Source organism: Gopherus evgoodei, chromosome 2 (assembly GCF_007399415.2).
Source record: "Gopherus evgoodei ecotype Sinaloan lineage chromosome 2, rGopEvg1_v1.p, whole genome shotgun sequence".
Taxonomy (NCBI): Eukaryota; Metazoa; Chordata; order Testudines; family Testudinidae; genus Gopherus; species Gopherus evgoodei.
Genome location: NC_044323.1, coordinates 28,865,078 through 28,937,166, shown reverse-complemented (window position 1 = coordinate 28,937,166; position 72,089 = coordinate 28,865,078). Strand labels below are relative to the sequence as shown.

At 43.5% G+C, this 72,089-nt stretch overlaps 1 protein-coding gene across 1 annotated transcript; it reads left to right on the top strand.

Moving 5' to 3' along the window:
* Positions 1 to 34,732: 34,732 nt before the first annotated feature.
* LOC115644801 lies at positions 34,733 to 64,438 on the top strand. The gene is made up of 4 exons (XM_030549270.1): positions 34,733 to 34,760; positions 35,486 to 36,115; positions 54,016 to 54,095; positions 64,318 to 64,438. Exons 2-4 carry the CDS (start codon positions 35,594 to 35,596, stop codon positions 64,436 to 64,438), a joined length of 723 nt encoding a protein of 240 aa, XP_030405130.1. The 5' UTR covers positions 34,733 to 34,760; positions 35,486 to 35,593.
* Positions 64,439 to 72,089: the final 7,651 nt, after the last annotated feature.

Here is a 72,089-nt window from a genome sequence, read left to right as displayed (position 1 = left end):
TTGTTAGCTTGCTATTATGCTGCTGTCTGCCTGCCTGCAATAGGCCCTATGCACAAGCCATGATACTGTTCTTTGCTGCAGAATATTTCCCATTATTTTAATCTTATTGTGTAAAATTTTACAGAAAGAAAAAATAATACCAGAATCCAGAAAGAGATTTTTATCAAAACTGGAAAGAAAACAACCTGTTGAGGATGCTGAAGTATCTTCCCTATCAGGAGTTCAGGCAGCAGGGTAAGTGTGAACAGAATAAGAAAAGTACTTGTTATAATACAAAATCTGGTGAACTTTATATGAAGCTAAGTCTGGTTATACTCACAATCTGACCGGATTCACTGTTAAAAAAAATCTATCCTCATTCATTATAATGTCTGCTTCTGAACAAGTAGTGTGCCCATCCTACTCTGAACATTATATATACTTCAAAATCCTTTCCTGGGGTTTGGCTGTTGCTGATAGTTGAATCAACACTAGCAAATATAGACCTCACTCTGAGCTTCCTCCCCCAAGTGTGGCTGTTTCTAAAATTTCCCAGCAGAAACCTTTCTACACCAGACCCTATTCCCTTTGTCCAGAAAATCTCTTTCACTTCCCTTGTAGCTTGAGGGAGTTAAAAGCCACAGCTGTCATAATGAGTCTGAAGTTATTCAGCAGTTTCATGAAGGATTCTAACTCTGAGTTGGTGGGCTCACAGAAAACCTTGCCATTGTGTTGCTCTGCCCCTTGGTATTTGAGAGGTGTGTAAGCACAGGAAACCCTGTAGGGAGCTGTTACTTCTACCAGTGATGAGCGAAGTAGAAATTTGGCTTCCAACATGGTTGTACTCGTTGGATCTGGTTGTCCTATGGACAGAGGTAGCAGAGCAAAAGAAGGATGGGAAAACCTGACAGATTTCCAGCTCCTATTGCTGAAGTGCTGCTATGGAGGTGGGAAAAAAATTAGTGGCTCCTTTAAATCCTGTTTATTTGGTTGCCCTTCTTCTCAAACAAAAACACACCTGAATACAGAGTTGCCTACTTTCCTAGTTCCACAAAAATAAATCTCACTGTAATACTAGGCTGCTTGATTAGGTTCTCCTCTGCTCCACAGAACCATTAATGGACACGGAGGGTGGTAAGAGAAGCCATCTGTGAAGTTGGGGGTGAAGTATGGGATGGGGGGACAAGAAATCAGCATTTCTACTCTTCCAGAGAGGTAGACAAGATGAAGGAGATGAAGCAGCCACCGATAGAAGAAGACAGGGTGATTTGAATTTGAGGAATGTGTATGGGAAGGGTTCCTTTGAATTTGTGTTTGGAGAACTATTCACCTTGTCTCAGCTATCTTGAACCTCCTCTAGGCCTTTTATTTACTTTTAATGCTAGACAGTGTCCACTGCTCTGGACACTTATACATTCGTTTAAAATTAGGGCCTGATTTTTGTGATTCTGTGGCCACAGAATTTGCCAAGTTTACCCTTATGACTAACAAGAAATAGCCTCTTCAGATATTTCAGCAGCATATCATCAAGGAAAAAGCTGAGATTCAGCTGGGGCTACTTCTCTCTAACAGTGTCTGCTAGACCTAGAACTGTGCAGGTGAGACTATAGCCTTTCCAGGGGCAATAGGATTCATGAGGCATGCCTTGCGTAATTGGCTTGGGGAAGAAAAACTCCAATGAGGACCCAGCACAGGATACAAGAGAAACTCTACCCAGCAGGAATAAACACAAGAAAAAGCCTCACAGGCCACATAGAGGCCATCAGATTGCTTTCTACAGATTTTTCTCTGAACATTCCTTCCCCACTGCTAACTGGCTGCTAGCTCCTGCAGTCTTTTCACCTGAGTCTTACTCCATGTGTCCTGTGTTTTTCCCTCCTTTCCCTCACCTATCCATCCTATAATCCACCTAATGGAGAAATAACCCACCCAAAATTATTAAAATATCCCCACCAAATACAAAAAATATATTGAACAAACATGATTCTGGCAAACCATTATGTTATGTACTCTATTTGTGTATCTCTACTCCCCCTCCTTTGGATATTTAGATGTAAACTCTTTAAGACAGGGAGCTGTCTTTTACTCTGTTTGCGCAGTAGCTAGCACAGTGGTGTAATGGGTCCTCTAGGGTTTACCATAATAAAAATAACTGTGCTCCAGAATCTAATATTCAATTAAAAATAAACATGTAGCCATGATTTTGAAGAAAATTTAAAAAATGTAAAGGATACATTGTCTTCTTGAGCTCTTAGGGAGTCTGGAAAAAAAAAAAACAAAAAACCCTCTAAGGTCCTATCTACATTAAGACAACATGCACCAGTGCAATTAGTTAATGTTGTTACAGAGGTGCACATTTTCTTAATTTACAGAGGGCCCTGTTTATCTTGAGGGACTGTTAACTCTGAAAGGTGACAATTTAAATGCTAGTATTGTTAGTTATGTAATTGCTGATAATTTTAGCAGAAACTTGCAACCCAAGTAATGTACTTATGTGCAGATTATCTCCCAGGCTTTCTCAGGTGCCAAAAGCCCCACTTTTGGCCTGCCCAGCTGCCAAAACCTCCAGCTATCTTCTTGTTACCACAATTATGGATTTTTTTAAACAAATGAGAAATGGAAAACTGAAAATAGGGCAATGGTGTAAAATTCAATATGAAAAATCAGCAACACTGGGGCTATTGTTCTGTTTCTATTATTGATTTTCACACAACTAAACAGAAACCTCAATTAAAAAAAAGGTAAATGAAGTTGCATAGTATATGCACATTGGAGTACCCACCACAGAACTTACATTCAACATGCCACAGCATACATAGGGTCTTGATTAAAACACAAATATAAAAATGACCAGTCTGGCTCTCTAGTTTAATCAATCTGGCTATATAAAAGCTATCTTAATGGTCACCAGCAAAACCTAACATCTACAGAAGGCCCTCAGATTATGGCCCGAAAGGAATTGCCTCTTTTGAAATCAGTAACACAGAACATCAACTTATTTAAAATTAATTTTAATTATAATGTATTATGAAAAAGTCCACCAGAGAGGTCCTTTGGGGCCATCTGCCTGTCCCAAGTCAGGATAAAGGAGGAGGGTTGGGCATGGGGCTAGCAACTCCACCCCGTAAAAATCAACCTGCTACAGAAATGCCAATAATAGAGACAACAGAGACTTTTACCCTGGAAAAAGAAGGGTCTTCAATTCGAAGATGCATGACGCTGGGTGGTAAAAGCCTTGAGGAAGCCACTAAGCCGATTACCCTTCTTGCAACCAGGAGTATTACCATAGGCACATGGAACATGAGGACCATGTACGAGTCAGGAAAGACAGCGCAGGTTGCAGCAGAGATGAGGAGTAACAACCTGACCCTATTAGGCATTAGCGAGACAAGATGGACGCAAACGGGACAGAGACGACTGTTGACAGGAGAGCTGTTGCTGTATTCAGGACATGAAGAGAGCGATGCACCCCACACGCAGGGAGCAGGCTTCATGTTGTCCAAGCAGGCACAAAGAGCACTGAATGGTTGGGAGGCACATGGTCCCAGGATCATCACAGCATCCTTCAGAACTGAAATAAAGAGGATTAAGAGGACAACCAAAACAACCATCAGGAAGATCCAGACCTTCATAAATAGCTGCCTCAGAAGGATTCTCCAGATCCACTGGCCAGACACCATCAGTAACATCCACCTCTTGGAGAGGACCTGTCAACTCCCAGCAGAGGAAGAAATCAGAAGGAGAAGGTGGGATTGGATAGGACATACACTACGCAAGCAGCCAACTAACATCACCAGAAAGGCACTGTGTGGAACCCCCAAGGCAAGCGGAAAAGAGGCCGTCCAAGAAACACCTGGCAACGTGACCTTCAAGCTGATAGCAAAAAAATGGGCTATACCTGGAACCAGTTAGAACAAATGGCCCAGGATAGAGGACTCTGGAGATCTGTTGTTGGCGGCCCATACCCTGATTGGGGTGACAGGCATGAGTGAGTGAGTGTATTATGAAAAATGTGACCATGTAGATAATTTGCATGGTTTTAAAAAACAAAAACAAAGATATAGTAAAATTATCACCCATATTAAAAATTTCCAACAGATAAACATTTTAAATTTTATTTTAACTAATAACCTATTTTGCTTCCCAAAATAAGGTTATAAATAATTCTTACAGGAGGAAAAAAATGACTTTATTTATACAAAGTTGTCTACAGAATTATCTATTGTGATAACATCTCTATAACCACATCAGCTGCAGCAGTTCTTTCTCTGGATTGGAGAGGCAAGTCAGTCGGTCTCCAGAGGTTTATAGTTCTTAACAGTGTTTTATTTACCATTTCACAAAGTAGGCTTCAGGGTTGGCCTTGCTTTCACCAGGGCACTGACCCATATTATGCTGGCTCCTGGTTGCCAGCCCATCCCCACACAATGGTAAACTCAATATTTTCCCTGTAGGGAAGAGAATAGCTCTTTCCTTAGGAAAATTTTTCCCCCTGCTGCATCTAACTCTTCTATAGCTATTTCTTGACCTTTCTTCCCCCCCCCTCACTGGAAGAGGTTTTTAAAGGTCATAGGAGGGCCTTAATTAGTCTCCGGTATCCCTAATTATCCTTTTTTCAGCTTACAGGGAAAAGAGCTTTAACCATTCTGAGGCTGATACACCTATCTTCAACCACCAGCTGCCAATTCTGACTTTGTCACAATATAGAGATGTCTCCCACAAAAATTTGAACAATTACAGTGAAAAATATTAACCACTTAATTTCCAAAGTTAGTATTCAGTTGACACATATGTAGTAATAATACTAATAATAATGAAAAAGAATCCAGTGGTGAGAGGATATGTAAGTAGTATAAGGGCCCTGATTGGTCAAATCTCCTCTCGGGGTGGTCCTTTCGGGAGGAAACCCCTCCTGATTGGTAGAGGGTGATGGGAGGAGTTCTTAGAGGGGTCACATGACCCACTTCTAGATGAGTCACTTGCCCCCAGAAGTCACCCTGATTGGTCAAATCTCCTCTCGGGGTGGTCCTTTTGGGACGAAAACCCTCCTAATTGGTAGAGGGTGGTGGGAGGAGTTCTTAGAGGGGTCACGTGACCCACTTCTAGACAGGTCACCTGCCCCAGAAGTCACCCTGATTGGTCAAATCTCCTCTCGGGGTGGTCCTTTCGGGAGGAAACCCCTCCTGATTGGTAGAGGGTGGTGGGAGGAGTTCTTAGAGGGGTCACATGACCCACTTTGCTTCCAGTCATGTGGCCATCTTGACCCCGGAAATAATACCCCCATAGGGTGGGACTTCTGGTGACAGGTGGGAGGGACTATAGGGGTCAAGGGGTGGGGTTAGGGCGGGGGTAGGGTTTGATTGATGGTAGGGCCCTTATACTACTTATGTAGACCTTGGTCCTGGGTAGGGAAGGGAAGAATTAAACCTCTTGCCTTATTAATGGCCACATCTGTTTGCAAAGATTACAGAGACATTCAGGAAGGGACAGAAACTTCTGGGATAAGGAAGGCAGGAAGGACCTACAAAATAGGTCTGTGAGGAGGAGTGTAATAGGGAAGAAATTTCATTCCTGGGATACTCTGAGGGCTGGAGAGTATATCTGAGCCCTGGGAAAGGTAGATGGGATAATTTGCGAAGCCCTGCTGATCCAGAAAGGAACTGATGGTGGTTTGGGTATGTCAAGTAAACTGTTATGGCTAAATAGTACAAACTCCAAGAACAGGAATATTAATTGAATCACTTGTGTGGTGTGTGTACTTCTGAGGCATAGAGGGAGGGAAACTCAGACTAGGGAGGGAATGATGCTCTGCCATGCAAACACCCAAAATATAAGAGGTAAAAAGAAAAGAAGATACAAACAATTAAATATTATATTACACACACAAAACTACATAATAAAACATTACGGTTCTGAAATCAAGCACTCAAACATTAAGAAATTCCAGAATTAAAATTGCCTGTGCAACCTTAATTTGACCCTTTGTATGTATTTATGAAAGTCTTTAATTACAGAATCACATACTATTTTCCCACTTGACCCCTGCCTTGTGCAGTGAATAGGATGGATAGTGCTCAGTTAATGAACAGCTCTTAAATATTTTCTTTTATCCTCATTGTTCAATGTGTGACCCCAAGTCTTATTCACTGCACTGTATTCAAATCCTTTTCTAAATACAGAATTATTAGTTTCCTTATGGGCTTTTTATGCTGCTCATCACTATAATATTTGAATGCTTCACAAAGATTTATTTATCTATCTTCACAACAGCTAGGTGATATTATCCCTATTTTACAGATGGGAGCAGAGACAAAGAGTTTAAGACCAGTCCATTAATTTTGAGTGCCTAGTTTGCGATGACTATGACCTGATTTTTCAGACCACTTAGCATTATATAGCAATTTGTATTTAAAGTAGAGCTTCAGTTGCAGCTGCAATTGCTCAGCACTTCTGAATATCAGACCCCAGGGTCTCAAGTCGAACACCCATAAAACAAGGAACGCACAATTAGTGACCACCTGTGAAAAGTTTGGTTTAAATGACTTCCCTAGCATCAGATAGAAACTCGGTGGCAGGACAGGGATAGAAATCAGTTCTCCAGGGCAGCATGCAACTGCCTTAAGCATGAGACTGACCTTTCTCTTCCTGTAATTTGCTGCCTCACTCATACAACACCTTCCAATATCTGCAAGAAATGAGGTAGGGACCCTGCATATAACAGCCTCCAATAGTATGCAACCATGATTCATCCCCAGAGTAGGTCCATCCTGTGCACTAAAAAAGGCAGAAGTCCAATGGAAATAAAGTATAATTGAAAGCTAAAATCAAAATTAAAATCGTGATGTGTGTTTAAGTCTAAGATTTTGTCATGGATATTTTTAGTAAAAATTAGGGACAAGTCATGAGCAATAAACCAAAATTTATGGAAGCCCATGACCTGTCTCTGATTTTTACTAAAAATATCCATGACCAAATGAGGAGAAAGGTGGATCTAGCACCCCAGCTGTTTGGGGTTCCAGGGCCATCCCCCGCCCACGGTGGCTGGGGGCTGTAGGGTCCTCATGCTACCCATGGGAGCTGGGTAGCTGTGAGGTCCATCCCCCCCCCCGCTGCCCATGTTGGCTGGGCAGCTGCTGGGGGTTCCCCTGCCACCTGCAGCAGCCCTGCCACCCATGGCAGCTGGGAGCTCTGGGGTCCTCCCACCATGCCCAGCAGCTGGGAACTCTGGGGTCCCCGGCTGCGCAGCGGCTAGGAGCTGTGGATGGGGGGCTCCAACTTACTGCTCCAGCTCTGCTGCCCCAGGGTTGAAGTGGAAAATATCACAGAGGTCTCTGAAAGTCACAGATCTTGTGACCTCAGTGACATAATCATAGCCTTATGTATATGTCTGGGAAGGGGACACAAATTAAAGTTGCACAGGCAATCTTAATTCTGGCATTTCCTAACTGTTGAGTGCTTGTCTTTGTGATCTTAATGTTCTGTTAATGTTTTTTGTGTGTATTCCTTAAGTTTTTAAAAAAGTAAATGGAGAATAGATGTTCCACTATGTGGCATCATAGTGGCAACCAGATGTTTCATCAGCAGGGCTGGAACTTTTAGTTTCATCACACAGACCTCTGTCACTTGAGCTAATGAAATAACTGATAGCAATAGTAGGATGTCATCTTCTATGTGGACCAATATTAGAGGAGGATGAGACACACAGTTTGCTGGTGGATTTCAACTGGTGATGTTTGCTGACAGCAGAGGAATAGTGAGACTCAGGAACCTTGGGTTCCATTCCAGGAGTTGTAAGGGAGTGTGCTGTAGTGGTCACAGACCCTTTTCCCTGTTCCCTCGCAAGCTTTACCCTTTCTTCTCCATGTCATCCAATCTATTTTGTCCTAGTCCTATCTCTTTGACACTCTTGGCTTCTTGAATCCATCTCATTCTCTTCGTCTACCTAGACCCAATGTCCACTGCTGAAACTTCACATCCCATTCCCAGTCTCCTCGCTCAGCCTTTTCTAGTGTCCCACTTGGGGCTTCCCTGTCCAAGTGTCACTGTTCTCCTGTCCCATAGTCCTCAGCCCCACCTCTAGTCCCAGTCTCTTTAGGCTCCTTGTTCCAATCTAATCCTTTCCCTCCCACTTGGTCCAGCTCTTGTACTCTCTATATTTGAGTCAGGCAGCATCCTCCTGTACACTCCCTGGAAGCCAGTAGTGGGTAAATGAGAGAGCTGGAAACAGGCTCCCTGCTCTCATTTCTGGTGCCTGCCCTCCCATGGGCTGGGGCCAGCGATTATGAGGAAAGTCAGTCTTCACCCCTGTATTTTTTGGCTTGAACATATTCAGTCACATATAGAAGTTGTGAGGGGCTGGAGCACACTCATTCAGGATGGACTCTTTAGAGAATCTAGCTGGTAAACTTTACAAAATCTCTACTAAGCATGTGAGAATTACAGTTTTTCAAAAGCTTAAAACTTGGTCAAAATTGGAGAGATTTTTACAGAAATAGAAAAAAAAATTCTGAAAGAAAAACCTCCCCCTTGTCAAATTTCAAGTCCCTGCTCCAATGCACAAGGGCATTAGAACTTCCTCAAAAAAAGGTTGTCCAAATTTTTTAACATTACACAACAAAGATCCTTCTCCAAAAAATTAAGTTTTAATGTCATAGACTTTAAGATCAGAAGGAGCCAATATGAACATCTAGTCTGACCTCCTGCACAACGCAGGCCACAGAATCTCACCCACCCACTCCCACAACAAACCCCTAACCTATGTCTGAGCCACTGAAGTCCTCAAATCATGGGTTTAAAGACTTCAAGGTGCAGAGAATCCTCCAGCAAGTGACCTGTGCCCCATGCTGCATAGGAAGGTGAAAAACCCCCAGTATCTGTGCCAATCTGCCCCAGATATGGCAATCAGCTAAACCCTGAGCATGTGGGCAAGAGTCACCAGTCATACACCGAGGAAAGAATTTCTCTGTAATAACTCAGATCCCACCCCATCTAACATCCCATCACAGGCCATTGGGCATATTTACTGCTAATAATCAAAGATGAATTAATTGCCAAAATTAGGCAATCCCTTCCATAAACTTATCAAGCTTAATCTTGAAGCCAGATACTGTCTTTTGACCCCACTACTCCCCTGGAAGTCTGTTCCAGAACTTCACTCCTCTAATGGTTAGAAACCTTCGTCTAATTTCAAGTCTAAATTTCCTAATGTCCAGTTTATATCCATTTGTTCTTGTGTCCACATTGGTACTGAGTTTAAATAGTTCCTCTCTCTCTTTGGTATTTATCCCTCTGATATATTCATAGAGAGCAATCATATCTCCCCTCAGCCTTCTTTTGGTTAGGCTAAACAAGCCAAACTCTTTGAGTCTCCTTTCATAAGACAGGTTTTCCATTCCTCGGATTATACTAGCAGCCCTTCTCTGTACCTGTTCCAGTTTGAATTCATCCTTCTTAAACATGGGAGACTGAAACTGCACACAGTATTCCAGATGAGGTCTCACCAGTGCCTTATATAACGGTCCTAACACCTCCTTATCTCTACTGGAAATACCTCGCCTGATGCATCCCAAGACCGCATTGCTTTTTTCATGGCTATATCACATTGGTGGCTCAAAGTCATCCTGTGATCAACCAATACTCCGAGGTCCTTCTTCTCCTCTGTTACTTCCAACTGATACCTCTCCGGCTTATAACAATAGTTCTTATTATTAATCCCTAAATGCATGACCTTGCGCTTTTCACTATTAAATTTCATCCTATTACTATTACTCCAGTTTACAAGGTCATCCAGATCTTCCTGTATGATATCCCGGTATGTCTTTGTATTGGCAATACCAATTAGCTTTTTTCACGGCCATATCAGTCTGGCGGCTCATAGTCATCCTGTGATCAACCAATACTCTGAGGTCCTTCTCCTCCTCTGTTACTTCCAACAGTTGAGTCCTCAGTTTATAACAAAAATTCTTGTTATTAATCCCTTGCACTTTTCACTATTAAATTTCATCCTATTACTATTACTCCAGTTTACAAGGTCAGTTTACAGATCTTCTAGTATGATATCCTGGTCCTTCTCTGTATTGGCAATACCTCCCAGCTTTGTGTCATCCACAAACTTTATTAGCACACTCCCACTTTTTGTGCCAAGATCAATAATAAAGAAATTAAATAAGATTGGTCTCAAAACCGATCCCTGAGGAACTCCACTAATAACCTCCCTCCAGCTTGACAGTTCACCTTTCAGCATGACCCATTGTAGTCTACCCTTTAACCAGCTCCTTATCCACCTTTCAGTTTGATTCCCATCTTTTCCAATTTAACTAATAATTCCCCATGTGGAAACGTTATCAAATGCCTTACTGAAATCGAGGTAAATTAGATCCACTGCGTTTCCTTTGTCTAAAAAATCTGTTACCTTCTCAAAGAAGATCAGGTTGGTTTGGCATGATCTACCTTTTGTAAAACCATGTTATATTTTGTCCCAATTACCATTCACCTCAATGTCCTTAACTACTTTCTCCTTAAATTTTTTTCCCCAAAATCTTGTATACTACAGAGGTCAAACTAACAGGCCTGTAGTTACTCAGATCACATTTTTCCCCTTTCTTAAAAATGGAAACTATGTTAGCAGTTCATTGCAAATTCTTGCTAATTGGCTTGCAATTTCATGTGCCAGTTCCTTTAATATTCTTGGATGAAAATTATCTGGGTCTCCTGATTTAGTCCCATTAAACTGTTTGAGTTTGGCTTCTACCTTGGATGTGGTAATATCTACCTTGGTATCCTCATTCCCATTTGTCATCCTGCCATTATCCCTAAACTCCTCATTAGCCTCATTAAAGACGGAGGCAAAGTATTTGATTAGATATTGGGCCAGGCCTAGATATCCTTAACCTCCACTCCATCCTCAGTATTTAGTGGTCCCACTTCTTCTTTCTTTGTTTTCTTCTTATTTATATGGCTTTAGAATCTTTTACTATTGGTTTTAATTCCCTTTGCAAGGTCCAACATTACATAGCTTTTCACCTTTCTCGCTTTATCTCTACATGTTCTGACCTCAATAAGGTAGCTTACCTTGCTGATCCCTCCCATCTTCCACTCCTTGCAGGCTTTCTACTTTTTCCTAATCACCTCTCTGGGATGCTTGCTCATCCAGCTTGGTCTACAACTGCTGCCTATGAATGTCCTGAGGGGATCTCCCAAAATGTGCTCCCCTTGACTATTATGTATGGCATAATATTTAATATGGAGGTACTGGAACATTGCATTTGAATTCTCCTGTCATTTCCTATGTATTCTATAAGATCAGAATATTAATAACCAGCTGTATGATAGTATAGGAATATAGGAATTGCAATTTTGGATGACACTCATAGTCCAGCTAGTCTAGTATTTTCTTTCTGATAGTAGCAAACAACAGATGCTTCAGAGGAAGGTTCAAGATGTGGCATAATCTGCCTCCCATGAAGATCTCATCCTTTTCCCTGTTAATTAGAGATTGACTTGAACCCTGAAGCATCAGGCTTTATATCCCTTCAAGTATTTTTTTTTAGCATTAACTGTTATAACTCTGTACATACTTCAACGAATCATAGAAATACAGAACTAGTCCATCCTACTGTATTGAGGCAGGATTAAGTATACCTAGACCACTTGTATTATTGTTTATTATTTGTATTACTGTAGCCTAGGAGTCCTAGCTATGGCCAAGGATCCTGTTGTGTTAGGCACTGTACCAACACAGAACAAAGAAATAAATATTCAGTCCATTCATTTGTCCATATAGACATCCAATCCATCTTTAAATCACTCTAAATTCTTAGTCTCATCAACATCTTGTGGTAATAAATGTGTGAACCTGTGGATTCTCACCAATTCCTGGGAGGTCAGCAGATGATTGATCCCTAGTGTGACTTGGTGTTCAAGCTAAGCCCCAAATCTCACAGCTCCAATTGTGACCAAGAAAGAAGTCAGTGTGTCATACTTGCCTTCAGAAATGGAGGTGATATTATCTCTGGTGTACCCATCAACATGTTTCTCCTGTCCAGTCTTCTCTTTCCACCATCCCTAAACTACCAGCTAGAATTAAAAAGATCAGGTCTTACTATGAGTTAAGTCAAGATTTGCTTGGCAGTTTTTCAGTTTTTACTCATCCCACTACATTGAGATTTCTCAGAGGTCTGATTAATTTTCCCTCATATATCAGAGAACTAATTTGGGACTACACTAATATGGGACTTGAACTTTGTCTTTAATTGTCTAATGAGACACCCTTTTGAGTGATTATCCACATGTTCATTGCTTCACCTATCAGTGAAAACAGTTTTCTTGGTGGCTATCACTTTTGCCAGAAGGGTAGGTGAACAGGTGGCTTTAATAACAATCCCCCATTTAAAATGTTCTTTAGGGAAAAGGTCTCCTTATTACCACAGCCAAAGTTTTTACCTGTGATGTCTTCTGAGCTTCATGTTAACCAGACTATTCATCTCCCAGCTTTTTTCCCCAAACACATCAGACTAGGCAGAAAGCTGCCTTCCATTCCCTGGATGTTAGAAGAGCATTAGCTTTTTATTTGGACAGAACCAAACCATTCAGAAAGTCTCTCAGAATGTTTGTTTCATTTGCAAGACAGATTCAAAGGATCTACAGTCTTTACCCAGAGGTTTTTAAGATGGATCTCCCACTTATCCTTTCATGTTATGACTCTGCCAGTATTCAGCTCCCTTGTAGAGTGTTAGCCTATTCTGTAAAGTCTGAATCTACTTCTGTGGCATTACTAAAGAATGTTTTGGTTGTTGAGGTTTACAAGGCAGCGACCTGGACTTCAACACATACTTTTTCTAAGCACTGTGCCTTGGTGCATGCCTCTAGATCAGCTGGTGTGGTTGGCAAAGCAGTTCTGTCATCAGTACAAGACTCTGTTCTGGATATCCCTCCTCCTTATGGGGATACTGCTCAGGAGTTACCTGAAGTGAAGCACCCATAGGGACACTGCTTGAAGAAGTAGGAGAGGTTACTCACCTTGTGCAGTATGTGAAGTTCTTAGAGATGTGAGTCCCAGTGGGTTCTCCACTACCCACCATCCTTCCCCACTATATTGAAATTTCCTCTGTGGAACTTCATGGTAGAGAAGTTACTAAGGATGGTTTGGCCATGCAGCCCAATATATCCTCACTAGGGGGCATGAGAATGTGTATGGTGCATGTGCAGGCTGAACAGGAACTGCTGCCAAAAACTTCTGATCTGGGGTGCATGCATACCTGAAGTGGAACACCCACTTGTGTTATGAGACAGGAAGAACAGAAGCATCTGATGTACTTTCTCTATATGTTCATTATTTTAGATACTTTTATCATGTTCCCTCCTATTTATCCCCTTCCTAAAGTGATACCCGCAGTCTTTTCAGTCTCTTCACTGAGACTTTCCAGGCCTCTTATCATTCTCATTTCCTTTCTCTGAACCCCCTCTAATTCTGCAATATCCTTTTTTGAGATGGAATGACTAGTTTTGCACACAGTATTCCAGATAAGACCTGTGATACAGGAGGGCCAGAGAGCAGTGGGAGAGTAGTAGAGGGGAAATATATAAGCCCTAGGCTAATTAAGGTGTGGTTCCCTATAGACTAGGAAGGGTTGATACAGGTTAATTGGAGCACCTGTAGTCAATTAAGGCCCTGTCAGGAACCTAATAAACCCCCCTGCTTCAGACAGTCATGGGGGAAGAGGAAGGAAAGAGGATTGGAGCTTGGAGGTGTGTTGTGAGATTTGAAAGACCAGAGTACAGAAGTAAGGGAGACCCTGACCCAGCAGGACAGAGAGACTCCCTCCCCCAGTGTCTAAGGACTGAGGGTAATCCCACTCAAGGGGGAAGATGGTAAGAAACCCACAGGGGGTGAGAGGAGTTGGGGTGAGGAGCAAACCCAGGCCCCTCCCCCACTTCCCTCCTCTACTACCTTCCTGGGCCACTAGTGGGGCCCTTGAATAGGAGCAAAGGGTGGTGTCTTAGGCCCCCTGAAGAAAAGCATGGGACCTACCATATGAACATTGGCCATCTTGTCACAGACCATATGATTGATTCATTGATGGCATTATTACTGTTTTCCATATTATTCACCACTGTGTTCCTTATGTGTCTAACAGCTTGTTTTTTTTTTCATTTTGTTTTTGTTTTTTATTACAACTGCACATTGAGCAGAGGTCTTCATTGAGCAATTCAGTGAGACCCAAGTCCCTTTCCTAAATTGATACAATTAATTTAGAATGCTGTGAAGTATGTGAACAGTTAAATTTTCACCCATAATGTGCATTACTTTGCATTTATGCTTACCTCCATCGCCATCATGTGGCCTTTTCACCTACCTTGGTTAAATTCCTCTGAAGCTCCTCCTACCTATTGTAGTGTAAAACCTTAATAGCAACCTGAGCAGTGTTAATGCAGAATAGCATGGTATTGTCTGAGGATCCCACTCTAGGGATGTGTGAAAGGTCAGGACCTTCTGCATAGTGGTGTCTATTGGGGCTACACACATGCGGTTTCAAGGATGCAGATGCTTTGGACTGTGAATATATAAGAAACTGCATTCCCAATCACCCTTCAGTTCCTTTTCTATGCTGATGCAGATGGCCCTCCTTACTGGCAGGGACGTGGGGTGGGGCTAGCTGCCGCGAGTATGTGTCTATCATCTTGGATGGCATTGTACTTGGAGTGACTAGTGCCTCCTACTCACATAGCTTCAGCTACACTCTATTTTTAGTGTGTTAGCTTCATCAGAACCAGCATAGGTAAGTCTCTTTGAGCTGGGAATTACATCCTCAGCTTGAAGTATAGGCATATTTTCAGTTTGAATCTGTATGGCTTCATTCAACATTGCTACAAAAAGGGTTCTGAGCTATTGTTTCAGGGCGTATGTATCACAGAAATGTGGATCCATACAAACTATGTACTAGAGAAACTACATCTATTTGGTAATTAACCTTTAGTTTACTTCAGTGGCTCTGAATCTTCATCTTTGCAGAATTAAGATTTGCTTCTCAAATTCTTGCACTATTTATAACTTGGAATAAAAAGTGAAATTGGAATCTGAGTTCACTTTTCAGAATGAACACTTGGTTATCAAATTCTTAGATTGTCTGCATCATAAATAGCTTCAGTATTAAACATTGCTAATATGAAAGTATCTTATGAATTACAGGGAAGCAAGGAGAATTTCTGTTGTTCAATCTAAAAAAGAAAGTGAAAATCAGAAAATGAAAGAAGATTTAATTAAAGCTCAGGTAATAGATATTGATAGTATCAGTACTGCATGCAGTATGTATTTTTAGGGTTACAGTTATTCTTTGATTGCATATGTCCGTTCAATTCAGGTATGTGAGCATCCAGAGCATCAGTGGTAGAGGGTTTTCCCTTGCAGTACTCATAGGGTCAGCACACGTGCTATTTGTAAATTTGATACAAATTGCCCAAGTTTCAGCCAAAAAAAATGTTCTGGCTAGATTCGCAGGAGGACTTGGGCACCATTTACCTTATAGCTAGACAAGGAAGAGGTGATGGTGGTCACACCCTCCTTATAACTTTTACCCCAGTGATTAGGGCACTCATCTAGCATGTGGGAGACCCAAGTTCAAATCCCTGCTCCAATGAATACTTTATTTATTTGAAGTTGAACAGCTTCAGCACGACAGACAGAGATCTGCCCCTATATAGCCCTGTGATGAGGGCACTCTCCTGTGGGAGACCCAAGTTTAAATCTCTGATTTGCATCAACCAGAAGAGGAAATTAAATGTGGGTCTCCCATCTGTGTTCCTAGTGCAGGGGTAGGCAACCTATGGCACAGGTGCCGAAGGCGGCACGTGAGCTGGTTTTCAGTGGCACTCGCATTGCCCAAGTCCTGAAGATCATCCTTCAGCGCTATAGTATTGTATCAATAATGAATCCTATATTATTACATAAGGACAAATATAGATTAGTATTCTTGAATTTACTTAGAATAAATATGAGTCAAGATTTATGAAAACTATTATCTATTGATGTATTTCTCATGCACTGCAGCATGACAGCTATTTAAGATAGCTATTACAATATGGCTCAGTGTTTCAGACTAAACTGTGAGGTACATAGGTTGTTATTTTATTGAAAAAACTATTCTAGTTATTAGAATATAACTTTATTTGGCAGAAACTAGTTGCAATTGCTACCTTCTCATATACTATGGTTTTCCCAGTCATCACGGAGTTGGTAAAGTGGAAGAAAAAAAATCAAGAGATTTTTAACTTGGATATTAAATACTAAATATAAATCCAGGGCTGGTCTCATAGATTCAAAAGCTAAAAATAAAGAAATCACAAGATCTAAACAAACATTCTTTATATATTATAGGAAAATCTTCAAGTTCTTGAAAGAGAGAAGAAAAACCTTGAGGAAAAGTTACAAAAAGCTTTAGAGGTACTTGGCAAGTTGAGAGGTTTTTGATGGAAATTGTATTTATATTATCTGGTTTAATCAGAAAAATTCTACAAAAAGTATTAAAGTTTAGTTATGAATTTATGGCTGTTCAGATTCTGAAAAAATGCAAATGAAAGGGCATGGAAATGAGGTGATTAAAACATGGATACCATAAATGGCTGAGACATCTTTTAGACATGCTTAAGATCAGAGAATTGTTTTACTAAAAAATACAAGGAAACAATGGTTTTCTAAGTTCCTACTTTCCTGTAAGAATGAGCAGTTTATATTATCACTAAGTTAATGGTTATTCTAGAAATAAGAAATATGTTTTCAAGTCCTTTTTTGAGTGATTGCACATGTGCCTTCTACTCTTGGTGTGTACACACGCCAAGCATAGTTGTAGGAAATTTTTCCCACGGCAGTGCCTGTTCAGGAACCTGGAGTGGCCTCTCTTGCCTCATGCCAGTCTGTGCAGGTATAAAAGTGAAGGTGTCCCTGGCTCCCCTTAGTTTCTTCTTACCACCTGTGATAGTTATTGGAATTTGTTGGTCTTGCTTTAGCAAGTTCTCTCTGTTACAGTTGTATATATCTCTCTGTATAGTTCTTAGTGTTAGTAATAGATACACTTTTGTTTAGTGGCAATTAGTTTTCTTGGCTCCCCAGTTTTGGGGTTTGTTTGTTGGTACTGAGGAATGCCTCAGTAACCAGGCTTCAAGCCTAGTCTTTTGTGCTTGAAATTGATGCCCATGAGTAACCCACACTAGTTGTTTAAGGTGTCTGGGTGAGTTTCACATTAGGGTGCCAGATTTGTAAGGATTTTAAGCCAAGGACCAAAAAAGATCAGGAGGTCAATCTGAAGTTTTTTTTGATGGAGGCTGCTCTGAGACCACCTTCAGAGCCTTCTTAATCAGAGAAGATACTGAGCACTTTGGAGTCCATGTGAAATGCACCTCCAGTGCTGACTGAGTTCTGGCACTGCTTGCCCTCTCTGATGCTCAGGAAGAAACACAAGGCTTTTAAGGATGCTTCTGGGAGAAGCAGATCACAGATTCCTAAGTCTGCAAAGAAAGGGGACAAACTGTTGAGTAGAGTGCAGTTTAAGTCAAAGTGCTCCTTCACTCTCTCATGTACTAAGATGGCACTGTTGATGCTGGTGCTGGGGCCTGAAGAAGTGCTTCAACTGTCTGAGGCACCATCTTCATCTCTTGCACATGGACAGAGACTATTGCAGTACCACTTATGCCAGATGTGTAGGCAGCTGCAGCTGACTTGTTGAGCTTTTTGTTGCTGGTGTCCCTGGCAGTACAAAAGATCACTCCTACAGCAGGGGCACTGGAATGGGTGGTTTTGGGGGCTGTGGCCCTCCTACTTTCTGAAAATGGAGGGGCCTGGCCTGTCCACTTTTGGCCAAAGGCCCTGCCCCTGTTCCTCCTCTTCCCTCTGAGACCTCCCTCCTCACACAAGGCTGGTAGCTGGAGCCCTGCTGGGGAACCCAGGCATCTGTGGGGAGCCACGAACCCGGCATCTGCCCTGGGAAGAGGAGCTGGGGGGGGGGCAAGGACACAGGCTGGGGGCTGTTCTCAGCTGGCCCTCCAGCCCTGCTCTTGCTTGCAACTTGGCTGGAGGCAGGACCTCTGGGGGAAGAGGAGGGAGGGGGGTAGGTCATGGAGGAGGCAGGGGCCCCTGGCCACCCAACTTTTGGGAAGGCACCGCTGCCCTGGTCCTACAGCACCAGTAGACCACTCAGTGCCACCCTCCTCAATGCAGTGCCCAGTATTGTGTCAACCTTCTGTGTCCTGGACCTCTCATCCATCATTAATGTCATAAGAAAATCCAACAATGATGGCTTCTCTTAATTCTTCTATGGATTCTTCTTCTGGTCTCTGGCTTCCACAGGGATGGCCCCTCTGTGGTCAGGAGAAGATGATTCTTCTTCTTCTGACTCAGAGTCTCACCACTCCTCTCATAGACCTTACCACCTGGGGTACTTGTGAGATCCTGTGACTGGTGCTGGCATGGACCTTTCTGGAACCCATGGGGGTTTCACCCCATTTCAAGATACCTCCACATCATTCACATTCAGTTTCCTTGACTAGACATGGAGTCATCTCATTGAACCCCTCCTGATCCTGCACCAGGTTTCAGGCTTGGTACCAAGCATGAGGAAGGGGTTCAGGAGGATCCTTAAGGGCAATTATCAGAGGAGGCCCAGCCTCAACCTATGCTAACTTCATCTTTTTCCTCTTCCCTAGGTGAATCAGTTTCCTCCAGAGTGTCTTTACCTTCCTTGTGGTGACAACAGAGCTCACCAGGAGCTCTTAACAAGAGGGGCCTCTGGCTTGGACATTCAAGTAGAGGAGGTTTAGGAATCTTCTCATCCTCTCATTGACATTCTTGCCACAGCTTGTCCATCTCCTGTGGCTCTACTGATCAATGAAGTGATTTTAGAGCCCAACAAGTCTTTCTATTTAACTCCCTCCTCACAGATGATAAGCTTCATAGCTTAAAGGACTCCAGGGTGACTCTGAACTCATTGGATATATATACACTTCTGCCCCCTCAAGGAAGCATTTTTGTCCACAGCAGTCCCACAAATAATCTATCCTTGCATCTTGCCAGGACCTATCAAAGAAGAAGAGTAGGAATTATAGGCTCCGGCCAAGCCCTGTTTCTTCTGCAGCAGCTTCTGTCTCGTCTAGGTGTCTTGAGGTCACGAGACAAGCATTCTGATGGGTTGATTGAGGACCAATCTCTATTATCCAAGTTTCTCCTTCTCCTTTGTGAACCATCTATCCCAATTCATCAGTGCTTGGTCCTAAATTACTTTGGACCAACGGGTCTGATGTACTATGGAAGTGGGATACACCTTTCAATTTGTATCTTCCCCTTATTCTCACCCTCCCTCTCTGTCTCTCTTCAGGGACCACTCTCAAGAGGAGTTCCTTCTCCAGGAGGTTCAATCTTTCCTTTGGATGGGAGCTATAGTAGATATTTCACAATGTCACAGGAACAGAATTTTAGTCCCACTGTTTTCTAATACTGATAGCTAAGGGAAGTCTCAGTCCAATTATGAGGGAGCAGAGAAATTGCTGTCCAGCACAGCAGGGGTTAAAGAAAACATTTGGGTTCAGCTAGCCCCACTCTGCTATACCTGCAGTCAATGTCAAGTCTGGAGGAGGGAGAAAATAAGGGAGCCTAGCTCAGTTGAGGGCCGACTGGCAAGGAGGCAAGAGTTCTCTGCCTGCCTGCCAAAAGGGACGGATCAGTGATCGACCGCCAGCTAGCACAGCCATTTGAGATAAGTTAGGGATCCCCTGCCAAAGGGAGGTTCCAAATAAGCCCAGCACTCAGGTGACTGGACTAGTGAGGCCACACCCAAGACTGAAGAGATGTGTAGGAAGTAAGTCAGAGAGTGAGAGTCTTGGTCTCCATGTCACTACCTCTGACCTTACAGACTGAAAGAACAATAATCTAGCCACTAGGCTGCCCAGCCATGAAAGACCCTATCACACCAATTTTAGACCTATTGTCAACTCAACAGATAACTAAAAAAAGATAAAGTTTCATATCATCTTACTGGCTTCCATTATCCCTTCCTTGGATCCTGGAGACTGGTATGCTGCCCTTGACTTAAAGGATGCTTATTTCCATATGGCAATTTCTCAGGGCCACAGAAAGTATCTCAGGTCCCTGGTAAGCCATTCTCACTATGTGTACACTGTGCTGCTTTATGACCTGTCAGCAGCTCCTTGGGTTTTTACAAAATGTATGGCAGCCGTAGCTGCTTCCTGAGAAAGTTAGGAGTGCAGATCTATCCCTATCTGGATGACTGGCTTGTGAGTGGCCATTTCAGGATTCATGTACTGTCCAATGTATCTAGTCAACTTTCAATGCACTGAGTCTGTTGATCATCTCAGAAAAGTTGATCCTCTCCCCAGTTCAGAGGATAGAATTTATAGGAGCAGTACTGGACTCTACTCAAGCCAGAGCTTTCCTTCAGAGTCAAGGTATCAGACAATTTGATCCATCATTTTAGATCTCCAGGCCTATCCAAACATGACAACACAAAATTGTCTGAGGCTTCTGGGTCATGTGGTCTCTTGCTTGTAGATAGTTTTCTATACCAGATTGTGTCTCGGGAATCTCCAAGACTGGCTGAGCAGTCACACTCTTAACACTATGCTGAAGGTGCCTCCTTACATTTTAGCCTCTAGATTGGTGGACAAACACTGCCAATGTATGTGTAGATGTTCTTTTTGTCCTTTCTAAACTGTCACTAATGTTAATCATGGATGTAACTGCCCTGGGTTTGGGGGGCTCAACTGGGTACCCTTCAGACACAGGCATTATGGTCCACAAAAGACCTGGCTCTATATATAAATGTCAGGAAGTTGAGAACTATCTAACTGGTGTGAGAGGCTTTCCTACCCCACATCAAGGGAAAAATCCTGCTCACTCTCTCAGACAACACTGTGGCAATGTTCTATATCAAAAGGCAAGGAGGCACCTGCTTGACCCTGCTCTGCCAAGAGGCAATTCATCTATGGGATTTTTGTATTGCTATTCTATTGATCTCACTCTCTTACCTTCCAGGGTTATAGAAAGACCTTGCAGATCACCTAAGCAGGTCTTTTACAAGTTATCACATGGTCTCTCCATCCAGAAGTAGACAGGTACATTTTCCAGCTGTAGGGGACTCCCCAGGAAGACCTGTTTGCAATGAGAACATACAGGAAGTGCCAGCACTTTTGCTCCCTGCAAGATCGCAGTCTGGATTCCCTCATGGTTGCTTTCCTGTTGCCCTGGACAGGCAGGCTCCTGTACACTTTTCCACCAATCCCACTCCTTTATAGAGTGTTGCTAAAAATCAGAAATGACCGTGCTGTAGTCATACTTATAGCCCCAGCTTGGCCTTAGCAGCACTGGTTCTCCACCTTCCTGTCCCTATCAGTGGAAGCACCGATATTGCTCCCACTGGACCCAAAAATAATTTCTTTAAACCATTGTTGTTTACTCCTCCCAGACTTGCAGGCATTTCATTTAACAGTCCGGATGAAAGAGTCTTGTTCAAAAGAGGTTCATGATGTATTGTTGAGTAGTAGAAAGCCATCTAGGAAGTTTACTTAACTTGCTAAGTGGAAGCTATTCTCTATCTGGTGCAGACAATCTGGAATCTTGATGACACATTCTTCAATCTGGCATATCCTCAGAGTTGGTTATTAGCTGCTAGGTGGACTTTGAGAGAACTATCTCAGCTTTGTACCCTGAGGTTGATAATTGCTCTATATTTTCTAATAAGATATCAATAAGATTTTGAAAGGCTTGGAATGGTTGTTCCCTCATGTACAAGATATTGTTCCCCCATGGGACTTGAACTTGCTTTTGTCAAAGCTTATGGGGTTTCCCTTTGAGCCTTTAGCTACCTGATCCTTGCTACATCTTTCAATAAGGTAGAATTTTGGTGGCCATCACTTCTGCCTGGAGGGTGAGTGAGTTACATGAGTTAATGTCTGGCCCTCCTTATGCAATTTTCTTTAAAATCAAGGTTTACCTGTGTCCTCATCTAAAGTTTGTTTGGAAAGTGGTGTCTAACTTCCATATCAACCAGCCCATTTACCTACCTACCTGCTTTCTTCCTGAAGTCTCACTTGAATAAAGATGAGGAATGGCTGCACATGCTGTATGTCAGGGGAGCGTTGATGTTCTGCCTCAACAGGTTCAAGCCATTCTGCTTGTCTTTGCAGCTGTTAGTGGCAGTCACAGACTGGGTGAAAGGGCACCTAGTCTTTTCTCAGAGGACTTCATCTTGGATAACTTCTTGTATTCACTTATGCAATGACTTGGCTAATGTTACTCAAACCAAGCAGAGTGACAGCACAATCAACAAGATCATAGGTGGGCCCTGTGGTCTTTACAGCTCAAGTGTTTATCCTGAACATTTGTAGGGCTGTGTGATGGGGTGTATAAATCCCTCACTGAACAGGAGGGGGTTAAGGATTAACACTGGGCTAAGGAGGCCTCAATCGTCTGCCCTTGCCAAGCATGCTAAGGTAGGAGGAGGGGTTTAAAGGCTGCTGGATGGCTAAGTCAGGGGCTATCAGGCCAGGGAGAAGGACATGCATTAGGAACTCCAGGGAAGGATGGGAGCGGAGCCTGCATCAAGCCAAGGAATGAGGGAACTGCAACACCTAGAGACTGGGACCAGGGATGAAAGCCTGGAAGGCAATGTGCTGCAGGACAGATGATGGCTGGCTGGAATGCAGAGGGAGATCGGAAGTGACCCAAGGAAGCTGACTTGAGGCTAACTCAAGGAACCAATGGATGAGCAAAGCCAAACCAGCCTCTCAGGGCCCTGAGTCAAAATCTGGCAGAGTGGGAGGGCCCAGGTTCCCCTATCCTGCCAGTGAACTGTAACTATTGTGACTGCCACCTTGGGTCCTAACCACTAGGAGGGAGATGCTGCCTCCTGCGCACAACTGATGGAGAATGAAGGCAGTCTCACCCAGGTCTGTGGAGAGACTGAGAGAGAGAAAAAAGAAGGGAAAAAATACAGAAAACATAACGGAAAAGAGAAAAAGGGACCAAAAGAAGGAGCACTATGGAGATGGAGAAGCTGCTGAAGTGGCTGGCCAACAGGCAGCAACAACAAGCAGCGCAGCAGCAATTACAGCAGATGCAGATGTTTCCGCAGATGGCCACCCATCAGCAACAGTGGGCCATGCAACAACAGCAGCAGCAACAGCTTATGTGAGTGTTGGCTGCCGAGCAACAAGAGCAGCAACAATGCCTGATTCAACCAGTAGCCGTCCTCTTTCAACAGCAGGGGTCTAGCAACAACCTGGGGGCAGAGGGCCCAAATGCTGTGGTTACAGGTACATAAAAACATAAGAACGGCCATACTGGGTCAGATCAAAGGTCTGTCTAGCACAGTATCCTGTCTTCTGATAGTGGCCAATGCCAGGTGCTTCAGAGGGAATGAACAGAACAGGTAATCATCAAGTGATCCATGCATCTCTTGTCACCCAGTCCCAACTTCTGGCAAGCAGAGGCTAGGGACACCATCCCTGCCCATTCTGGCTAATAGCTATTGATGGACCTATTCTCCTAGTTCTTTTTTTAACCCTGTTGTAGTCTTGTCATTCACAACAGCCTCTGGCAAAGAGTTCCACAGGTTGACTGTGTGTTCTGTGAAGAAATGCTTCCTTTTGTTTGTTTTAAACCTGCTGCCTATTAATGTTTGGTGACCCCTAATTCTTGTGTTACGAGAAGAAGTAAATAACACTTCCATACTTACTTTCTCCACATCAGTCATGATTTTATAGATCTCTATCATATCTCCCCTTAGTCATCTCTTTTCCAAGCTGAAAAGTCCCAGTCTTTTATTAAACTCTCTTCCATACCCATAATCATTTTTGTTGCCCTTTTCTGTACCTTTTTCAATTCCAATATATCTGCATGCGGTATTTAAGATGTTCAAAATGTGGTCTAAATGATGGGGTCTAAATTAGCTGTTACCACTCAAGAAAGGGATCTCGGAGTCATTGTAGACAGTGCTCTGAAAATATCCTCTCAATGTGCAGTGGCAGTCAAAAAGGCTAACAGAATGTTGGGAATCAACCTGGTTTTGTATTGACTTTTGGAAGGTAAACACTATTTCCAAATTCAATCCAATGCCTGGGGTCAGTAAGCTGTTTGATGGACTGGGGACCTCCAAGTATATTTCAACCCTGGATCTCACTAAGAGTTATTTACAGATCTCACTGACTGCTGAGTCCAGGGAAAAGACTGCCTTCTCTATGCTGTGGGGTCTGTACCAATTCCAAACCATGCTCTTCAGCCTGCATGGAGTCACAGCCAACTTTTAGTGCCTGATGGAACAGGTACTCTGTCCACATGGGTTGTATACCAAGGCATACATTGATGACATTGTTATCTACAGCCAGAGCAAAGGGAGGATCACCTGAGGCACATATCATCTCTCTTACAAGCCCTTCAGGAGCCCTCAGCTTGAAAATGATGGTTGCAAGCGAGAGGTGACGTACTAGGGCTACCAAGTGGGAGAGGGGCAGTTAAGACTAAGTTCAGGCCCTGATGCAATGTGCCATCCTCATGACAAAACACCAGGTATGCCATTTCCTTTACCTTTCTGCGTACTACCAATGCTTCATGCTCACCTTTGCTATCAGCATGGTGCCCTTGACGGACCTGGTAAAGAACACCAGCACCAAGAAGGTCCTTTGGACAGTAGCCTGTGAGATGGCCTTCCAGAAGCTAAAGGAGTGGCTGAGCTGAGAACTTGTGCTCACCCAGCCCAACTTCACCAAGAATTTTATGTTCCAAACAGACAACTCTGAAGTGGGTCTGGGCATGATGCTATCCCAAAACACTGATGGAGAAGAACATTACATATTGTACCTCAGCCTGAAGTTGTTCCCATGAGAAACCTCCTATTCAGACATAGAGAAGCAGGTCCTAGCAGTGAAATGGGCTGTGGATGTTTTGAAGTATTATTTGTGGGGAATACCTTTCAGCTAGTGACTGACCATGCCCCACTATGGTGGCTGATCACCATGAAAGACACCAACCACAGAATTATGAGATGGTACCTCTCATTGCAGCTGTACAGCTCTGAAATCCTGCACTGGGCAGGGAAAAATCACAAACTGACTTTTTCCTGGGGGCAGGGTGGGGGGGGGAAGATTGCATCTGACACTGAACCTGAGGTCCTAATGGACAAAATAGTGTGTATGTTTTACATTAACAGACTAGGGGGAGCACAATCGCACTCTCTATGCATTAAAACCATCCAATTATGGAATTGGTGCATACAGCACCACGTACAAATTGTTGCGTCATACCTACCCAGCTGTCACAACACTACCCCCGATACACTCAGCAGACACTTCTCCAAAGAGCACAAGCAGGAATCACACCCCACGATACTACAGCTGCTCTTCTTCCAATGGGGCACCCCATCAATAGACCTCTTTGCCACAGCCCAGAATCGCAAATGCCACCTCTTTTGCTCCAGAGTGGGATTCGGGACTGCATCCCTAGACACATTCCTCATCCTGTTGAACAACTCTCTCCTGTATGCCTTTCCACTGATCCCTCTGATACTTAGGCCTGGTCTACACTATGTGTGGGGGTGTCGATGTAAGATACGCAACTTCAGCTACAGGAATAGTGTAGCTGAAGTCGATGTATCTTATTGCAACTTACCTCCCATCCTCATGGAGTGGGATCGACGGCCGCGGCTCCCCTGTCGACTCCACTTCCGCCTCTTGCCCTGGTGGAATTCCAGAGTTGATGGGAGCGCATTTGGGGATCAATTTATCGCGTCTAGATGAGATGCGATATATTGATCGATTGCTACCCACCAATCCAGCGGGTAGCGTGGATGTACCCACAGGGTCCTATGCAAGATCAGAGACGACATGGCATCCTTACCTGTTCCACATGTCTGCCCGTCCTCCATGGACTCTCCCCAACAGACCAGATCTCCTTTCCCAGGACAACAGATGAATTCTTCACCCCTAGCTCCAGAAACTCCTCCTGACAACATAGTTCCTTCATTATTTAGACCCACGAATTAGCCTGTTCTGAGCAAGTCCAATATGTCCTCCTTCATAGTAGAAAAGACTCCACTCATAAAACTTATCTGCAGAAATGGAAGCGGTTTTCCCTGTGGTGTTCAAACAAACATTTATCACCCCATATCGTGACCCTTCCTAACATCCTAGACTACCTCCTGAAACTAAAACAGGACAGACTCTCACTGACTCCATCAGGGTACACCTAGTGACCCTTACTACCTTTCATGATTCGTTAGGTGGATATTCACTCTTTGCACAACCCAACATTAAACACTTCCTTACGGGCCTACAAAATCTCTACCCTGAGATTTATCCATCTGCAGCTGCATGGAATCTCAATCTCATTATTCAGGGTCTTATGAAACCTCCATTCGAGCCCTTAGCTACTTCATCTCTTCTTCATATGTCCATGAAGGCAGCCTTTTTGGTTACCATAACACCAGCAAGGAGGGTAGGAGAAATCAGTACGCTGATGGCCTAACCTCCCTACGCAACCTTCTCCAAAGACAAACTTACCCTGCAACCCCACCCTAAATTTCTCCCTAAGGTGATATCAACCTTCCACCTTAACCAACCAATATACTTACCTACATTCTATCCCAAACCCCACAAGACTCCACACGAGGCAACGCTGCACACCCTCAACATCAGACGAGCACTGGCCTTCTATTTAGATGGGACTAAACCATTTCATAAGTCCTCCCGCTTATTTGTCTCCACTACCGAGTGATCATAGTGTGCAGCACTTTCTAAACAATGCCTTTCCATGTGGATCCCTGACTGCATCAGATTCTGTTATCACAATCAAAATGCTCAAGCAGCCAAGGGCATCAGAACGCATTCTACTTGAGCCATGTCAACATCTGTTGTTCTCCTCTATAATATACCCATTCCTGATATCTGTAAGGCAGCCACATGGTCATCTGAACACACATTTACTAAACACTATGCTATCACACAGGATACCACAGCAGACATGATAGTAGGCCATACAGTACTGTCTACAGTACTCATTGCCACAATTCCAAAGTCTCACCAGCCTTAGTGGGTACTGCTTCACATTCACCTGGAGTGGAGCACCCACAGGGACAGCACTCAAAGAAGAGAAAATTACTCACCTTGCAATAACTGAGATTCTTCTAGATATGTGTCCCTGTGGGTGCTCCACTCTCTACCCTCCTCCCCTCTACTTTGGAGTTCTGTACTAACTTCTCCATGGTAGAGAAGGAACTAAGGGGGGGCCTGGAATGCAAGTGCTCAGGTAGACTCTAACGAAACCACGAGACAACAGCTGAGCGTGTGCGTCCCAACCAGGCATTGCTACCAAAGATTTCCTATCAACGGCACCAGGACGCACCGTCACCTGGAGTGGAGCACCCACAGGGACACACATTTTGGAGAACCTCAGTTACTGCAAGGTGAGTAACTTTCTCTTCCCCTGAGGGGTTCCCTTGAGGTATGGAGTGTCACATCAGTGGAGTGAGAGGGCTCAGATTCCCATACTGTTAAGGGTGATTAGCATAAGTAACTCCATTTTGGCAGCATAGGGCTGCCATTAAGGGGAAGCAAGTACATCACATACCGGGGTTGGCACTATAGCTGGTTTCCTCTAGCTAACCACAAATGCAAACTGTCATATACCATAAAAGGAAGAAAATGTTAAGATTAGATAAAGAGGAAAAAACAACTTAAAAGTTCAGGAAGGTTCTGGTGTATAAAGTTATTGCTTACCTGAGTGCTAGCTGACATGTAAAAACATTTGGTTGTGATAGGTTGAAAATAGCTAAATGATTTGTTTATTGGCTAAAGCTTACAATGCACGAGGGCAACATACCCCAATGAATAATACATAAACTCTGTGTAACCGGCAGACAGGATCCCTTCCCTGCTTAACGGGGAGGCACCACACTTAAGCGTAATAAACTTTCTGGTAATTAAGTACTCTGTGTAGTCAAATTCTTTTGCCTCAGCCTAGGAATGAACTGCCTGTGTGGCCTATTGGCGTAAGTTCACAACAGTTCTTGGCAACCCAGATGGGACCCTAGGCTCGCCACTACGAGCGAGACCGCGCTCTTCCTCCTGGATGACGCCAGCTGGCACAGGGTGAGTTCACCTACGAGGACTCCGAGGAGCAGAAGCGTGGATCGTCGCTCAGGTGATAAGGAGACTTGTTTAATATCTCTGGTGTCGGGTCTGGTTTATTCTGGTTAGCCTTAGGATGGGCTCTGGGCAGAGCGTAAGTAAGAGGACCCCTCTGACTGAAATTCTAGAAAATTGGAAAAATATTTCTGGTACCCATGAGTTGTCTAAAAGGCGAGTTGTAATTTTGTGTAAAGTTGAGTGGCCAGCGCTGACTACTCAGACGCCTTTTGAATGGCCACCCGACAGAACTTTTGGACAAGACAAATTTGACTTGCCTTAGGCAACCATTAGAGGACAACCATCCAGCCCAAATGGCTTATTGGTACGTATGGGATAATTGGGCATACGCTCGAACAAAGGGACGTCCCCCGACATCAGGTTTCAGTACCACTTTTAAACTTTGTGCACAGCTTGCGGATTCCACTCTACTCTGCCCTATGCTGCTCTGGCACCTCCTGTACTCCACGCTCAAACTGCCCCCACTGCCTTCTCTTTGTATCCTTCTCTGACTATTCTTACTCTGGCACTTCAGGCACCTCTGATGTTACAACTGGTTGTCGTTGCCAGCGAAGGAGGGGACCATATATATTGTGTCCCTGAGGGGCTTCACATGTCTGTCCCAGACTCTGTTGTTACTTCTCTCATGGCTTTGGTTACCCCTGTTTTAGATATTTCCACTGAACTGTCCAGCATTCCGCACAATCTTTTGGAGCATGAATCCCACTGATGTGGGCCTCCTTAGGTCTGCCGCCCCGGTCTGCCTTAAGGTTAGGGATGGACTGCCTCCCTCCGTAAAACAATATCCGTTACCAAAAGAGATGGAGGAAGGCATAGTCCTCCTTATCAACAGCTATTTGGCTCAGAGGGTTCTGGTTCCATGCAGTTCTCCCTGCAATGCTTCCATTCTTCCTGTAAAGAAGCCTAGACCAGGTCCAGATGGCCACCTGGTCTATCGGTTTGTACAAGATCTGTGCGCGATAAATAGTTATGTTATAACCCCTCATCTGGTAATCCCTGATCCTAGTACTATTCTAACACTGATCCCTCAGTCAGCTACCTGTTTTACTGTTTAGATTTGTGCACAGTGTTCTTTAGTATCCCTTTGCACCCCGATTCTCAGTATCTGTTCGCGTTCATGTGGAAGGGCCAACAATTAACGTGGACACACCTTCCTCAAGGGTTTTCAGGACCTCTCACTATTTTTTCCTGGATTCTTACCAAGGATTTAAAAGATATATTTTTGCCTAGTTCGTCTGTATTAATTCAATATGTGGATGAGTTATTAATTGCTGGTTCTGATTATGATGCATGTCTAGCTGATTCTGTTGCTTACTTACTGTATTAGCTAACAAAGGTCACCATGCCTCTCCATCTAAGTTGCCAGCTGTGCCAAGCTCAGGTAATCTATTTAGGCTTCATGATCCAGGCCAGAGAGCATTTACTCTCCCTTGACAGGGTGCAGGCAATCCAGAATTACCCGCGCCTTGTCACTAAAAAAGAGTTATGGGCCTTCCTGGGGGCTTCTGAGTTTTGTCGACCTTGAACAGTGGCCTTTGGAGAATTGGTCAAACCCTTAGTCCAATCCACTATGGCATCGACCCCTGATCCTGTTCCTTGGACACCAGAAATGAAGCCACTTTTGTGACCACAAAGAAGGCCTTAATCTCAGCGCCCGCCTTGGGACTTCCAGATTATGGTAAACCGTTTTCTCTCTTCAGTCACGAACACCGGGGGGCGGCTAGTGGCGTCCCTTTGCAATACCTGGGGGACTGCCTGCGCCCCTTAGCTTACTACTCAGTACAATTGTACCCTGTCATTTGGGGCTCTGTCTCCTGTGTGCGGTCCATTGCCGCTGCGGCCGTCATGGTTGAGCGGTCGCGACCTATTGTTTTAGGGCACCATCTAACTGTCTGGGTTCCTCACAAGGTTGAGGTTCTCTTAAAACAGCATATAACGCAGGCACTGTCTCCACAGCGAGTTCATAAATATAAATTGATTTTGCTGGTGGCTGACAACATCACCTTATGTTGCTGCAATGTCCTCAACCCTGCTACGCTGTTACCCCTCCCGGAGGATGGTACACTTCATCATGTACGTATGGATGTCATTGCTGAGAGTGGTAAACCTCGCCCGGACTTATGCGACTCCCCCCTAGCCAATCCTGACCTACTCCTCTACATCGACAGCTCCTCGTACTATTCGGATGGCTGGCGGGTATTGGGATATTCAGTTACCACTCAGAGAGATGTTCTCGAAGCTGCCACTCTATCACCCTCCTTTAGCGCTCAGAGTGCAGAATTATATGCTCTCATCGGGGCTTGCTTGTTATCTGCTGGGAAAATTGTCACTATTTATACAGACTCTAGATATGCCTTTGGAGTTTGCCATGCCACAGGCCATCTCTGGAAACAGTGGGGGTTCCTGACCTCCTCGGGTACCAAAATCACCAACAGCCCCTTGATCTCTGCACTCTTGGATGCCATACAGGCCCCTCTCCAGTTGGCAGTGGTGCATTGCTTTGCACACCAGCAGCCTGATACTTCTGTGTCCCAGGGTAATGCCCTAGCTGAAGTGGCCGCAAAGGCTGCAGCCCTACAGCCCCTCCCGGTCTCGGCTTCCCTCCTCCTGGACACGTCCTTCCCGCCCTCTGATTGGGTGGTGTTATATGCTGACGTGCCTGCGGAGGAACTCCGTGATTGGGAACGCTGGGAGGGATCTGAGGGCCCCAATAAGGTCTGACATATTGGGGACAAGCCTATTCTCCCCTGCCACTACCTACTCCGAGCTGCCCATTATTTTCACTCTTTGGGCCACGCTGGAATACAGGGCATGGCTACTGCCATACTTAAGTTTTGGGCGGCACCTCATGTTTACCCTGCTGTAAAGCAGGCCCTTGGTTCCTGTTCTACTTGTCTGACTTTTTCTGCAAGGTCTCGGCTTGATGCCGACTCGAAGGGGGGAGACCCTGGGCAAACTTCCTGTTTCAATGCTTGCAGGTGAACTATGCTGAAATGCCTAAAAGCTCAGGGTTTTACCACCACCTTGTAGTACTGGATCAACTTTTTGGGTGGCCTGAAGCAATACCTACTAGAAAAGCAAATGCAAGATCCGTGGTAAAATTTCTAATGAAAGACATTGTACCCCGGTTTGGTGTTCCTGAAGTCATTGATTCTGACCGGGGTTCACATTTTAGTGCAAAAATCCTGGAAGAACTGTATCAGTGTCTGGGAATTACTCAACAACTACATACCCCGTATCATCCCCAATCTGCAGGACAAGTGGAGCGCATGAACCAAACTGTAAAAATGATAGCAAAGTACTGTAAAGAAACCAGACTTAAGTGGCCAGACATATTGCCTATAGTCCTGTGGCACATAAGGCAAACCCCACGCATGCCCCTGATTCTGTCCCTGTTTAAAATATTGTTTTGGTCCCAGGACCCTATGTCCCCACACATGCTAGCCTCTTGGATGGAGATGAAACACTGGCCAGGTATGTTACGGGGTTGCAAAAAGAGCTGGCTAACGATCAGTCAGAAAGGCAGCTATTCCAAACCGCACCATTAGGGTTGCAGGTCCATTTCTTTAAACCAGGGGATTGGGTGCTGGTAAAAAAAAGATTCCTCGCACCAATCCCCTGGAACCCCGGTGGGACGGGCTGTATCAGGTTTTGTTATGTATTTATTCTGCTTTAAAGGTTGCAGGTAGAAGTTCATGGATTCATCACAGCCATGCTAAGCCAGCGCCCATACTTCCTCCTGATGAGCCACCTGATGAGCCACCTCATGAATGAATGTCACTGCTAACTTGTGGACTAAACCCTCCATTTACTGGGATCCCCTCACTCCACCAGGACTTCTTACTTTTCTATTAATTGGACTTACACTGGTAGTTTTGTTCTTTGTGTGGTAGAGGAAAGGATGTCAGTATTATATTTGTATGTTTGTAGTGCTGTAGTATGTGCTGTCGACAATTGTTAATCCTTTATCGTGGCTATTCTGCACCTGTCAAGGTTCCTTCCCCACTCTGAACTTTAGGGTACAGATGTGGGGACCTGCATGGACACTTCTAAGCTTAATTACTGGCTTACATCTGGTATCGCCGCCACCCCCCCCAAGTACCACCTTTTTCCCTGGATAGTCTTGAGGGGCTTCACCAATTCCTTGGTGAACACAGATCCAAACCCCTTGGATCTTAAAACAAGGAGAAATTAACCATTCTCCTCCCTTTCTCCCACCAACTCCTGGTGGATCCAGATCCAACCCCCTTGGATCTAAAAAACAAGGAAAAATCAATCAGGTATTAAGAAAAAGGCTTTTAATTAAAGAAAAGAAAGGTAAAAGAAAACCCTCTGAGAGAGATTAGCATACCAGCTACTCTCACAGACAACAGATTTAAAACACCCAGGATGTTCCCCTGGGCACAAATACCCAAATACCCAATTTTGATAATTCCCTAATGGTACCAAGACAAGTTACAAAGAAAATAAACATAAACCTATTTATTCCTTTCTAAAACTTACTACTCTGATAAGAGGCTGGTTCTTTGATCTTTTTCACTCCAGCTGAAACTGAAACTCTAAACAAAGGAAAAACTTCCCTCCTTCCTTTTGAAACATCTTGTTCCCCCATTGGTTCCTCTGGTCAGGTGTCAGGTAGGTTAGGTGAACTTTTTAACCCTTTACAGGTAAAAGAGGCATTAACCCTTAACCATCTGTTTATGACAGCACCAATATAGCTTACTGACATACAAAAGAAAAGTGGGGACTGTTAAGGGCGGTTAGCATAAGTAACTCCATTTTGGCAGCATAGAGCCACATTAAGGGGAAGCAAGTACATCACATACCGGGATCGGTACTATAGCTGGTTTCCTCTAGCTAACCGCAAATGCAAACTGTCATATACCATAAAAGGAAGAAAGCGTTAAGATTAGATAAAGAGGAAAAAACAACTTAACAGTTCAGGAAGGTTCTGGTGTATAAAGTTACTGCTTTCCTGAGTGCTAGCTGACATGTAAAAACATTTGGTTGTGATAGGTTGAAAATAGCTAAATGATTTGTTTATTGGCTAAAGCTTACGATGCATGAGGGCAACATGCCCCAATGAATAATATATAAACTCTGTGTAACCAGTAGGTGGGGTCCCTTCCCTGCTTAACGGGGAGGCACCACACTTAAGTGTAATAAACTTTCTGGTAATTAAGTACTCTGTGTAGTCAAATTCTTTTGCCTCAGCCTAGGAACGAACTGCCTGTGTGGCCTATTGGTGTAATTTCACAACACTACCCACCTGTGAACTGTACCCATTAGGCAGGGGCGCCACTTGAAAGTGGTGCCCACTAAGAAAGGCTGTCACTGGAGATGAACTGTTGGGTGTAACTGCTGGTTTCGGCCCTAATTGCTAGGGGGGAGATGTTGCTGCCTGTGTTTGCATCCCACTATGCAATCATTCAGCATGCTAGAGACAATGCCAGATTTGGGTGAGTTGACATTAAGTCCTTGTTCAGAATTACTCTGAGCCTTCCTCCTGATTTCAAGGCTTGTAAATCACCAAGTGTGGAATGCATGTGTGCAATCACTCAAAGAACCAAAAATGGTTACTAGCCTGTTCCATAACTGTTTTTCTGAGAGATGTGTGGCACGTGTCCATTCCATGACCTATTCTCTGACCCATCTACACTGGAGTTTTTCTAGTGAGGAGGAACTAGCAAGGCGGGAGGGATAGCTTGGTGTTTTGCACATTGGCCTGCTAAATCCAGGGTTGTGAGCTCAATCCTTGAGGGGGCCATTTAGGGATCAGGGCAAAAATCTGTCTGGGGATTGGGCATGCTATGACAAGGGGTTTGGACTAGATAACCTCCTGAGGTCCCTTCCAACCCTGATATTCTATGAACTAAGGTGGGTTGAGGGTGCCTCCATCCTTAAAGCTTGCATGCAGTGGCACAAGGCAGTAGAGGACACTCAAGCCACCCCAGTGAGTGTAGCCAAGGGAAAACTTTCCACAACATCTGTGCTCAGGGAGCTCTTACACCAAAGAGTGGAATGAGCATGTATAACACATCTTGAAGAACAACAGTTACAGAACAGGTTATTGACCATTTATTTTGTAGCATCAGTTACCCATGGCATTTAGCACTGCACAATTAATTTAAAGATCACCTGCCAGCAGATTTCAAAGGGAACACATGAATTGCCATATCAAGTCAGACCAGTAGTCCATTTAGTCTGGTATCCCTTCTCCAAAAAGGCCAACACCAGATGTTTTAGGGGAAGATGATAGAATCTCACCTGAAAGAGTCTGTCTGCACTTGTCAGAGTTGGATATCTGGTTAGAAAAGTGAAGAAATAAATCTCCCATTCAACAGATGAATAGGATGAAAGAGGCAAAGAACCTTTTTCAGATGAAAGCTTAATTTCTTGCCTATTTTTGGTTTGGTATTTTATTTTTAATTCCTTCTTGGGAAGGAACATTTTTGAGTTGGGAAGTGAAGAGGAGGAATCCGTAGAAGGTACTGAAATCCTTAATGATCCATCCTGCCTCTTCCAGAGTGAAGAAAGAAAAACCTTTTGCTGTCTTGACCTAGTCTTGTACAGCAAATTTTCAGGTAAGTGGAATTAAAATTTGCCATTATTTTGGATGGGCAAATTGAAGAAAGAAAATAAATGCTAATAAAATGTTAATGAAACATTGAAGTTTCATAATTAAAATAAAAAAGACAGGAAATGCAAACATGAAGGTTCCTACAGCAAGGTGTACTTGGTCACAGTGTACATCTTGCGGACTTAATGCTATAAATTTAATAATTTATTAAACTACAAATTTAACAAGAAGAACAAGTATAACTATTTACATATCTGCAACATGGATAACATTTCTATAGGAACTTCAGTTTTGCATTTCCTAATTTTTATTCTGAACTGTGTAACTGTAATGTTTTGTTAATATAGGTTTTTACATTTGATACATGAGTGAACTTTATTTTGAAAGTGCCCCTTTTTAGCCGTTCATGAATTTGGCAGTTTCTTTTAAAAACATAATTCATCCTATCTATTTTCAGTTAATTCCTATTTGGAAAGCTTTAAGTAATTGTTTCATAACATTTTTAATTATAAAAGTTAATGGGTTGTGACATCAGTTCAGCAAAGCACTTAAGCATGTGCTGAGCTTTAAATATGTAAGAAAACCACTCTCTATTCTGCAAACTACTTTAACACATTCTTAAGATCAGGTCAGTAGGATTTAAGCAGGTGTTTAAATGTTTTGCTGAATTGGGGCTTACGTGCAACATAGAGATTACTGTAAATGTTGTTTTTAATATTTTTTAAACAGGAAGCTGTAAAAGCTAACAGGAAATTCACAAAATCAGTAACACCTTCCCATGTTCAAGATACACACTTCATTTATCCTGAGCCTGATGAGGAGAATGCTGGGACTGATATGAAAATAAATGGTAAAGATTTATCAAAGAAAGGCAAATCTCCAACAAAATCTGAAGGTAAAGGAGAAGATCATACATTTTCAAGACGCAAGTCTATTAATGAAACTGATAAATCAGTACAGAAATTACCAGCAGTTGACACAGGAAAGCAAATGGATGAACTACTTTCAAGGAAAACTCCAGTAGAAACTGAGAAAAACCAAGAAACTGTGACATCTCAACTGAAAAATGTTAAATTAGAGAAAAAAGTGTTAACTGATAAAGAAAACTCTAAAGATTATGGAATTCCAGCAAGCAGTTTAAAGGAAAAAGTCCTTGTTCAGGAGAGAGAACAACTGTATAAAGCTAAAGAATCTGCTGGTGTCATGGAAGAGACTCCAAAACTTCAGTTTCCTCAGTCTGAATATGAGAGAGTACAGTATACTCATTCTACTGACAAAGAATCACTCCCGTTGTTACCTGTTAAAATCAAAGAAGAATCAAAAGGGAAAAGAAGACATACAGAAGAAAAGTCAGAACCTGTAAGAAAATTATTATTTTTCCTTTCATGCTTTTTCTTAAAAATGTAGATTAGATGAAGTATAAATGAAAACAGATTTACAACATAATTAAGCCTTATTTTTCAAAGATAATTGTGACTTTACCAAATATAAGGGCTATTTCTTATCAAATGCTCTGATTTTGTAGACTTTCTTATTTTTCAACAGCAGTCCTAATAGTATAGGTTTTTCTAGTAGACTGGGAGGATGGAGGGACATGCAAAAAATTATTACTGCCTTTCTTGTCCCTAAAAATGTACTACTTTATCTGAAATATAAATGTCTGTTGTAATGCCCCCCCAAAATCAACGAGAGCTCAAAAGGTGCACTACAAATACCACACCACATAAGTTCACATTTTCTTTCTTTCTTTCTTTCTTTCTTTCTTTCTTTCTATATGTTTTGATAAAAATCGGATTATTGCTTTATGCTAGGACTATTAGAAATTATACCTTTTGGTCTTATCCTTTTCGCTATCCTGTCCTTTTTCTTTGCTATCATTCTTTTTTCTGTTGCTCCTTATTTTTTCACTTTTTTCAGAAACTGCCCTTTACCACCAGAACTTCAAGGGCTCTTCTGAAAGTCCTGTCAAACTCCCACTATTGGACACTCACTAGGCCACAGTGTTTGGTTCCCAAACTGGGGTTTGTGATCCCCTGGGGGATTCGCAAAATGTTACAGGGAGTTCTCAGGGGAAAAAATTCCCTAATGGCGGACAGAGCTGTCCCTAGGAACCCTGGGCAGCACAGGACCAGCAGCTCGGAGCCCCTGGACTTCCAAGAGCTAAGCAGATCAAAGCAAGTGTATCTGTCACACTGCGGAGAATTAAACTTCGACTCCTTATAAGAAGTGGAAAGGGAGGTGCCTATTTTTTGCTGTTTTTAAAATTAAATAGGCACCTAGTATTGTTTTTAAAATTATGATGAACAACAAGTTTAAGCTTTGTTGTAATGTGCATTGTTTGCCTGGACTGCTCAAGACCTGAATGCTTGTGTAGGAGGAACTCTTTGAGTTGGCTTCTTAAATACCTTCATGCTGTTTCACATCTGATAGTCCTTCATGAAACACAGAAGCCTTGTCTTATAACAGATGTATTCGAAGTGATACAAGCTACGAAAGTGAGATCTTGGAAGAGTGTTGCCATTTTCATAATGTAAAAAAAATACTGTAATGATAAATAATTAATAAATAGTTTGTAATAAGCATGTAATAAAACAAATGTTATATTTTCAAGATCACTGCTTTTATAATTTATATTCAGGTAAAGGAGAAAACCCCTGGAAATATTCATTTTTATGATGGGGTTCATGAGACTTGACATTTTAGTGAAAGGGATTCACAGGTTGTTAAAGTTTGGAAACCCCTGCTCTGGATCCATGTGCTTGTAAGTTTTCTTTGATCTACGTAGGCTCGAGCACTGTCTCTTTCTTTGGCCTCTCTGGCACACTTCCTGGGCCTGTTTCCACTTCATGGAAGTGGAACTTCACAGCTCAGCTGCTCTAGGCCCCAGGACTAGTGCTGAACCCTCATGACACTCCAGTTACTTAAATATACCTATCATGGAGAACACACTACTAGACTGCTGCCTTGGGTCAAGACGCAGCATTTCAGGGACTCTTCCTACTCTAGTTGACCTGGTTCTTCTTCAAGTGATGTCCCTCTGGTGCTCCGCTTCAGGTCAGGTGTTCCTGCACCATTGATTTGAGATTTTCAGTAGCAGCATCCGTGCAGGTCGCACATGTGCAGTGTCTATTTCACGGTGCCATTGACACCTCATTTAGCACATGTACAACCCGACCACCTCAGTTCCTTTTCAACCATCTTTGGCCTGAGATGGAGCTCTGTGGTAGTGTCTCTCTCTCTCTCTCAAACCTAGAGAAATAGAATTAGAAATAGTTTTAGACCTTTCCTAATATAGACAGTGTTAGTTGAGTTAGTTTTAATCAGTTAACATTTTCTTTTCTTTTTTTCTCCCTTTCATTTTCATCAGAGCGGGAACACTTAACCCACTTCAACAATGCCTGGTTCCCCAGGCTTTAAGAGATGAGGCTTATGCTGCAAAGCAATGCTGGTCTCAGATGGACATTCTCTCTGTTAGCTGTCTTGGTGAGTCACTCATTTTTCAGAAGTGCATTCACTGCAGCAATCTGAAAGCGAGGGCCAGATGTAATTGAAACTTCTACTTAAAATTTATTCTGATGGAGAAATCTCTCCAACCAGCCTCTTACCCATGGCAACAGATCCTTTCCACAGGGGGTTCCCTGAGCACATCCACTTCAACTAAGGACAATGCTCATTCCTCAAAAAGAGCGAGGAAAAAGAGCCACGACATCGCTGTAGAGAGAACTGCATAAAAAGAAAGGGTTTCCTGCCAGGTCACTGTCCTCAGTGTCGACCACTCCACAGGTAAGCAACTTTGAGGCATCAGGCCCCTCTGACACTATCCACACTGTCTGCCCCATCTGAAGGATAAGGAGTCAAGGCACCAACCTAAGCCTGCCTCCTTCTCTGTGGCATTGACAATGCTGGTGAGAGACATAGTACCGAGGCCCTCACCGGTGACTCTGCCTCCACCACCAGTGCCAATGATTCCATTGTCAGATAGAGTCAAGATAGCACTGCCTGCACCAAGGATGTTGGGCTACAAATCATCGGCATCCAGGGTAGCATCTAAAATAGCGACAAAAGGACATCACAGTTTCCTCTGTACTGCAGTCCCCACTCTTCAGGCTCCCCTGCACACATGGCACCAGACCAAGCAGCATCCCCTACCGCCTCACTTTTGAGCGAAGATGACGATGAACAAGAAGGGGGTACCTTCTCTTCACACCATTCTTCCCATATAGGTTGTAGATCACACTGGGAACTCAGGAAATCGAAGGCCCCCGGTAGAGAAGAAATGCAACAGTGGTACGGACAACCATGGATGTGCCCACCTGTGCCATTCCCCATACAATGGCTATTTGGGACCCATGGCCAGTGTACAGGACTCAATACACCAGACTGTAACTCCACCAGAGTTGAAATTAGATCACCACCACCATGTTCCACATTGGAAACCTCCAAGCCCAGGAGGAAATGGAATGAGAGGGAAGAGGGTATTGAACATGATATAACATCTCCTGCACATAATTCTTCTTCATCACCAGATGAAACTATAATGCTCCCATCATGGCTGATGATTTCAATCAGTTCCAAGAAATATTCAAAAGGATAGCCCAGAGCCAGGAGATTCAGCTTGAGGAGATGCAGGATACCCAGCGCAAACTCCTCCAAATTCTGTAGACATCATCAATTTCCAAAATAGCGTTATCCACGAACAAAGCCATCATGGAACTGGTGGAGACAATCTGTCAAATGCCAGCTACTATCCCACCGACATGCAAGAAGGCAGACAGGAAGTACTATGTACTGGCCAAGGGTATGGATTTCCTTTTTTCCCATCAACCACCCAATTAACTAGTAGTAGAGGCCGCAAATCAACAAGATAAACAACCACAATACAGGTCAAGAAATATGAGTCTCAACCACTTCAGTTGGAAGGTCTATTCTACAGTGCCATTACAATTCTCAGTTGCCAATTACAGTGCACTACTAGCCAAATATGACCATGATAATTATGATAAACTGAACAACTTTATTAATGACCTCCCAGAGAACACAGAAACTGAGTGATAGCTGGTCGCAGAATGGCACTACAAGCCTTCCTGGATGTAGCAAACACAGTGACGTGAACAACAAACACAGTCATTGTGATGCATAGAGCTTCATGGCTGTGATCTTCAGGGATTCCAAAAGATCTCCAAGTGAAGGTGGAGGATCTCCCATTTGACAGAAAAGTTTTTCTCTGTCAAAACTAATGAGGTCCTCCACTTGATGCGATTCCCAAGCTACCCTCCACACTCTCGGTGTGTATATACACCTGCCATGAAACGGAGCCTTATCAACGAGTCAGAGACACCCCATTCCAACAACAACAACAACAACATCAATATGAACCCTAAAGACAAAGGCAGTGACCGCAGAGATGCAGAGCCTCATACTCAATAATCAATGACAAAACCGACATCAACCAAACAACAAACAAGGGGGAGGGATAGCTCAGTGGTTTGAACATTGGCCTGCTAAACGCAGGGCTGTGAGTTCAATCCTTGAGGGAGCCACTTAGGAATCTGGGGCAAAAATCAATACTTGGTCCTGCTAGTAAAGGCAGGGGGTTGGACTCAATAACCCTTCTAGTTCTATGAGATAGGTATACATCCATAACTAAACAAATTTGGCTGAGGGTCTGAACAACCTCCCTCACCTAGAGGAAGGTTGTTTAGACCCTACCTAGATCTTTGGCCAGCAATTATGCCCTTTTTACCATGTCTGGGCATCAATAACTACAGATCAATGGGTTCTAGAGATCATAAGATGATGCTACATCATCCCTTTTACCTCCTGCCCACCAAGTCTACCCCGACCCCATCCCTCTTCAGAGACCCTTCTCATGAGTACCTGCTACAACAAGAAGTAGAGCATCTTATATAGTTAGGTGCCATGGAACTAGTTCCTCCACAGCACAGGAGGAGGGGTTTCTGCTCCCATTACTACTTAACCCAGAATTAAAACGGAGGATGGAGGCCCATTCTAGATCTCCAAAAGCTCAACAAGTTCATATAAGCCCAAAAATTCAAAATCATCACACTGGCACAATAATGCCAGCGATGGAAAGACCTACAAGACACCTACTTCCATATCACCTTACATCCCACTTACAGATGATTCCTCCAGTTCAGAATGGGGAAGCACCACTACCAATACAGAGTCTTATCATTCAACCTTTCCTTCCCTCTGCAAGTCTTCTCCAAAACTCTTGCGGTAGTAGCAGCATATTTATGCAAACAAGGGATAATGATTTTCCCATATCTAGGTGACTGTTTACTAAAAGGGCCTATCCTGTTAGAAGCAATGGACATCATCTGGAGGACTATTACTCTCTTCTGGGAACTAGGGCTACAAATAAATGAACAAAAATAAACCCTAGTTTCTGTAAAACAATCAAACTTCATTGGGGCACACCTCGACTCCAAAGAGGCCAGGGCATTGTTCATTACTGATGAAGAGATTCATAACACTGAACAACCTTATCTTGGTAATCATGACCAGCCTATGAATATTGGCATGAACATATCTACAGCTATTAGATAACATGGCGGCCACCACTTTCATAGTAAGGCATGCATAATTACATTTGCGCTGCCTACAAGGCTGGCTGAATTAAGTGTACATACCGAGCAAGCATAAACTGAGCAGAAGCCTGACATTCCCACCCAAAGTTCTGGAATCTCTACAATGGTGGACAAGACCAGAAAACATATGTACAGGGATCCCTTTTCACCAGGATCCACCATTATTAATAACAACAATGGATGCCTCTTTGATAGGCTGGGGCTCCCACCTGAACCACCATACGATCCAAGGAATATGGTCATTTATGGAGCCCCAACTACACATCAACTTACCAGAACTATGCATGGTCTTCAATGTGTGCCACCATTTCCTCCCAATGATAAAGAACAAAACAATATGTGCAATGACCGACAACACTGTCTGCATGTTCTATGTAAATCAAAAGGGAGGAGCTTGCTTCTACTGTCTATGCACCGAGGTCATGAAGCTGTGGAACTAGTGCATAAGCTATATCAATATTTCAGCTTCCTATCTCCCCGGCTGCCAGAACATGACTATGGACACACTGAGCAGGCAGTTCTCACAAAACTATGAATGGGAGCTGAACAAGGGAGTCCTATAACCCATATTCCAATGATGGGGATTTCCCCCCATTGACCTATTCATGACAGTCAGAGGTGAAAATAAGCTGGTACGGGCCGGTACGGAGGACTGGTAAGAAAAGGAGACTGACTGAGGGAGGGAGAGAGAAGCCTGTTCCCTGCATAAGAATAATTTAAACTCAGCTGTTCTCTGATGGTTCAGCCCCCGGGGCTAGGTTTCTGGCATCTTTGTTAATTTCACTCACAGTAACTGGGGGGAGAGGGTTGAGGGGAGGGTGTGTTTGACCATGGCAGGGGCAGTCCTTTTCTGCCCCCAGGATGAGGGGATCTCTCCAATACTAATATACACAACAAATACAAGCATTTGGCTGCACAGCTTAAATCCAGAGCTAACAAAAGCAGGTGGAAGGGGAAACTCACACATTGAGTTTCTCGTCTCTCCCCTCCTTCAGCCAGGCTGCAGACAAGGCTCTGCATTCCTTCCCCACCCCAGCAGGAGTTCTCCTCCAGGCTCTAGCTTGCAGTAGGGAGACTGGCTGAGATGCCTACTGCTGCTGCCTGCAAAAGAACAGTTTAAACTCAGCTGTTCCCTGTGCAGTTCAGTGCCCAGAGTTAGGAACCATTTCTGGCATCCTTGTTAATTTCACTTCCAGTTGTTGTTGGGTGTGTGTGACCATGGCAGGGGCAGTTCTTTATGTGCCCCTGGGATGAGGGGATCTCCTAAACACAATCAAAATCAGGAACCATTTCCAAGTTCAAATCTATCCCATTCCCTCCCCAGCAGATCATGGTTGTGATGTCCAAACTGCTTGCAGATCCTCTTTGAAATGTTACTGTTTGAAAAAAACAACACAAAAACATGGAGAACATGGTGGAAAGATGTGTCATGATGATTAGGGTTTATTTTGGGCAAAGCAATTTTGCTAAAGCAACTAAAGATTCACAGGGAAAGCAAATAGCCCCCATAGACAAAACCACAAAGGGATTGGAGGGGAAAACTGAATATTCAGGGAAATTATTGTGCCTCCTTTGAAAGAAATAGTAGTTTTCATTCCCATCCACCCTCTTTATATTTTGATTTAAACACTTGAAATGTCCTTAGGACATCGGGTGCAATCTCAGATCTCTTTTTGTTTGTCCTGCCTGCAGAGTGCAGAGGCTAAAATTGACAAATCTTTCTCTAAATATCTTGCATATTTCATGAAGGCTATTCCAGTTGTCCTTCATTCACCCCTGACTTCTCTGCCCCGCCGCGGCTCCCTCACTGGCTGGCTGGCTGTGGTTTTTGCCTTCGTTACTTATTCTTTGGCACCTGCTGACTCTCTGCAGGCAGCAGCCCACGGGTTGGTTGCTGGGGTCGCTGCTGGTTGGTGGCAGGCTGCAGCTGCATTGTTTGTGACACATTCATACTCATACACATACATACAGTCAGAGGTGAAAGTAAGCCGGTCCGGTAAGGTATGGTGTACCGGCAAGAGCCAGTATGCCGTGCTGGACCGCATTGACTTCCACGGCAGGGATTCAAAGGGCTCTGGGCTGCCCAGAGCCCTGTGAATCCCGGCTGCGGCTCCGGCGGCCGGGCTGGGGCAGGGATTTAAAGGGCTCAGAGCTCCCCGCAGCTGCGGGCAGCCCAGAGCCCTTTAAATCCCAGCCGCAGCTCTGGTGGCCGGGCTCAGGCAGGGATTTAGAGGGCTCAGAGCTCCCCGCCGATGTGGGCAGCCCAGAGCTCTTTGAATCCTGGCCACAGCTCTGGTGGCTGGGCTGGGGCCGGGATTTAAAGGGCTCTGGGCTTCCCTCAGCAGCAGGAGCTTGGGGCCCTTTAAATCTCTGCCCCAGCCCCGCAAAGCTCAGGGTTCCCCCTGGTGGCCAGAGCCCTGGGCCCTTTAATTTGCCTCTGAGCCCCAGGGGGCTCCCAGCCACCTCTGCAGCTGGGAGCCCCTGGTTGATTTAAAGGCTCTGGGTCTCCAAGCCACAGCTGGTTCCCCAGGGCCTTTAAATCTTGAGAGGCCATGCCTCTTCCAGATGAGGCCACACCTCTTCCGGATGAGGCCATGCCCCCTCAGGAGTCCGGCAGTACCGATAAGTCCTGTAAGTTACTTTCACCCCTGATGACAGCACAAAATCACAAATGCCCTCACTTTTGCTCGGGGGGGGACACACACCCCTATCACTATGGCATACCTTCCTAATCAGATGGGACACATCTCTCCTTTATGCATTCCATCTGATATTGCTGCTCTGGCAGATTATACATAAGATACATGTTGACAAAGCCAATATCATACTAATAGCCCTGATGTGGCCCAGAGAGACTTGATACCCTTACCTGCTGCACATGGTATTCGCCCCACAAACTCTCTGACTCCCGGCAGACCTGCTGTCATAGGATGGCGGCTGGGTTCCCTATCTGAATCTGGAGAAACTTCACCTGAGTAATAACAGTTAATTTAGACCCCATCATTTTATATGTATAGTTGGGATTATGTTTTCTAATGTGCATTACTTTGCATTTATCCACATTGAATTTCATCTGCCATTTTGTTGCCCAGTCACCCAGTTTTGTGAGATCCTTTTGTAGCTCTTCACAGTCTGTTTGGGACTTAACTATCTTGAGTAGTTTTGTATCATCTGCACATTTTTCCACCTCACTGTTTACCCCCTTTTCCAGATCATTTATGAATGTTTTGAATAGGACTGATCCCAGTGAGACCCCTGGTGGACACCACTATTTACCTCTCTCCATTTTGAAAAATGATCATTTATTCCTACCCTTGTTTCCTATCTTTTAACCAGTTTCCAGCCCATGACAGGACCTTCCCTCTTATCCCATGACAGCTTACTTTGTTTAAGAGCCTTTGGTGAAGGAACTTGTCAAAGGCTTTCTAAAAATCTAAGTACACTATATCCACTGGATCCCCCTTGTCCACATGCTTGTTGACCCCCTCAAAGAATTCTAGTAGATTGGTGAGGCGTGATTTCCCTTTGTACTATGCAGTACTGGAGGGATATGCCTCTACTTCAGCTCCAAGACTTAAAGGATTGAAGAAAACTTGCTTGGCTCAGGCTTCCACGGTACTATGGCAACAATCTAAATGTATCAGGCACAGTCAGATGTTTCGGCACTGGGATGTCAGCAGCCTGGTTCATTGGTCCAGACAGCATCAAAGATTTTAGCTTCAGTGAAAGACACTGAAAACACCTCCTCCTGATAAGGGGTGGAAGACAATTTTGGTACTATTTCCCCCACCCCTCCACCCCTTACAACTGAGGCACTGGAAACTTCTTCAGTGCTCTTCTTCAGAGAAGCAGAAGATATCAGGATAACTCCTGAATTATAGTCTCCTCTTTTGAACTATTCTCCTTTTTTAATTGAATCTAAATCACCATTAGAGAGCAACCAAGAGTGCTTCCATACACATAAACATGATGGACAGTCTGCTTCAAAAATGTCAGTACAGCTGTAAGTGTCTTGTCATTCTTTCTGTGGATTCTTCATCTTCTCAAGTGCCTGGCAGGAATCAGTCATCAGATCATAGCCCACCTGTGCCTACTCCATCTCGAATCAAAAGACAAATGAAAGAGGACTATGATAAGGATCTCACTTTCAGTGTTAGCTCAAGGTCTGTTCAGATGCGTTTTTGTGTGATCCAAAGTTTATGTGGCAGATCGAAACTGGGAGGGTGACCTGTTGGGTCAGTGATAATGTGACGTCCAGACATTTTTCCCTTCCATGGCTGGATTCTGAAATATGAGGTGGTCAAATGTGGTCCAAAGTGTTTTTTGCGATATTAGACATTGTGGGGATATGTTGTCCATAATCTGCCAGATGGGAAGTTCTGGGTAGTCTTCAGCATTGGAAGATGCAGCTACCTCATGCACAAGTGGAAAATCAAAGCTTTTGTGCAACTGTGATGAAAACATCAAAGCCATTGAACATTTCATAACGCAGTGTGGTAAATATGGATTCAAAGGTGAAATGGATGATATATACTGTGTCACAGAGGAGTCCTTGAAATGGCTTATGGACCTTTAAATGCATTTATAGAATGTTGCTCTGCAGACACCATACATGTGAGAAATCTCAAGATCTAATGTTTTTACCTTGGGACAACCACTGTGAGATAATAAGCCCTATCCCTATGGATTTCAACCATGGATGTACTGGGCCCTCCAGTTTCAGCACTGAAAACTGACCAGTCATTTTTCAACTTCTATCAGAGACTCCATTCAGATCCTCAAATGAACCATGAGGTTATACCACAGTCATCCAGCACCTCAGCTGATATCAGAACCTCAACAGTCTAGCTCTTGGGAAGAGGATAAAGAGATGCAAGATGAACCTTCTTCACCCAGAGCTTTCTCTCCACACTCCCTGGGGAAAACTTCCACAATCTCATTGGGGGATGGTGTTAAAGCTTATCAGGAACTTTTCAAAAGAAAGGCAAACTCTCTTTGGAACTGGTTCAAGACAGGCATATAAACTATTTGACATTTTGCAACCCACCATTCATGGAAGCATAGACCTTCCTATAATGAAGGCATTCCATAAATAATTTGCAGGTTCAAGATTCCTCCATCAGCTATCTAAGCAACCTCAAAGAGACCTGAACAAAAGCATCAGGTTCCATCTAAAGAGTTTCAGTATTTTTAATTTGCATCCACCTCCATCATCTTAGTGGTCACTGCAATTAATGAAAGGTCTAAGCTGGTTTATAAGACTTCTCCACAAGAAAAATAAAGTGCCAAATAAATTGAATTTGTTTATCTATCAGGTTTATTCAGCACTAGGATTTCAAACTACTTGACTATGCTAGCTGAATAAAATTATACAAAATAGGACATATCAATCACAACATAGACCTGGTAGCTGCACATCTCATAGGGGAATCCAATGCACTAGTGGACTGGCTAAACAGAAAACAGACTTTTTCTCACAGATTGTCTCTAAAGGAAACATTGTTAACAAAAATATTTAAAATTTGAATATTCCCAAAAATAGAACTTTCTGCAAACAAAAACAAGAAGTATCCCCTTTTTCTTTCAATGAGGTCAGAGTCAAGGTGCTTTAGCAGATGTGTTTCTAATCTGTTGATCAGATGATCTACTACATGCATTTCCTTCCTTTCCTCTAATACCCAAAGTACTAAGGAAAGTGAGACAGGACAGAGCTCAGACAATCCTAGTGGCTTCAGCATGACCTTATCAGTTTTGGTATCTGGACCTACTGTTAGCTTCCACAGATAGGAAACATTCTGGTGAGAGTCAGAGGGTCATTATGGAACGAATAAAGCTGTCCACCAGAAAACTGTACATTGCTAAGTTAAAGCATTTTCCCTTATGGGTGAAGATGAAGCAAATTGATCCTCTACAAATGTCTGTTCTGTTAATTCTAGATTATCTACCATCATGTAAGCCATCCAGGACTCTCATTAAACTCAGTTAAAGTTCATCTGGCTGCAATTTTGGCCTTTCATTCCCCTATTCAAGGCTCTTTGGTATTTTCCCATCCTACAATCAAAAGATTTCTAAAGGATTATTGCATATCTTTTAATCAATTAAAGATATACCACTCTAGTGGAATTTGAATTTAGTTCTCTGTTCACTGATGGGGTCTCCTTTTGAGCCTCTTTCATCTTTCTCAGTCCACTAGTTATCAGTTAAAGTGATCTTTTATCCAAAGATTGTTTCTGACTTTCATATTAATTTCTATTCCTCATTCATCATTATGAAGTGAAGTTACATCACTGGATGTTAGAAATTCTCTCTTATACTATCTTAATAGAATAAGACCATTCAGAAAATTCTCTAGATTCTTTATTATGTATGAAGGCTTAAAAGGCCAAATCAATCTCCTCTCAAAAATTATCTAAATGGATTGTAGTCGATATAGATATTTCTTACTTTATTAATAATCTACAGCATCTAGCTTGAGTAACTGCTCATTCTACACACCTTAAGAGGAGGATGGAGATTCACCTCCTCAAGTGGACATTCAGCCACATGTACAGGAGTTAGGTGGGGATTCCTCTCCTGATGAAAATGTGTCACTTCATCTGTCTCCCTTTGAGGATATTATTCAATTTCATGAGTTCGTCAGCAGAATGGTTAGTACATTAAACCAACCATCTGTTGCATTAAATCAATCTCCTCAGCCAGTTTGATATTTTCAGTACTACAACTACCAAAAAGATATCCTTACCAATGTTGGAAGGTTTCTGTCAACGAGCAAGATCAATATGGAATAATTCATCATCAGGTCACCCTAATAAAAAAACACAGATAAATTATATCAAACTCCTTATTAATGTTTGTCATGCTTTCATGAGTATCCTCCTAACTCAATAGTAGCAGTAGCATCAATACAGAGATCAAGATCTGGATATTTACACTTCACTACTAACTATATAAAGAAGGGAAAAGATTGGATTCTTTGGAAAGGAAGCTTTGTCTTCCTTGAATATGAGCATTTCTAACTATCAAGCAGTTATGGCTAAATGCCAATTTCATCTTTGGGACAACATGTCCCTGAAGAGCACTAAAAAAGAAGGTCAAAATGTGGCAAAGCACACTCTTAGAGCATCCTTGGATGTCTTGGATGCTGCTTCAGGATCAGTAGCCTCTTTGGTAACCTTTTGCAGGTACAGTTGGTTGTGGTTGTCTTCGCTCCTCTGTGAGACAAAGTGAAAGATTGATGATCTTCCATTTGAGGGACACAGTCTGTTCAGTTCTCAGACAGACAACATTTTAGAGAAAATGAAAGAAACCAGATCAATGGCAAGATCTCTGGGACTTCTGCAGCCTTTCAGGAGAACTCATTCCCATGTTTAGATACCAGAGACAATATTACCCATCTTTTTCTTCATCATCTTACTACTCTTAAAGATACTAGTGTCAACATCGGCAACAACAGCATGCTCTTCCATCTCAGTCTCAATATAGGAAACAATCCTTCAAACAAAGATGGTACTAAAGGAATCTTCTACCATTTCTTCTTTGCCTAATATAAAATGTCAGGTTTGGTGATATGCTCGAGAGCTGAAAACTGACCGTAGGCTCTTCTCCACTACCCTTCAGAGACCACCTGTCCCACTTTTAACAATAAATGGCAAAACATCACTATGGACAGATGGGTTTTGGATATAGTAAAAGAGGGTTCCATCATCCAGTTTGAGACTCTTCCTCTATACCATGCCTATCTTCCCTTGCTTTTCAGGAGAGGGTTCTGATAGCAGAGATCTATTCTCTGTAACAGGAGGGAGCAACAGAGAATGTTCCAGAAAGTCTTGGGAATCAGGGAGTTTATTCCCATTATTTCCCCTGGTTCCAAATAAAGACTGGGGTCTATGACTGATCCTGGATCTGTGAAAATTAAACTACGTTAGGAAGTTCTCCTTCAAGATGTTGACTCTTGGATCAATCACTTTCCCATCACTTTCCACTCTAGATTGGTTTGCTGCTCTCGATCTCAAAGATGCCTAGGCCACAGAAAATATCTTTCATTTGCCCTAATACAATGTCCTCTCCCTTTGGCCTTTCTACTGCTTCCAGGGTTTTTATAAAATGCCTTTCTCAAGTAGTAGCCTCTGTGAGAAGAAAAGGGTCATTAATTTTTCTATATCCAGATGCCTGATTTCTGAAAGCTCATTCCAACAAAACAAAATCTCATGCCAACAGAACAAAATAAGTCTCGACACATGTTCTCTATTCCAAGATCTGGATATTTAATAAAAAAGAAATCCCTTTTGAATCCAACACAAAGAATTCCTTTCATGGGAGCATTTTCTTGACTCCAGAGTAGTGAGGACTTCCTAAGACTGAAATCCAGCGTACAATGCTTACTTCAGGAACCATCTAAAGAAGTGATGCTCTTCCTCACCCTTCTGGGTGTTTTGGCATTGACAATGTTCATTACAAAGTATGCTAGATGCAAAATGAGACCTCTCCAACATTGGATTTCCAGAAATTTCAGCCCCACAAGACACAGCACCTTCATGATACTTATCATTCCAAGGAAAGTTCAAAATAGTCTCTTACGGTGGATTAATTCCAAAAAAGTACTGAGTATCAGAGGTACTGAGTATCCATACATAAAAGGATAAATGGACACAAATGAGACATCAGAATGGTAATGTACAAAAGCCGGTAGGAGAACATTTAAATCTCCCTGGACATTCAATAACAGATTTAAAAGTAGCCATTCTTCAACAAAAAAACTTCAAAAACAGACTTGAAAGAGAAACTGCAGAGCTACAATTCATTTGCAAACTTAACACCATCAATTTGGGCTTGAATAGAGACTGGGAATGGCTGGCTCACTATAAAAGCAATTTCCCCTCTCTTGGTATTGACACCTCCTCGTCAGTTATTGGGAGTGGACCACATCCACCCTGACTGAATTGGCCTTCAACATTGCTTCTCCACTTGTAAGGTAACTCCCTTCTCTTCATATGCCAATAAATATTTGTAATTTTCACTCCATGCATCTGAAGGAGTGGGTTTTTTACCCACAAAATCTTATTCCCAAATAAATCTGTTAGTCTTTAAGGTCCCACCAGACTCCTCGTTTTTTTTAAAAAAAGTACTGAGCGAGTACCCTGACTCCTTTTGTAATAATGACAACAGATACTTCAAAAAGATCTCAAAGATGCCTAGGCCACAGAAAATATCTTTCATTTGCCCTAATAGTAGTAGCCTTGTAATCCACTGGCGGGCTCTGAGATATTTTGTTTACGTTGACTGCTTGCAGGCACGGCTCTCCTACAGCTCCCAGTGGCCATGGTTTGCCATTCCTGGCAAATGGGACTGCAGGAAGCGGTGTGGGCTGCAGGGACATGCTGGCTGCTGCTTCCCGCAGCTCCCATTGGCCAGGAATGGTGAACCACAGCCACTGGGAGCTGTGGGGGGGCCATACCTGCGGATGCTAAATGTAAACAAAATGTCTTGTGGCCCACCAACAGATTATCCTGTTGGGCCGTGTGCCGAAGGCTGCTGACCCCTGTTCTACAGCAGGCTTGAGACATGTTCCATTAATTGACATTTATAAAGCACCACATGGAGCTCAATACATACTTCAAACATTACACATAAGACATAGCTGCTACGTATGATGCTAATAGGCAGGGCAGTCCTCCAATCTTTTATTATTTAGGACATCTTGTCCTATCACCCATTTTTCTGTAGACTGCCTACCAAACTATACCGGAAGTGGGAATGTCCAGAGGAAACTTGAGAATGAAATTAAGGATACTTACCTGTAGCCGAGGTTTTTTGAGATGGATTCTGCATATTCACACTTTCTACCCTCCTTCCCCCCTTCTGCAGAGTCATAATTAATCTTTGCTCTGCATTAGTGCTGGAAGGAACTGAGATGGCAACTGCTGCAGTACCCGCTTTTATAACCCTGTCCTCAGAACTTGCATGACTGCTGAGCTGAGGGGTGGGAGGTGGCACCTGAATGCTCTAATTCTCTAACAGATACTGCTAACAGAAAGTTCCACTGTTCAGCTGCATTAGTTGGCACATAATTCCAAGAATGTGAGAGTCCATCTCAAAGAACCTCAGTACAGGTAAATAACCTTCATTGCATGTACTAGTTTTTTCTTGCTTTAATTACTTTACTTTCTCCTTTCTGGCCTTCCCATTATCTATATTGCTCCTTCCAAACTGTCCAAAACACAGCAGCCAGAAGTGTGGTCCTTGCTGGTTGGACTATTTCACCCCTCTATTTGGAATGCTTCATTCATTTCTCTTTGTCCACCATGTCAATGTTAAACTTATCCTTGTCTTTAAGGCCCTGCACAACTCCGCCTGACATAGATGTCTGCATTCCTCTTCATTCATTTTATGATATGTCAATGCTCCTGCACCAATTTCTTCCTTCTCATGTCCTAGCTTTGTGCCTTTTTTCTCCCAGGAAACTCTCTCTATTCATAGATCAACCTCTGAGTCTCAGTGCCCCAAGCCTTCATGGTTTTACTAAAGGTAGATCATGCCAAACCAACCTGATCTCCTTCTTTGAGAAGGTGACAGATTATTTAGACAAAGGAAATGCAGTAGATCTAATTTACCTCGATTTCAGTAAGGCATTTGACATGGTTCCACATGGGGAACTATTAGTTAAATTGGAAAAGAGGGGGATCAATATGAAAATTGAAAGGTGAATAAGGAACTGGTTAAAGGGGAGACTCCAACGGGTCGTACTGAAGGGTGAACTGTCAGGCTGGAAAGAGGTTACTAGTGGAGTTCCTCAAGGATCAGTTTTGGGACCAATCTTATTTAACCTTTTTATTACTGACCTTGGCACAAAAAGTGGGAATGTGCTAATAAAATTTGCGGATGACACAAAGCTGGAGGGTATTGCTAACACAGAGAAGGACCGGGATATCATACAGGAAGATCTGGATGACCTTGTAAACTGAAGTAATGGTAATAGGATGAAATTTAATAGTGAAAAGTGCAAGGTCATGCATTTAGGGATTAATAATAAGAATTTTAGATATATATTGGGGACACATCAATTGAAAGCAACAGAGGAGGAGAAGGACCTTGGAGTATTAGTGGATCAAAGGATGACTATGAGCCGCCAATGTGATATGACCGTTAAAAAAGCTAATGCAGTTTTAGGATGCATCAGGCGAGGTATTTCCAGCAAAGATAAGGAGGTGTTAGTACCGTTATATAAGGCACTAGTAAGACCTCATCTGGAATACTGTGTGCAGTTCTGGTCTCCCAAGTTTAAGAAGGATGAATTCAGACTGGAACAAGTTCAGAGACGGGCTACTAGGATGATCCGAGGAATGGAAAACTTATCATATGAAAGGAGATTCAAAGAGCTTGGCTTGTTTAGTCTAGCCAAAAGAAGGCTGAGGGGGGATATGCTTGTTCTTTATAAATATGTCAGAGGGATTAATATTAGGGAGGGAGAGGAATTATTTAAGCTTAGTACCAATGTAGACACAAGAACGAATGGGTATAAACTGGACACTAGGAAGTTTAGACTTGAAATTAGATGAAGGTTTCTAACCATTAGAGGAGTGAAGTTCTAGAACAGCCTTCCAAGGGGAGTAGTGGGGGCAAAAGAGATATCTGGCTTTAAGACTAAGCTTGATAAGTTTATTAATATTAATAATTGGAGATATACTTATCTCCTAGAACTGGAAGGGACCTTGAAAGGTCATTGAGTCCAGCCCCCTGCCTTCACTAGCAGGACCAAGTACTGATTTTTGCCTCAGATCCCTAAGTGGCCCTCTCAAGGATTGAATTCACAACCCTGAGTTTAGCAGACTAATGCTCAAACCACCGAGCTATCCCTCCCCCCTTATGGAAGGGATGGTATGATGGGATAGCTTAATTTTGGCAATTGATCTTTGATTATCAGCAGATAAGTATGCCCAGTGGTCTATGATGGGATGTTGGATGGGATGGGATCTGAGTTACTGCAGAGAATTATTTCCTGAGTGCTGGCTGGTGAGTCTTGCCCACATGCTCAGGGTTTAACTGATCGCCATATTTGGGGTCGGGAAGGAATTTTCCTCTGGGGCAGATTGGCAGAAGCCCTGGAGGTTTTTCGCCTTCCTCTGCAGCGTGGGGCATGGGTCACTTGCTGGTGGATTCTCTGCAGCTTGAGGTCTTCAAACCACAATTTGAAGACTTCAGTAACTCGGGCATAGGTTGGGGTTTGTTATAGAAGTGGATGGGTAGGGTTCTGTGGCCTGCTTTGTGCAGGAGGTCAGACTAGATGACCATATTGGTCCCTTCTGACCCTAAAGTCTATGAGTCTATATTAACAAAAATGTCAATCTGGTCAGATTAAGATCTTTTTAAAGTTATTTAAAATGATTCAGTGCATTTTATCATTTTGTGCTTATCTTCTAGATTTAAAGTTATTCAGGCCAGGGACTGTCTTGATATTTGCATCTTGTATAGTACCAAGGACATTATCAGAGCTAAAATAATAAAAATTAACTGTACCCTGAATAAATAGTTTTGCCAACAGAAAAGGTATATATAACTAAGTAAAACTGATTATTTCCCAGGTGAAATACTATGCATGTTGTTGCCAATTGGCAATTTTTGTATTCTAATTATAATATAATTTTCTTACAGCCTTTGAAATTAGATCCCAAAGGATCTACTAAACCTAAAAAAGCTGCAGAAACAAAAAAAGGAAATTTAATGAGAAAAAGGTAGGGATACTTACATGAATGAAAATTACAGTTTGGTGCCCTACAATATTTTAACACTTAATTCGTGCTTTTTGTTATGGATTTGAAATGGTCAGTGTGAGTATTCTGAATTTGTAACTAACATAAACATATATGGAGTCTAAAAGTGGGGGAAAGTCTTCTTTACTTCTTGTTTGCAGATAAGAGAAGAGAGTGATATGCTGGCTGACAGTTAACCTGAGCAAAGCCAGTTCAATTTTTAAAAGCTATATTGGTAATATATATATAGGAATTCAGGACAAAGTGAGATGCTTTGTGTGGTCATTTGTCTTTAATAGCCAGAATGTTGTTTAGCTCACTTCTAAACCATACTACTAGTGGTCTGAGTTGTGGCATTAAGGATTTTGGCATTGATGTTTATGCATTGAGGTATTTTTTCTGTAAATGAAATGCAAGAAATATTGAATTTTGTTAGTATGTGGCATTTCTTCTTTGAGATATATTGTCCAAATATGTTCCATCCTTGATGTGTACCCCCCTCCATGTGCTCAAGATTGGATTCTTTTGGCCAGCAGCATTTGATGGGGCTATGCAATCCCCTGAGTGTCCCTGTGCTCCTGTACTGATGACATAAAGGGTTGTATTGGCCCAACTGCCATGGCTGTGAGAAGCTCCACAGTGTCAGTGTCTCAACACAATTTTACAGAGACTTTTGTGTATCATTTTATATATTAGGTTTTGTTAGGAATAGTTTTACTTATGATAGTTTTCACTTTTGCAAGTTTTTGATGGCTTACCTAGCTTCTTCTTCTTCTTCTTCTTCTTCTTCTTCTTCTTTTCTCTCGTCAGGAACTTCTTCCTGATATCAGGGTTAAAGGATGTTTCACCCTTAGTCAGCTGGCTTTAAGTTTTGCCTCTTTTCTGAGATGACAATAACAATCAATAATGGGCACACTAGATGCCTTTTTTTGCCTTGGGGAAAGGTCATATCATCAGTGTTTTGTGTATAAATCCTTTGCTAAAAGAACTTTGAAGGAAAAAGAGGCATGCCTTCAGCTAGTTTTATAGACCTCTCATTGCAACCTGCTTCTTATCTGGGCAGGGTAGACCACCCTGGACAAATTCAACCTCAGTGATTTCTGGATCCAATAGGTCCCAGTCCCCATCTTTGAAGACTGCAGACTTGCATGGACTGAAAAAGTCACAGACAGCAGGAGCAGATCCCCATTGGTAATTCCCAGTAAAATGAAAATCTAAGTCACCTCACCACTCCCAACTGAAGGAGACTTCATTACCCAAGATTGGTACTGCTGGAGCTCTCAGGGAGCACAATACCAGCACTCTGACACCTTCATGGGAATAAAAATTAACTGCCTCTTTTACTGATACTAGAACATTCAGGGTAGTGTTTCAGTGCCAACTGTTGCAGCACCAAACCCTTTGGTACTGATCTTTCTGATATCACTTGCTTCAACACAGAGTGCATCAGCGCTGGACATGTTGGCACCATGAACTCTGGTGCTATCCACTCCTGTACTGAGGTTTATGGCACTGTCCTTTCTCATATATAAGTAGTATGGAGTACTGAGTGGTCTTCACCTTACATATCTTCAAATCATTAGAAATATCACATGGTAGCATTCTCTTGGGTTTCTTGTTTAGTATTCCTATATGAAAATTGTAATAATTAAAAATATTCAAGGAAATTCCCAGAGAAAAACTACATTAAAATGGAATTCAGATTGACAGTATTTATAACTTAAGGTAAAATACTTTACAAGGATATTGTAATTATTCCTAAAACAAGCATTATACATTTCCTGATTTTATTAGTGGGTGTGGGGCAAAGAAAAATATCCACAATGTCTTTAAAACTCAATTCTATCTTATCTAGGATTACAAAAATTAAAAAAAAACCAACCAAACCATAATTGCAATCGTATATTTATATTTATTGCCTGGTATACGGGACGGCATTATGGCTTTTTGGATTCCTTCATTTTTATACCTAGCAAGTTTCAGTTTCTTTTAAGTTTAACATTAACTCTGAATGTCCTGGATTTTTTATGCTTGTTTCTGAGAGAATTACAACATCCTTGTAATGTATTTTACTCATGCATGCTTTCAACCTTAGCTACACATCCGTGTAGTTTGTATCAAGGTACCTAGAAATGTAGTAGGTGCATAATTTTAAGAACAGGATTTGGAAAACTAAAAATTATGAAGAAGAACAGAATGTCCATATTCAGTAAAGCACAAAAATGACTATTCTGTATATCTTTCTCTTAATAAATTGGAATTCAGTGCCACATACAGGAGCTCGGTAGATTTACACCCCAGCTTGCTGAGCACCAACTCATCATTTAGATATACCCTAAGGTCCTACATAAAGTCTGTGGCAGTGCAGGGAATTGAATCCAGGTCTCTTAAATCCTGGACTAGGGCCCTAACCATTGGATCATCCTGCCTCTCCTAAGCTGTGGGTGTAGAACTCGTATAATATACACAAGTCTATATTTGTTGCACAGGCAGAGTAGGCAACTGCAGGTAAGGGGGGAACCGTGACAGAGGAATAGAAAGATGGCCCCAGTGCAAGTTTTTGTTGTGGGACCCTTCCCTCAAATGTAATGAGTTTAACACTTATTTATACTCATCAACATGCAAATTCAACTGTCCTATACTTCATGTTAGCATCTGTGAAACATATTCGCCAGCAATACTAAAGTTTTCTACTCACCCATCTGAATCTTTTTGCATGCCTTTTGTTCTGCAAACTAGTCAGTTATCTGTTGTAGGTTCATTTTTCTGGCTCACTTGTTTTAATTGGATAACATTCCCAATTCATGGAGTCCCTCTTGTCTCATAGTAGTCCTTAGGTCAGAGGTCCTCAAACTGTGGGGCGTGCCCTCCTAGGGGTCTGTGGAGGAATGTCCAGGAGGTGGGTGTGGCAGGACCAGGGCCAGGACCAGTCCCTCCGGGGGCAGGGAGGGATTGCAACCTAGCCCCTCCTTGCCCCCAGCTCTGCTCTGGTCCCTTCCCCGGCTCCTGTCCCCGTGCCTGGCCCGATCCTCAGCTTCAGTGCTACTCCACTCTGGGCCCCATACCAACCTTGACCACTGGCCATGGCTTCATTCCTGGCCTGGGGCCAAAGCTGGGGGCAAGGCTGCGTGTGGAGTCACACCTGGCTGTGGGCCTCCACCGAAGCCTAGCTGCAGCTTTGCTCCCGCCCCAGCCTCAGACCCTGGCCATGGCCACAGACCCACACCCATCTGCAGCCCCAGCCTCAAACCCCTTACCCCTGTCCACGTTTCCACCCCCCATTGCAGCAGCAGCCTCACTCCTGGCTCCAGGGAGGGCAGGATGGTGGTGCAGACAGGGATAAGGGGGGTATCACGCTCAAAAGTTTGGGGACCCTGCCTTAGGTAATTCCTTATAAGCTTCATTTTTGAAAATTAATATTCTTCTTTGAGTGATGTCCCTGTCCACTTCAGGTGTTGGTGTGTCCCGGCACTGTTGATCGGAGATTTTCAGTGGCAGTGTCCATCTGGGTCATGCATACGCAGTAGTTGTCTTGGCACTATTGGCACTTCATCTAGCACATGTGCAACCCCAAGCTCGTCGGTTCCTTCTCAACCATCCTCAGCCTGAGGTGGAGCTCTGTAGTAGTGTCTGTGACGAATCTAGAAATTTTTTAGAAATAGTTAGAATTAGTTAAGTTTCAGTCCATAGCTAGTTTAGTCAGTTTCATATTTAGAAAAGAAAAAACCCAACCTTTTGTTAATTAGTTAAAGTTTCCTTCAGACCATTAGGGTCCATAGAGGAAGACATCAGAACTCCTGTAGAAACATGCCTGGATCACCAGGTTTTAAAAGACATAGTTCCTGTAGAGACACTATGCCTATCTCAGACCTGGTCTACACTACTTGTTTATACTGAATTTAGCGGTGTTAAACCGATTTAACCCTGCACCAGTCCACACAACGAAGCCCTTTATATCGATATAAAGGGCTCTTAAAACCGATTTCTGTGCTTCTCTCCGACGAGGAGAGTAGCGCTGAAATCGGTATTGCCATGTCGGATTAGGGTTAGTGTGGCTGCAATTCGACGGTATTGGCCTCCAGATGGTATCCAACAGTGCACCATTGTGACCGCTCTGGAAAGCAATCTGAACTCGGATGCACTGGCCAGGTACACAGGAAAAGCCCCGTGAACTTTTGAATTTCATTTCCTGCTTGCCCAGCGTGGAGTGCTGATCAGCACGGGTGGCCATGCAGTCCCAAATCCAAAAAGAGCTCCAGCATGACCCGTATGGGAGATACTGGATCTGATCGCTGTATGGGGAGACAAATCTGTTCTATCAGAGCTCCTTTCCAGAAGATGAAATGCCAAAGCATTTGAAAAAATCCCCAGGCTATGATAGACAGAGGCCACAGCAAGGACTCAACACAGTGCTGTGTGACAAGCGTAATGGAAAGCCAAAGAATCAAATGGATGCTCATGGAGGGAGGGAAGAGGGACTGAGGACTCGAGCTATCCACAGTTCCTGCAGTCCTCCGAAAAGTAATTTGCATTCTTGGCTTAGCTCCCAATGTCTGAAGGGTCAAAAAACATTGTCGCCAGTAGTTCAGGGAATATGTCGTCAATTTACCCCACTCCCCCCTCAAAGAAAAGGGAAAAAATCGTTTCTCACTTGCTTTTCAATGTCACATTATGTCTCTGGATGCTGCTGGTAGACGGGGTGCTGCAAGTGCTAAAACAGCAGCATCCTCTCCCTCCCCTCGCCGGTGGCAGACGGTACGGTACAAAATGACTGATAGCCGTACTCGTCATCATCCATGAGTGCTCCTGGATGGCCTTAGTGAGGTCGGCCGGGGTGCCTGGGCAAAAATGGGAATGACTCCCGGTCATTCCCTTTTTAAGCTTTGTGTCCTGGAGATTCAGTCCTGGCAAATGGTGCAATAGGGGCTGGTAACCGTCCTCATCATAGCAGATGGAGGCTGAGCTCCTCTCCCCGCCCCCTTCATGTCTAATGGAGATTCTGGACTATCATAGCAGTGGGAGGCTGTGCTCCTCGTCCTGCCCCCCCTTTAATGGATAATGGAGATGTCCTGGCCTGGAATATCAATAGGAGCTGGAGGCTGCCTCCCCCTCATTTTATCTCACTAAAAAAGTCAGTGTTTCTTATCCTGCATTCTTTATTACTTCATCACACAAATGGGGGTATAACTGGCATGGTAGCCCAGGAGAGTGTGGAAGGAGGGAAGCAACGGGTGAGGTTGTTGCAGGGACACTCCCTAGAATGGCATGCAGCTCATTATTTCTGCAGGATATCTGGGGCTCTGACCCGGAGCAGCTGTGCTCTTTGGTTCTCTAGTAGACTTGCCCCATATTCTAGGCAGGACTGACTCTATTTTAGACAAAACATAAAGAAGGGAATGACCTGGGAAGTCATTCCCATTTTTGTCCATGCACCCTGGTCGACCTCAGTGAGGCCAGCCAGGAGCGCCCATGACAGCAGCAGATGGTACAATATGACTGGTACCGTCATCGCCAATTTCCAAAGCAGCAGATGGTGCAATAGAGCTGGTAACTGTCTCTGCTACCTTGCAATGGCAAATGAATGCTGCTGTGTAGCACTGCAGCACTGCGTCTGTGAGCAGCATCCAGTACACATATAGTGACAGTGAAAAAAGGCTAACAGGCTCCATGGTTACCGGCTATGACATCTGCCAGGGCAATCAGAGAAAAAAGGGCACGAAATGATTGTCTGCCATTGCTTTCACGGAGGAAAGGATTGAATGACGACATTTACCCAGAATCACCTGCAACACTGTTTTTGCTCCATCATGCATTGTGATCTCAACCCAGAATTCCATGGGCGGGGGAGACTGCAGGAACTATGGGATAGCTATGGATAGCTACCCACAATGCAACGCTCTGGAAATCGATGCTAGCCTCGGTACATGGACACACACCGCCGAATTAACTGTGCTTAGTGTGGCCACATGCACTCGACTTTATACAGTCTGTTTTTAAAAACCGGTTTATGTAAAATCGGAATGATCCCGTAGTGTAGACACACCCTCAGATGGACATTCACATCTATGTCCATGCACTCAGTGCAGCAACTGGAAAGCCAGAGCTAAGTGAGATAGAGACCTCAATCTAAAACTAATACTAACGGAGAAATCCTTCCAACCTACCTCTGATCCCAGACAACAGAACCCCTCAACAGGGGACTCTCTGAGAACCTCATCATCAGACACAATGAAAGCTCACTTCTCAAAGAGAACAAGGAAACAAGCCACATCCTTGCCACAGAGAAAACCACTGAAAAAGAAACAGTCTCTTGCAAGGTCACTATCCTCTGTGCCAATCACACCAAGGTTAAGCACCTTCAAGGCACCAGGCACCTCTGGCACCACCCACGTGAGGCCTCTGCTGACAAGGACAGGGAGTCGAGAGGCAAACATAAGCCAATCTCCTCCTATATGCACCAACGATGCCAGTTAAAGAGACGACACCAAAACCATCACCAACGGCGATGCTTCCACTTCCCATGCCAACAACACTGACAGAGAAATCAAAGATGGTGCCACCAGCACCCATCTAGCCACCGCACAAACAGTCAGTACCGACCCCGGTACCATTGAAAACATTGGCATCGATGGGCACAATACCAAAACCCACAGAACCATGCCAATTGACACATCATGCCGATATGGTGGTATCCTCCACTCCAGGCTCATTGCTCTTCAGTACTGCTGGTTCACCAATGCAGATGGCACCGGAACAACTGGACTCTCCCATTGTCCCACCTTTCTGCAGTGATGAGGGTGATGACCAAGAAAAGGGTAACTTTTCCTCATGCCATTCCTTGCCGACTGGAACCAAACCACTGTTGGGACCCATGAGATCAGGGACCAAATTGCTCGAGACGTGCAGCACTGGTATGGGCAACCATGGATGTGCCCACCCATGACTTTCCCCGTGCAATGGCCACAATGGGAGGCCTACAGGGCACTTTATCACAGACCTCCCACTGCTCAGGTAAGACACATACGGTCAACAACAGCCTCCTTACCTGAGACCTCAGAAGTGCCAGAGGAAGTGAGGGAGGATAGGGACAAGAACACAGAACAGGACATTTCACCTGCTCATAACTCCTTATCAGTCACCTGACAAGGCATAAACACCTCCTGCTGCTGATGATTTAAGCATTTCCAGGAGCTGTTCAGACATGTTGGTGCAAAGCCAGGACACTCTACTTGAGGAAGTGGCTGAAACCCAGCAAAAACTCCTCTAAATTCTTCATACTTCTTCACTGAAAATAGCACTACCTATCACGAAGAGCTAATGGAACTGGCAGAAACAGTCTGGTCAATGCTGGCAACCATTCCACTGACATGCAAGACAGTGGATAGGAAATACTGCGTCAACCATGAAAGGAATGGACTTCCTTTCTCTCATCCACAGCTCAGTTCTCTAGTGATGGATACAGCTAACCAATGAGGGAAATTGCTCCAATTCTGATCCACTCCCCATGACAAGGAGTGGAAGAGACTCAATCTATTCAGTTGTAAGGTCTATTCTTCTGCGACCTTACAATTATGTGCAGCTAACTATACTGCACTCCGTGCAAAATATGGGGCCATGACAACTATGCCAAATTGAATGAATTCCTTACGGACATCCCACAGGAGAGAAGGGAACATTCAAGGCCATCAGTACTGAGGGACAACTCATGACCAGGACAGTGCAGCAAGCATCCCTTGGTGTTGCAAGACACAGCGATAGGAACAGTAGCCATAGCCATAGTCATGCTCAGAGCGTCCTGGCTACAGTCATAAGGAATCCCAAGTGAACTTAAATTGAAAGTAGAAGGTCTCCCATTTGACAGAGAAAAACTGTTTTCTGCCAAAACTGATGAGTTTCTTCACCCTGTGAAGGACTCTAGGGCAACCCTCTCCACTTTAGGCATATATACACCTGCAACAAAGCAAGAGAAGATACCAACCATACCAAAACAGCACAGACAATTCATTCTCATGACAACAAAGACCATATGATTCCCAGAGACAGAGACAATGACCCCAGAGACATCGAACACCACAGTCACAATACTCCACATCTCAGCCAACTTCGGCCCAGCTGCAATTTTGAAAAATTGGTCGAGGGTCTGAGTAACCTCCTCTAACAAACAGTGCCATCTAAACATACCACTCAGGTCTTCGGCCATCATTTACACCCTTTTTACCATGTCTGGGCATCAATCACTATGGACCAATGAGTCTAGAGATCATATATTGGGCGACACTATCCCTTTTACCTCCCCCCCACTAACTCTATCCTCCTACCCATCCTCTTCAGGGACCCGTTTCATGAACACCTGCTATGACAAGAAGTATATCATCTTCTATAGTTTAGATGTTCAGGGAATTAGTTCCCACACAACACAAGGGGAGGGAATTCTACTCCCATTATTTCTTAACCCAGAAGAAAAATGAAGGATGGAGACCAAGTCTAGATCTCAGAAAGCTCAATAAGTTTGTGTGAGCCCAAAGATTCAAGATGATCACACTGGCCACAATAATACTGGTGCTGGAAAGGTGGGACTGGTTCTCAGCCCTCGACCCACAAGATGCCTACTTCCACATCGCCATTCATCCCATCACAGAAGTTTCTCTAGTTCACAGTGGGAAGAGACCACTACCAAGAGAATTCTAACCATTTGGCCTTTCCACTGCACCAAGTGTCTTCTCCAAAACCCTTGCAATAGTGGCAGCACATTTGCGCAAACGGGATAATAATATTTCCATATCTGAATATTTCCCACCTGATTGGAAACAACATCACTCAAAGGACAATCCATCTCTTTCGGAATTTAGGGTTACAAATAAATGAACAAAAATTAACCCTAATTCCAGTATAACAAGTGGACTTCATCGGGGCACACCTCAACTCCATGGGTGCAAAGTATCACTATTGATGAACAGATTCATGACATGGATCAATCTTATCATGGTAGTCACAAACAGCCCACAAATATTGGCCTGTGTCTGCCTACAGCTATTAGGTCACATTGAGGCCACTACTTTCACGGTTAAGGCATGCACGACTACACATGCACTGCCTGCAAGGTTGGCTGAGTTCAGTATACATACCAAACAAACACAGCCTGACTAGAAGCCTAACAATGCCACCAAAAGTCCTGTAATCTTTACAGTGGTGGACACAACCAGAGAATGTATGCACAGGGGTCCCCTTTCACTAGGACCCACCATCCATACTGATCACAACAGATGCTTCATTGATTGGCTGAGATGCCCATGATCTTCTACTGAGATTCACTTACACATCGACCTCCTAGAACTATGTGTGATCCGTAACATGTCTTCACTTCCTCCCACTAATAAAGAACTAAACAGCATGCATGATGATGTAACAGTGCCTGCATGTTCTATATAAATCACAGGGAGGAGACTGCTCCCACTCCCTATGCACTGAGGCCATGAAGTTGTGGAACTGGTGCATAAACCACAACATAAATATCTCAGCCTCCTACCTCCTAAGTTTCTTGAACACAACCGTGAACACACTGAACAGGCAGTTTTCCCAGAATCATGAATGGGAACTGAACAATAGAGTCTTACAATCCATGTTCCAATGATGGGGCTTCCTCCCATCTGTATACATTCACTATATAGAGACAGATTGTGTCACTCTTGTACAGTGCATGCATACAGTTGTTGCCATACAGAAGTGAGTTGTGTGTAAGAGGATTTAATTATGATTGTTAGTTGTTATTACTTTGTCTCTGTTTGCACAGTAAATATTTCAGTGTAAGAAGACTTATTATGATTATTACAACAGGAAGAAGCCCAGGAACAAAACCTGTATGCCTCACATCCAGCCCTACCACCTTTCTCTCCCTTGCTGCCTCATACCTAGCAGATGAAAAAATGACAAAGTGAAGGTTGCCTGAGCAATCTTAACACTATTCCTTTGTGTGTAAATAATCTAATAAACATTAAATAATTATATTCAGTGTTGTAGTACGGAGCTATTGAATGGAGTGTGTTTTTAGCCCCCATCTGCTGCTTCACTATATATTTGCTTAGTTGGATCTGAAAAAGTCATTCAGCGTCTAATATTTAACAGTTCATGCATTTCCCATCTCTCAAATAGGAACATACCTTCCTTTACCTTTCTAGCTAATATTGTATATTTTTAAATCCTAAAGCACAGGGAAAGAACACACATCACTGCTGTTTCAGATCTCCCACAGTTACACAGAGTCCAAGAAGAATCACCTTTGGACCTCTACTCAAAGAGTCAAGACAAGTCATTACCAAGGGTTTTAGATCAGCTTATCTCAGCAAGGCAAGAGAAAATATCTCCAGAAATCTCCCAGAAAAAGGAAGCACAAGTTGAAGCAACTCTTAAATCCAGTATCCAGAAAATCCTTCTCTCTTCACATACGAGAACCTAACATTGCCATCAACTCTAATTCCCAAAGGTCAAGTTTCTTTAAAGACTTACCGCCCAGTCACAAAGTATCTCCTGCCAAAATTAAAGAAGAATCTCGAACAACTCCTGTTTCTCCTATTGAAAAGACACATGCTACCATATCATCTAAGAGTCTGGAAGAGGTATCTGCAGTTTCACTCCAGAGGATAAGATGATATCTACTACAACTTCTTCTGTCAAAGAAGACAGGGTACAGTATTATTAATATTATAATTTGAGATATGATCTAATTATTTAGGACTAGATTGTACAACCTAGCATATGGTAAGCAAGCCATGTAACCTGAGCATAGTGTTAACACTTGCTTACATGAACAGTCTCATTGACTTAACGATCATCAATGAAATAGCTAATGTTTACGTTATTTGGGCCATTAGATTTTACATACATCCACTCCCCATACATTTTAGTGGGGGAGTTTACACCTTATCCTTGTTAAGGTTGACTGTAAACTCATGAAAACAACCCTGTATCATGTTACATGTAGCTAACTTTTGGAAAGTTATCTTTGCAATCATTGGAATTATAAACTTACTTTTTTTAAAAATGGTGAAAGCATAGATTCTTCAAGTGCTGATCCCTATGTGTATGCCACAGCTGGGTACATATGTTCTCCATGCACCTGAGACTGGAGATTTATAGCAAGTAATATCTGTTGATCCACCTGGACAGTTGCTCTCCTCAAATATAAAGGGTGACAGGGACTGAAGTCTTTCCAGTTCTTCTTGCTACCATGTGGCCTGAGTCAAAATTCTCTGTGTCTGAAACAATCTTCCTTCCTTTCAGAATCTGTATAGGTATATTGTAAATAGTTTTTAGTAGTCTTAGCCTTAGTGTTTTAATGTTTTAGTGTTTTAGTTAGTATAGTTTGATTTGTTTCGCCCTAACTTGGGGAGCTTCTCCTCACAGAGAAGGACTGTGCTCAGAGTCCTGGGATTTAAGAACTGTATCTCCTGCCCTCATTCCTTCTCTGTCAGTGATTAACACCAGCGCTGCCTTTACTGCCTTGGAAAGGCTCACAACTCTGCCAAGTGCAGTATTTGTTGCTCCTTCCTTCCCCAAACCTGTGAGGGAAGGGAACTCCATCTCAGGAAATATCTCATGGAGAAGGTCATGAGACCCCAGTTGGCTCCTGGCTGGGGAGATGCCCTTGTGCAATGGCCAAGACAGTGAGCACGACACGCTGAGCTCTGGAGAAGAAGCTGAAATTGTTAAGTTTAAGAAACCCTCTCACAGAAGTAGGGGACATGATCATAGGCATAAGGACAGATATCTGTCCAGATCGGTCTCTAGAAAAAAAGATCCCTCCCAGACTCGGTCCAACTAGGGGAGTTGTCATGTGCAGGTCCTAGGGAATTAAATCTGCCTAAATCTTCAGACCAAGAGAGGTAAATGCAAAGGAAGAAGGATCTGCTGGCTACAACTGACAGGCCAAAGCATCAACACCTGCTGCTCCATTGGAAGTTTACATTGTACTCCTCATTGATAGTTCCAGCATGCTCCAGAAGGTTCTGCTCACACCAGCGCATTGGATGCACTGGATCTATCATTCCTGAACTCTGGGACTCCTTGAACTCTTGGAAGAACTGAAACCTTTACCTGATGGAGGATATTTTCAACTTACCTCACTCACAACATCTTCTATCTGGACCAATCCTCTTCAGAGATATTTCAATATCAGAAAAAACCACCTTGAGGAGAAGACAATTCTCTCCTGTCACTGTCTACAAGTTGGAGCGTTCTTCCACTGGGACCGCCATTGGGAAAGGTAGCTACCATTTCATCAGATGAGTCAGATGTTCCAGATGAACCTTCATGCCCAAGGGAGACCAGCCTGGACAGAACATCTAGGAGGTCTGGGAGCTGCCCTTCTCCTAGATGCAGCTACTCAGGGGACTTTTGGTACTCAGTGCCTCATGGCCAGCCCTCTTCTAGCTGATACCAATCGTCTCTATTGGTGTTTTGTAGAAGAGGAAGTTGAGCCAGGTCCACAGGTCTCGATGGTTGTGACAGGTGTGTCATCCTCCTCACCCAACAAGGCAATTGCCCCATCATCCTATATCTGCCTGATATCACAGATAATACCAGGATCTCTTGCAGAAGGTGGTAACTGAGTTCCAGATCCCTCTTGAGAAAGTCCACGACACAACATAGACTCTTGGACATCCTGCTACCATCAGGCCGTAGTAGGATGGCCCTCCCAGAGAACAAGGCTGTTGTGTAATCTGCCAGGACAGTGAGGCATACCCCTGCCTTTTGTGCCCTCACTCCTAAAAGGGCTGAAAATGCTATTTTGTGCCAACTAAAGTGGTAGAGTTCTGGTTTACTCACCTAGTGTCCAACTCCTTAGTGGTGTAGACAGCTACACAGAGGTCCAGGATACAACTCCCCCAAGACTACTCTGACTAATAAGGGTGCTGTATGCCTTCACCTTCTGGGGAGGAAGGTATTTTCATTAACCAGCTTCCAATTCAAAATTGCTAACTGCTAGGCTCTGCTAGCAAAATATGATTTCACAAATTACTCCAAATTTGTGAAATTCAGGAACAAATTTCCTCTGCAGGACAAGGATCTCAATAATGAAGGCAAGATGATGGCTAAGATTTCACTCTGGATGGCAGTGGATGTAGCTGATACTGCATCTAGAGCCATAGCTGTAGTCATAAGGAATGAATCATGGCTGCACTCTTCAGGGTTCCCCTCAAGGCCCAGAATACCATCAAAGACTTGCCCTTTAATTGGTCTAATCCCTTCAGTGAGAAGACCGGGGAGTCACTTCACTCTCCTAAGGACTCTATGATGACCTTTCACTCCCTGGGCATTTCTACTCTGGCCTTAAAGAGAAAACACCGCAAACAAATTTACAAGCCCATACCTCCCCATCAACCATTTTACCACCAGCACCCTTAGGAATTGCCACTCAAACCCTAAAAGGCACAAAGACCCAGGTTTGCGATTTCCTCCACCCCAACTATTGCTGCTTCTCAACCTCACTCGCCACCCAGGGGTTTCTTTTCACAGGTCACTTGAGAACTGTGTAAATATATTGATGCCCTTTTGCGGTGCTCCCAAAATTTTGGTGGCTGCCTTACCCACTTTACCCACAATTAGAGGGCAATAACCATGGACAGGTGGGCACTAGAGATAATTCATTCTGGCTACACTATCAAGTTTATGTCACTTCACCACCACAAACCCCCTTCCCAGTGTCAGTCCTCTGGGCTCAAGGTGTCAGGGCCCTCGTGGTTAGAGCTGTAATCAAGAATAGGCACAAGACTGAAACCATTTGTAGAGTTGGGACTGGGCTGAAGGCAGCACTGAAACCAAGATCGGGGACAGGCTGTGGGTCAGAATGAGGTCAGAGTCTGTAGATGAGCTAAATCAGGATCATAGTCGGAGTCCAGATGCAGGCCAAAGGTCAAAGCCAGGTGAGAGTCATTCCAAGGATCTGGGCTGTGAGGAAGTGAGTTCTGGGCTGGAGTGTTCAGTAACAGGGCTGGAGCATGATTGGAGTAGGGCACAGGCAAGGCTGAAGCAGTTTGGAACAAGGCTGAGGCTCAGCTGAGGCAGGACCAGGAACTTGATCAAGGGCATGCTGGAAGCCTAACTCTGGCAGGGTCAGTACCTTAGGGTCACTGATGTAGGCTTTGCCCAGGGATAGGCTGCTGCAGCATGCCTGAGTGCTGAATCACTGCAAGCTCTGCTTACGGGAATGAGTAAGTAAAGCCAACTGGTGCAGCATGCCTGAGTGATGAGTCACTGCAGGCTCTTTTGGAGACGTGAGTCATGGCAGCTTGAGTGAGAAGTCCTGGTCTGCCTTGGGGTTTGTCTTATATTTGGCCCTTTTTCAGGGACCAGTCTGATGAAGAAACCTTCCTACTACGAGGGGCTATTGAGCAAGTGCCATCTCAACATCAAGGAAAAGGATTCTATTCCCCATATTTCATAGTTCCCAAGAGCACTGGAGGATGGAGACCAATTCTCAATCTATGCCAACTAAATGCTTTTATTTGCAAATCAGAATTTTACACTACCAGTTCAAAGCTGGTGAGAGCACCCAGGGTCTTCACAAATGTCTTTTCCCGTGGTGGCAGCCCAGATAAGATACAGAAGCTACACCATTTTCCTGTATCTGGACAATTGGCTCCTAACACGCATATACAGCCAGGAAGCCTGGTTGGTCATCTTTTGGCATCCTTAGGGATCTGTGTAAAAAAAGGAAAGGCCACTTTGACTCTTATGAAAATCATAGACTTCATAGGAGCAACCCTAGACTCGACCTCAACAGAGGCCTGGTTTCTGTGGACAGATTCCAGACCATGAACAGCCTGATAACACAAGTCATCCTCAGATCTCAGGCTACACTCAGGGTCTGTCTTTCCCTACTAGACCACATGGCTGCATGTATCTACATAATGCTCTTTGCCAGGTTTCACCTCCATTGCCTGCAGGCCTGGTTCCAGTCTATTTACTGACCAGATAGAAACAACATGAATACCAAGGTAACAATTCCTCTCAAGGTTGGGGCTTCTCTTGGGTTATGGATGAAACCGGAACAAGTACACTTGGGAGTCCCTTTCCTTCCACCGACACTCTGTGCGACCATAATCACGGAAGCATCCCTCATAAGAAACCCACATGGACAATCACACTACACAAGGCACATGGTCCCCTTAGGAGGTGAGAAAGTGTATTAACCTACTGGAGCTGAGGGCAGTCCATCTAGCCTGCAATACATTCCTCTTCCTTATACAGTTCCATCATATCCAGATAATGTTGCACAATGTGACGTTATTCTGCATAACAAACAAGTTGGAGCAAATCTCTTCCTCTTTGTATGAAGGTAGTCAGTGTATGGAACTAATGCATCAGCAACCACATCATTTTCTCAGAAACATACCTATCAAGTGCACAGAATCCTCTGATGGACAATCTCATCAGACACTTTTCTATGAATCCTGTGTGGGAGCTACACAATTCTGCCCTGAAGAACATATTTGCCCAGTCGGGGACACCATCTGTTGGCCACCCAGGCAAACAAGAAAGTCAATCTATATTGCTCTAGGGAAGTAATAGGCCAGAACTCCAGGGATGATGCATTTCTGCTATCCTGGACAGATTATCTGAGATATGCCTTTCCTCCCTCCCCCTGCTACTTCAGGTTCTGAAAAAATCATCATGACAGAATTAGGGCCATTCTCATTGTATCCAAGTGGCCCTTTGTGTGAATGTCAGCCATCCTCCCATCAATATTTACCCTTCTGGATCTATTATTGAGGAGAATGGCAGGATCGGGCATCCTAATTCAGACCCTTTTCATCTCATGGCCATGTATTTGGATGGATGTCAGCTGTAGAACTTTCATGCTTGGAGCCCATCTAAACATCTTCAAACACAGCAAAAAGTTTCCAGCAGAAAACACTACCTGGACACAACCAAAACAGTTATTCCCAGAATTAACAGATATTCCTGCTATTTTAGACTATGTCCTGTCCTTCAAGACATCATGACTTTCTATTAGCTTGCTATGGGTCCACTGAATTGCTTTCTCCTCTGATAGCAGACCACTGTATTTTTACTCACGCCAACCACCATTTGATTTCTGAAAGGTCACATTAGACAAAACCCATGCCACAATGGGACATAAACCTGGTACTCTCAATTCTTACTAGACCACTATCAGAACTTATGGCTGTGGATGGATGTCACACCTATCTGTGAAGGTTGCCTTCTTAATTACCATCACATTGGTCAGATGGGCGAGCAATCTGGGAGTACTCATGGCTGACCCACCATATAACATATTTCATAGAGAGAAAGTCTCCCTCCACCGAAAATTCATTCCCGAGCTAATTTCTGAGATTCATCTGAACCACCTATTCATGTACCAGTATTCTTCCAAATGTCATATCCACCAGTGTAAAGCTCAATCTCCTTGGTCTTTTCTTGCCACCACTTGTTTTTGATGTCACAGATTTTCCTTTGGGCTTCAGCCTTGGGATTGCTTGTATAACTCTTGCATCTGCTGCTGCGATATGTTGTTTTGCCATAGGTAACGAGCCTTTTCTTTTCTGGTTGAGCAGGGCCCTGAATCTCAGCATCATTTCATCAACCCAATCTTTGTGATGGTGGGTGACGTAGCCATGGACTCAGCACTTGACGAGAGAATGGAAGCCATTTATGGTCCATGCTCCCATGGTCCTCACACCACTTCAAGCCCAAGACAGGTCTCAAGGACAGCAAAGCCATCAAAGTCAGATGGAAGGAACATTTTGAGTCACTCCTGAACCATAAGTAACTCTATCTGATGCCGCTAATGAATCCATACCTCAACTACATGAAAGAGAATCTCTTGCTGATCCCCCTGCCCTCAAAGAAGTAATATAAGCCATAAATCAAAGCATGAAGAACAAGGAAGCAGGACCAGACAGTATATCAGCTGGAGTCTACAGATTTAGAGGTGAAGAACTGGTAAAGAAGCCCCACAGACTTTTTCTTCAAATTTGGTATAATGAGAAAATTCCAGATGACTTGATGCCAACATTGTTACAATCTTTAAGAAAGGAAACAAGTCAGAGTGTGGAAATTATCAAGGCATTGCCTTGCTATCTACCCGCAGTGAAAATTCTCACCCGTATCCTCTTAAACTGATTATTTCCCCTTGCTGAGGAATATTATCGGAATCTCAATGCAGTTTCAGATCATCCTGCAGGACAACTGACATGATCTTCATTGCCCATCAAATCCAGGAAAAGTCTCAGGAGCAAATCAGGACCAGTACATGGCCTTCATCTATTTGAGAAAGGCCTTTGACTCTGTCAATCACAAAGCCCTGCAGAAGATGCTGGCCATATTTGGCTGCCCTCCAACATTTATTAAGGCTTCTTCACAATCAGATGACTTCCACTGTCTCTGTAATGGGTCTGGAGATGGACCCTTTCACCATCAATACTGGGGTTAAGCAAGGATTCGTTTTTGCTCCAACCCTGTTCTCCATCTACTTAGCAATCATTCTGGTCCTTGCTAAAGACCTCCTCCCTACTGGAGTTGACATTCAATACAGAACGGATGGACATTCAATACAGAACGGATGGACAGCTTTCCACTTGAAGTCTAAAGTCCAGAGCATCCATTACTGATCTTCAGTATGCTGATGACTGTGCCATTCTTGTGAATACTGAGAATGAACTTCAGTCCACACTGGATTATTTTGCACAAGCTTACCAAAGCCCAGGACTCTCATTTAATATCAAGAAGACTAAAATGCTCCATCAGCCTCCTCAGGCCTTGCACATGACCCACCACATTCACCATTGAGGGACAGACTTTGGAGACAGTCAAGCACTTTGCTACTTAGTAGCCAACTCTCTCAAAATGCAAAAATTGACAGTGAGATCCAGCACACGATCTAGTGTACAAGTGCTTCCTTTAGGAAACTTCTCTGAGTTTTCACAGACAGTTACTTAAGGAAGGACACCAAGATTC

Excerpts from the sequence above, each read along its gene's own strand:
- LOC115644801 (XM_030549270.1), top strand. The coding sequence starts at position 35,594 with ATGAAAATAAATGGTAAAGATTTATCAAAGAAAGGCAAATCTCCAACA. Across the intron at positions 36,116-54,015 it reads CAGAAGAAAAGTCAGAACCT|CCTTTGAAATTAGATCCCAA; the intron begins GTAAGAAAATTA and ends ATTTTCTTACAG. Across the intron at positions 54,096-64,317 it reads GGAAATTTAATGAGAAAAAG|CACAGGGAAAGAACACACAT; the intron begins GTAGGGATACTT and ends TAAATCCTAAAG.